At 44.6% G+C, this 72089-nt stretch overlaps 1 protein-coding gene across 1 annotated transcript; it reads right to left on the bottom strand.

Moving 5' to 3' along the window:
- Positions 1 to 26720: 26720 nt before the first annotated feature.
- On the bottom strand, positions 26721 to 58149 carry SNX7 (sorting nexin 7). Its single transcript, XM_075710536.1, has 9 exons — positions 57979 to 58149; positions 50854 to 51036; positions 48865 to 48975; positions 48297 to 48461; positions 46809 to 47010; positions 44708 to 44907; positions 41193 to 41279; positions 35035 to 35187; positions 26721 to 26801 (listed from the first exon to the last, which is right to left on the bottom strand). Exons 1-9 carry the CDS (start codon positions 58147 to 58149, stop codon positions 26721 to 26723), a joined length of 1353 nt encoding a protein of 450 aa, XP_075566651.1.
- Positions 58150 to 72089: the final 13940 nt, after the last annotated feature.

Here is a 72089-nt window from a genome sequence, read left to right as displayed (position 1 = left end):
CTGGGTGAAGCAGTCTAATACTAGGCTGAACACTTGGATTTGGGCTTAATGGACTGGCAGCTTTGAGCTGATGCTGGAAGGACCCTACAAGCATCAGCTTGAAAGTCTAATTTTTTTGGCTCTATGCAGAGAAATACGATTGCATAGGATGTGGAGCATAGGATATGGAAATTGCATAGGATGTGGAAGTACATTACTGTGGGACAGACACAGCAAAGGGCTTCCAGACGTGCTGAGGAGCTCCACTTGAGATTTTGGATTTGGCTCAAGCTCTTGATGAGCTCGTTGGACACAGCCAGCATGGACTGAAAGCAGTGAGTGCCTCATCGCTGACTGAGCGGGGGCAGAGGCGGCCCGAACAGTCCATGCAGAACAGATTAGCCTGGAAAGATTCCCAGGAATCAGCAGTATAAAAGCAGAGATTATACCTCATTCCGGCAGGGTGGTGGAAGAGGCAGGCCACGAGGTCACCCTTCCAGCGTGCACCGGGAGCGGGGACATGGCAAGCAGTGCTCTCCCCCATTGCTTCTTCCCGCTGGGCGTTCGTGCTGGCCACAGCGCTGGTGCTGCCCAGCCGGCTCCTGTCAGGCCATAAAACAGTCTCTGCAGGAGGCAATTTCTTTGGGCCAGGGAAAGGTGCTTACGTACCATAGCTGAGGAATTTGCTAAATTGTCTCCGGAAACCAAATGTCAAACACTTTCGCTTGCAGTGGGAGTCCAGTGGATTAAATTTTGCGGGCCTTTGCAAAGCACACTCTGTGCTCTTCATTTGAGAATTTTCAGTGGCAGATTTGTGGATTCTGATTCTTGAGGTCACAGTTTTGTGGATTTCATAAATCTGTTAAGCCCCATCTTGCAATATTGTTTCTGAAGCAAAGAAGCCTTCATTTTGCCTCTACTGTGTATTGAGAGATTTCCCACGCTTACAGGGCAGCAGGAAAGATCTATGCAAAGTTCCAGCTGGGAAACCTAGTTCTGCAGCATACAGCCATCGTGTACTTGGCACGCGTTATTTAGTAATATTTCTGCCCATGCTTGTCTTTGAATAAAGCAGAAGGGAAACAGCACAAGGCTTTATTTACCGATACCTCTGATGTTGACTCGAAACTTCCAGTTTAGACAAACATCTTTTGGAAGGAGGAGAGAAGAAAAAGTTGGGAGAGCTGAATTGTTTGGCCTGTAGGCTGGGGGCTGGAGGTTTGGGGTTTTTAACACAGGTTATCTGTGGAAACCTGGGCAAGTCACTGGGAAGCAAAACCCTGCGACTCATCCCACTGCTAGTGAGCAGGCATCTAAGAGGGGTTACTGGAGGGTGGACGGCTGTCCTGGTTTCGGCTGGGACAGAGTTAATTTTCTTCCTAGCAGCAGGCACAGTGCTGTGGTTTGGATTTAGGAGGAGAAGAATGCTGATAACACGCTGATGGTTTAGTTGTTGCTCAGCACTGCTTATGCCAGTCAAGGACTTTGCAGCTTCCCATGCTCTGCCAGGGGCACAAGGAGCTGGGAGGGGGCACAGCCAGAAGAGTTGATCCCAACTGCCCCAAGGGCCATTCCATACCATACGGCGTCATGGGCAGTATGGAAACTGGGGGGGTTGGCCAGGGAGCAGCGATCGCTGCTCAGGGATGGGCTGGGCATCGGTCGGCGGGTGGTGAGCAATTGCATTGGGCATCACTTGCTTTGTATATTGTTATTATATTGTTATTATTATCATTACTACTTTATTTCAACTATTAAACTGTTCTTATCTCACCCCAGGAGTGTTTCTCACTCTCACTCCTCCGATTCTCTCCCCCATCCCACCGGGGCAGGGGGAGTGAGCAAGCGGCTGCGTGGTGCTGAGCTTCTGCCTGGGGCTGAACCCCGAGAATGGCCCTTCAGAGCCCCGAGAGCCCTTTGTGCTGCAATCGCTCAGGCATTGCAGCATGGATGATCATTCGTGTTGTCCCAGTGCCAGTAGTTTTTCTTTATGGTGCAGTAAAGCAATGGCTCCTACATGCAGGGATGGTGATTTCCAGGGCCAGATTGGTAACTCTCATGATGCTGCTGAAAAGGTCCTATTTAACCTGCTCTGGAGCACAACCCAGATTTTGACCATCCTCTCGGTTTCCCATGTATCTTGAGTAGTTGTCACATGCCATCGCGTTCAGTCATGGAAAATGTTTTCCCACTACTTTTAAAATATACACTTAAATGTAACTTGGTTAAATGAGGTCCCTACCGTTAGTTCTTGAGAACCGTGTTTTGGTCCAGGGCAAATTTATCAAGTTACAAACCATGGCAAAAACAAATTTTAAATGGAAATGCTATCAGGCGTTAACTGTGAAAGCACCGATGGTTCTGCTGTAATAAATTTATCTTTGTGCCTGCAAGCAGTCTTCTAATGGAAAAAAATTATTAAATTGTGTTTATGACATATTATGGCATTTCCATCGTTCCATTTCAGAATAATACTCCCATGTTAGAGAAAAATCTGTGTGCTTGTTAAGCATGAGAATGTTTCGCTGACATTCAAGAGTTCATTTTAAGATGCAGTCTTACAGCCCTCACCGCCATTCACTCATAGAGCCTAGCAGGATTTTATTAAAAATACTTTCTAATGTGTTTGTGGTAATTTATGCTTCTTTGTCCAAACAATTGAGCATTTTATTTAATTTAGAGAAGCCTACAATAATTAAACTATAAAAAACCAAATCATGCCAGAGCTGAGCATCTTCTGTAATGCAATTAATATGATGAAATTCCATCTGAGATCAGGGGTAGATCCTGTGTCTAGATCTCATTTTTGTAATTTTTTCAGGTAACAAATTAACCTCTATAAACTTTATTACAATATTTTAACTACAGAGTTATTCTCGTTATCCTTTTCTGGTTTCTATGCAACCTACCCGCTGTGCTGTCATATAATATCAATAATAGACGATATTTTTGTTTTATTTGCTAATGTGTACACATTTAAAATAATGGAAGAACAGTTCTCCAGCACTCATCGATGATTCAGTGCAGCGCTCCGAAGTCTGCTTGCAATTCAGTTCTCTTAATATCATCTGCAGCTGTTGCAACGGTGCGTTGTACATTCGCAGGCTGAGATCACTTGGAAATAAACCCAAGATTTAAAATACTTCTAAGTAGTAAATAAGCAAAGAACGATGTTCTTCACGCTCTTTACTGCAGATGCTTTTTCCTTGTACAGGTTATTTCAGAACACCTCAGGGCCCACCTAGTAGTTTATAGATAATAATACCCAATTAAACCATATCGTTTTCCTCCACACATCACCTCCCCGAAACAGGCTGGTGGTGAGGAACCGAACAGAGCGTGTGGAGGTTTTGTTTTTATTGACTCAGTGTCAATAAATTCTCCCTGGTACCAAACTGCTGCCAACTGAATAATTCTCTTTTTTTTCTTTATTTCTTTTCAGGAGTTAGAAAACAAAATTCATTTTTTAAGGGGGCTGGGAGTAGAAAGAACCTTACGTGCAAGAAAAGAGATGGGGAAATGATCCTTCCTCAGTCGTGCACCTTGCACATTTTTTACAGCTATTTCCAACATATGACTGAGGATTTATTGGAATGGTTATTGCCGACACTTATAGAATCATAGAATCGTTTAGGTTGGAAAAGACCTTTAAGATCATCCAGCCCAACCATTAACCTACACTACCAAGTCCACACTAAACCAATCAAGGGTAGACTAGACTAAACCATGTCCCCAAGTGCCACCTCTGCCCGGTTTTTGAACGCTTCCAGGGATGGGGACTCCCCCACCTCTCTGGGCAGCCTGTTCCAATGCTTGACCACCCTTTCCGTAAAGAAATTTTTCCTAATTTCCAACCTAAACCTCCCCTGGCGCAGCTTGAGCCCATTTCCTCTCGTCCTATCGCTAACTCCATGGGAGAAGAGCCCAACCCCCACCTCCCTGCCCCCTCCTGTCAGGCAGCTGCAGAGAGCGATCAGGTCTCCCCTCAGCCTGCTCTTCTCCAGGCTGAACACCCCCAGCTCCCTCAGCCGCTCCCCACCAGCCCTGTGCTCCAGACCCTGCCCCAGCTCCGTTGCCCTTCTCTGGACACGCTCCAGCCCCCCAATGTCCTTCTTGTAGTGAGGGGCCCAAAACTGGACACAGCATTCCAGGTGCGGCCTCACCAGCGCCGAGCACAGGGGCACGATCACCTCCCTGCTCCTGCCAGCCACACCATTCCACTTGTGAGCACCGTTCCGAAGCACTCCTAGCTAGATCTGCAGTGCACCCTCTGTGCCCGTGGGTGTTTCAACAGACCTCTCTCTTCTTCTACGAAGGTCACTGTGGGCTTCTGAGAGCTAATTTTGCCACGCCGGTGTTTTTCCTCTGCCTCCCCTTCCCTCCTGCTGCCTTCGGGAGCAGCCGTGTGCCTTGACTCGACGGTCACCCACCCGGCCGTCCCCTTGCCCTGGCACAGCCCTTCAGGGGACCCCCTCCCACAGCTCCTCGGGGCTGGGAGCGGTCCCGGCTCCGGCACTTCTGAAGGAGGAGTTATCGTCTCGGCAGGAATTGTGGCGCTCTCAGTGGTCGTTAGACATTTCGTTGGGAAGATCTGAAATAGCGTATCGCAGACGTCGCGTTCTGTTGGGAAGAAGGTTGGTTCAGAAACGCTTCTGATGGAATTGCAAGTTGAGGGTCACCCTTTTCATTTCTGAACTCGGAACTGGGCTCTTTATAGCTGCCACTCCTCTTCGTGTGCGTTTCAGGACAAACGCCTTTGCTCTCGCAGGCTTTTCTCCCTCGGGGCTTATTTTGAATGTTTAGCACGCCGCGAGGGGCTTGGCACTTTGCGCATTTTCTAATAACTGCATTTCCTGTAGACAGATTAGACAATACTCTTGAAATACCTTTTTTCCTCATGAGCAGCACCTTCCAAGTCCCTGATTGCCGACAGATGAGTAGTCAGGTACGTCAGACATTTTAGCCCGTGGCTCTGCACGGTGCACGCTGGAGCTTGGCCTCAGTGACAGCAGGAAGCGCAGGACTGTCTTCAAGCAGGTTTCCAGGCACTGGAAAACCCCGGCGTTAAAGCCAGGCTTTTAGCAGCACCGTGCCCGGTTTCCCAGCTGCAATCCGACTGTGGTGTTACCTGCCTGTCCATGTGTGCGCCTCGCTCAGCAAATGAGGCCGTAATTAAAAAAAAAAATCATCCTCGTTAGGGTGTTTGGGTTTTACTTCAAGGAAACGTTTCATCGGGAAAACTGAATATATCTTTATCAAAGAAAAGGAAAAATGTTGAGAGAAACAAACAGTATGTGTTGAGTAGTAATAATTTTGCAACCTAGACATTTTCTTCCAAAGGCAGCCTGAATCTTGGTGTGACAACAAGTAAAAGAGGAAGTAAGCAAGTGAGGAAAGGAGAAGCTCCAGCTCCTTGGGAGCCGTTACCATGTGTACAAAGGATTTTTTCTGTGAGACAGGCTTAAAACTGATGACTTTTTAAATTAACTCCAGGCAGCTATTACCATAGGGTTTTACTGGAGCTAAGAGCTTCGTAAGCTTCAGAAAGACGAATCAGATGTATAGATGATGGAAATGTTCATGATTACTGTAGATGGGATTTCAAACTATTTACAACATAATTAAACCATTAGGCTAAGGAAGCAATCTTAGTCCTGAAGGGAGGACCGCTCCTATAGGGTTGTTATTTCGTATTTGCTCTTAGCCGACCTCTTGTCAAAAACCCTGTGCTGATACCCACCAGAGACCGCGTACGGGACTGAAGGATCTCGGGTCAAGTCTACGCTTACAAATCCTCTCTCAGCTATTTTATACCTGTGAATTGGCCACCACTGACTTAATAAAAACATTTAGTATTTACAGGTTGAACTGTTTAGATCAGAAGTGAGCAGATCAGCAACGTGGCATACAAACGCTTCACAAGGACAGCCCCTTGGCTCAGGTTGTTTTGTCGAAGTGGTTTGGGTGAGTAACAGAATGCAAGGACAGCCCCTTGGCTCGGGTTGTTTTGTCAAGGTGGTTTGGGTGAGTAATAGAATACAAGGTGAGGTCTCATTGCGACGGGGCAGTGACGTTGCAGGTTTGACAGACGTGATTCGTGTAGCTAGCGAATAGTGTGTAGGTCATGAACAGCTAAGGAAGATAACAGAAATCGTAGCGGGGCATAACGTGAGGCGTGGATGCTGGAGTCATCGCCGTGGTGTTTCGGTACCCTTCCCCTTGACTTTTGGGACTGTAGAAGCAGACAAGCTACGGTTGCTCTACTTGTAGCAACAAGGCACCCAACTGCCCCTCTTGATTTCTATTTAAGAAATAATTCAAGTATTCATTTAATAAGTAATAATAGGAAAGTATTAATTTAAATACGACAGGTCAGGAACGAACCGTAAAGAAATCAGATTTGGGTATCGTCTGATCTTTCTGTGGTATCACGTTCACCATCAGTTTGATCTGTTAGTCCTTTGCGTATGTTGCAAAACCTATCTCTTATCTCTGTCCACGGGGATAAGCGAGCACGGGAGTGGGCTGCTCTTGACATGGAGTCCTTTGAATTACTTTGAACTTTGGGGTTGTTTTGTTTAGCATTGCTACTTCTTAAGATTTGTTTTCTCTGCCAGACAGAATTCTTTCCAGTATTAAAAACTATGGAAAACTTTTTTCTTTTTTTTTCAATAGGAGCGTGAACAGTATTGAATATTAAAGAAATTATAGTACAGTAAAAAGACACTATTTGTTGCAGTGCTAAACACAGAGAGACCATAAATGATTCTATAGATTACAAGAACGAGAATCACCGAAAACAAATGTATCACAACTGTGGGGCAGTTAGTGAAAGGGTGGTTTCAGGTGTTTAGCAGCTGCTGGAAATCAGCTATAATGTTAATATCCTTTGCAGTGGTTTAGTTCAAGTTTTATAACATTTACACCTGCTCCAAAAGGAAGACATGTGCTGTGGAAAGAGACTGGATCAATTTTCATATTGATCTGCAGTTTACTCAGGGGTTTTGACTGCACCAGGATCTGATGCTTTTCCAATAATTCATAAACGAAAAGTGATAAACTGCGGTAAATCTGATTAACCCCAAACTTAGTTTTAGGAGGATCAGTGGTATTTCAATCAGATAAATACATCGTTATCTCTTCCACTGGGGTTTTTTCGTTTGGAAGGACACAGCTGTCTGAATACACTGAGTGTGAACTGAGCAGATCTGACGGAAACGTTTTAGGCTTATTGTATAACAAATAGTTTGCCACAAGACCCAAGAGGATGATGTTTTGGGGCAAGCCATTGAATTCCTGTGGGTTATCATTTTGATGTGGTTAATTACATGTATGGTTGTAAGCTTAAGGAATTCTGTTCCTTTCGGCAAAGGTTCATCAATGCATGAAATTGTACAAAACGCCCTGGCTTTCCATACGTGAGATTTCCTTAGTTACTTACTGCATTTCAAAAAAACCTTCCCCACTTGTATTTCCCTTTGTAATTGCCTTTGCTATAGGAAAAGTAGCGTGTTCAAAGGCCGTCATTTAATTTTGATAACATCAGAGCTGTAATATTTTTGTTTCCTTGCCATCAGATCTGTCTCTCTCTCTCAGGTTTTCAACGAAGTGCAAATGCCCGTAACAAATGCCGCAGGCTGCAGAATCCTTGATGTTAGGATGCTGCTCTGATGAAGAGATAGGCAGCTGGCAAATTAGAAATGCTGATCCTCAGATGCCGAGCTGCAACTTTGATTAGTCACTAGCAATAAATATAAAAGTCATATCAAAATATCTTCCTCACTCATAGGTAAATATTGTGTGTCATGCCTGTCTCTTTTGCAGCGATCCCTCTTGTTCTCTGCAAAAATAACCAGCAGCCAAAATGTGGCACAGTGGCAGCAAGTGGTAGAGTGGTCCGTGAAATATTATATCAATTATGTAAGGATGAAGGACATAAAATAATATATATATCTCAAGTGCCTTGCCTAGACAGCAGTAGCTGCAGCTTACCTGGGCCAATCGGTTTATTAACGATAGGACAAGAGGAAATGGGCTCAAGCTGCATCAGGGGAGGTTTAGATTGGATATTAGGAAAAATTTCTTCACGGAAAGGGTGGTCAAGCATTGGAACAGGCTGCCCAGAGAGGTGGTGGAGTCCCCATCCCTGGAAGTGTTCAAAAAACGGGCAGAGGTGGCACTTGGGGACATGGTTTAGTGGGCATGGGGGTGTTGGGTTGATGGTTGGACTGATGACCCTAGAGGTGCTTTCCAACCTTAGTGATTCCCAGTTTTTACTTTCATTATAAATGATCCAGCCACCAAGCCAGGAGGCATGAAATTGCTGCTCTCCCCTTAATTGGTTCAGTGGTGGACTTGGTAGTGTTAGGTTAATGGTTGGACTGGATGATCTTAAAGGGCTTTTCCAACCTAAACAATTCTATGATTCGATGATTCTATGAATATTAATTTTTCTCACAGTGAATGCTGGTTCTTAATGGACCATCTAGCCTACGTGGCTTCTTGAAAGCGCCGTTCAGCTATGGAATGTCTCTCAATGGGGTGCGCAGGCCAATATCGGCATATTTTTCAGATGCTTTTGCAAGTGATCTCATTGCTCCCAGCCCCACAAGCGGTGCCTGGGGGCACAGCGGGTAGGAGCTGCAGCTGCAGGCTTCCCCGGCACTGCCCGGGCTGGAGCCCAAGGTGTTCCCACATGGAGAACTGAGGCAGGTCCATAGGAAGAGACTTTAAAGTGTCAAACTACCAGCCAGCGGCCACCCCCAGCCCTCTGGGGAACACGTGGGGGTCTGGTGCAGGGCCGCAAGGATGCAGGGAGTCCTACGGAGCCTTGCGGGGTGTCGTGGTTCAGCCCCAGGCAGCAGCTCAGCACCACGCAGCTGCTCGCTCACTGCCCCTGCCCCGCTGGGATGCGGGAGAGAATGGGAGGAGTGAGAGTGAGAAACACTCCTGGGCTGAGATAAGAACAGCTTAATAATTGAAATAAAGTAAAATAGTAATGATAATAATAACAATATAATAAAGATTATAATAATAATAATATCCAAAGCAAGTGATGCACAATGCAGTTGCTCACCACCCGCTGACCGATGCCCAGCCAGTTCCCGAGCAGCGATTGCGGCTCCCCGGCCAACCCCCCCCAGTTTCCATCCTGCCCATGACGCCGTATGGTATGGAATGGCCCTTGGGGCAGTTGGGATCAACTCTTCTGGCTGTGCCCCCTCCCAGCTCCTTGTGCCCCTGGCAGAGCATGGGAAGCTGAAAAGCCCTTGCCTGGCGTCAGCACTGCTCAGCAACAACTGAAACATCCGTGCGTTATCAGCATCATTCTCATCCTAAATCCAAACCACAGCGCTGTGCCCGCTGCTGGGAAGAAAATTCACTCTATCCCAGCCCAAACCAGGACACGGGGTCAATGGCGCCAGGGCAGCCACGCGGGTAGGAGCTCACCAAGGCGCGAAGCCGGAATGGCGGGGCCGAGGTGTCTGTTCAGGTGGGGCATTGCCCTCCTCTGAGCTGGAGCGCTGGAGCGTGGAAAGCTGTAACCTGGAGTCCCATGGCAAGGAAGGGCTGTGCTGGCAAGGAGCGATGGTGGGCTGCGTCAGCTCTGATGCCGTAATAACCCCTGTAAGTATAAATGAGCTGTTGATCCTAGCAATCATATAAACATTGATTAATTATTTTCATAGCGGTTTTTCAGCTATTTTTGATATTGTGTATCTGAGTTTTAACAGTGATAACAATGTGAAAAAAATCTGTAGCGTTCTGAACAGAATCTAATTTCAGAAGGGATCTATTTTACAGTTTAATTTTAAGCCTTAACTGCTTGATTTACTTTCTAGTTAGTAGGAAATCCATCATGTACTCAAAGAGCAAGTACTGCAAATTTCGAGACAAGAGGAATAAAAGAAAGGAAACCACATCATCCACATAAATAATGAAGTTGGACCCCTGATTTAAATTCAAAGCTCAGTTCAGCCTAAACTATAGAGCTGCAGCTGGCACCTCATAATATAAATACTTAAGCGGGCTGTTGAATTTATCCTCAATGTCCACAGATGAAGTTATAAACTTTCTTTAGAGCTTGACTTCTGCTTCAGTGCCTGCCCATGGTTTTAGATCTGCTGCAGACTTCACAACAGCCCTGTGTTTCCCTGGCTGCGTGGAAAGTTCGACAGCAAACCTGCAAACGTCCCGTGTATTTAAGCTCTCTGCAGCTGTTCAAACAGCAGAACGCACTTTCAATATTCTGCTTTAAACATGCACATGGATAATTGAACTTCAAAGCAGCAGCTCTGCTAATTCTTTTATGAAGATGCAAATTAGTAGTGTGACTTCTCACCAGAATGGGAGTTTAATGGAACAATCAGTCGGATCTAAATCCGCCCTGAGGCATGAGCACAGTTGGGGGTATTTCTGGGAGTCTAATCCATACTTTACTCACTGGCAGGGTGCAAAACTAATAGTAGCCTGGAGTTAGCAAAGTTTTCACGTTCAAATCCCAATACTCGAGTTACCTCCCATTATAACCTACATTATTTCAGGAACAAGGGCCCCAATTCTGGTATTATTTGCAGGGCTCAAGCATGAAGAGAAATGTTTAACCCGGGAAAAGAATTCAATGTCTTCTCAAGGATTTAGTATGGAAAGATGGAATATTTGTTAAAAGTCAATGTCTTCTCTTTCAGCAAAACCACGCTCAATAGTTGTTAAAATACATGGCATATTTGGCTCCAGTATACATATTTCCTGGTACATTTTTTTAAATGAGCCTTAACTCGATAAATGCTTGGCATTTTCTCCTCTGACCATTACCATTGTACAGCCAGCTTTTAAATGAAAGGCTGAAAAATCCATTAGGTGCCTCAAAGGCAGCCAAAGCAATGTACTGTCCTGTTTTCCAGTTCACAGAAACAGGTATGAAAGTTTAACTTTTAGCTATTGGGAAGTCCAACTCTCATTCATTCAAGATAGAAAATTAAGGTCCAAGAGGAATAAATGGCTTCGGCCATGCCTTTACACTTTTGCCTGTCTCCACACGTGCACCTAAAATGGGCTGAAATCACACTGTCCTTTGTTTTTTAAAGCAAGATATTGTCAACACTTGAAAATAAGTGCGAATTTCAACTTTGAAATGCAATTTGAATTAAAAATTGAACTAAAATTTGAATTTGAATTAAAAACCTATGGCCTATATTTCCAAGTAGGTGGTAATTTGCAATACAAGAAGAGAATCTTTTTTTTTCAGTAAGTGCTAAGGATCTGTGGGCTGAAATTTTGCACCTTTTAAGGTCTCTCCATCTGAAATGCGTGTGTGCGTGTAGAGGGAACTGTCTAGCTGTTCTCCAGTCCTAAACGCGGCTGTTTTTTTTTTTTTTTTACGTGTTTTGACAAGTTGCCAACCTCTCAAAGGGCATACAAACAGGACGGCAACGGGTGAAGCATGGAGTGAGAAATCTTTTTCATGGGGTGGACGTAGCAAGAGAGGTGCTCCTGGCAGCTCATTAGTTCGTACCTTACCTGCACTAATGCTGGGGCAGTAGCAGGTTGTCCTGTACAATACCATCGCCAATCGTACCACACCAACACCCTTGAAAGCCAGTCAGATTCTACCAAGGAGAAGAAACCTTGCCTCCCTGTGCAGCGCCCGTTCTGTTCCGGAGTGCCACCGAGCCGGCACGGAAAGAGGGGTTTGGACGTGGAGTGTGTAGCGTTTACTTATTTATTCATTCTCTTTTTTCTCCTCTCCTCTCTACTCTTTGATCAGAGACTCTCTACATTTTTTATTGTACCTCCTTGTGCTCCATTTCCCAATCTTTTTTCCTCTACTGAGTTATTTCCTCTGGGTCTGTTTTCCTGTTCATTTTTTTCACAGCATTTTTGAAGCAGAAAATGTATCAAAGGCGCTTCAAGTTTGAGCCGAACATTAAAACCCGCAGTCTTCGAGGGACTTCGGGGCTGAGGTGGATTCACTTCCCTCCTTGGCGAGGAGGACAGGGTGGGCCCGGCGTGTCCTGGCAGGCAGGGCAGGTGCCGTCCCCAGCAAGGACCAGACCAAACCAGGAGCAGTCTGGTGGGAGCTGCTCACCCGAGCGAAAAAAGCACCACAACCTGCCACCTAACTGCTGCCACCATGGCTCTGCCTCACTGATGGAGACAGAGGCACTCTAAAGATAGTTGGGCTCTTCTCTCAAGTAGTTAGCGATAGGACAAGAGGAAACGGGCTCAAGCTGTGCCAGGGGAGGTTTAGGTTGGAAATTAGGAAAAATTTCTTCACAGAAAGGGTGGTCAAGCATTGGAACAGGCTGCCCAGAGAGGTGGTGGAGTCACCATCCCTGGAGGGTTTCAAAAACCATGTAGACGTGGCACTCTGGGACATGGTTTAGTGGGCATGGGGGTGTTGGGTTGATGGTTGGACTGATGAGCTTAGAGCTCCTTTCCAACCTTAACAATTTCCAGTTTTCGCTTTCATTAAAAAAAAATACAGCCAAGCCAGGAAACATGAAATGCTTACTCTCCCCTTAATTGGTTTGGTGGTGGACTTGGTAGTGTTAGGTTAATGGTTGGACTGGATGATCTTAAAGGTCTTTTCCAACCTAAACGATTCTATGATTCTATGATTCTATGATACGCTGAAATTTTCCAAAGCCTCAACATTTGGCACGCAAACAAGACAAATGCTGTGAGTGAGAGAAAAAGCCCGCAGTAACAGAGATGCTCTTGCAGTGTCTTACGAGCAAGCAGCACGGAGGTGAGCGATGGTGACCTTCAATAGCTGCATGGAAATAACGGTGCAGCTTCCCAAAACCACGCAAAGCAATTGTGGGAGCTAGGGAGGGGGAGGCTGGGAGGCGGCGGTTCCCTGTGCTCCCCCCGGGAGCTGGCACGGGGCGAGTGTCCCACACAAGCGCTCTTGCCTCCTTCCAGGAGTTTACCGCGCCACCAAATTATCCTCTTAATAGAAAGGAAATGCTAGAAGCCAGTGCAGCCATGTGCAAGCACCCCGAAAGACGTGGCCTGCTGGCACCGCTTTAAATCTGGCATTTAAAATTGCTCAGACAGATGGAACAAAAGTATGTAATAAAGTGTGACATTTCATTTTGTCATCTCTATTTGTTAAGTGAATTCTTGTGATCATTCGCACTGTCAGCAGCGCTGAATGCGAATCAGATGCTGACAATTTGCAGTTTATAAAAACCAACTCCAGGGTCAGACAGAAAAAGAATAAGTAATAATTAGTTACAGGATACACATTCATCCACGGAATCTGGCTACAGTGGGTGACAGCTCAGCCTAACAGAAAAAAAGGACATGATTCCAGAAAGTCACAGCTTCTATTGTCAATCGTTGACAAACTACTTCTCAGCACCAATTGTCTGCTTCGTGGTCTTCCTTATATATATTTCGACGTATCAAGGTTTCATTAGAAATTCAGAAAGAAGAAAAATACTTATTTTCCCCACCGCTTTCCAAGTTAGTCCCACTTGTTGGCTTTGGTACGTAACGAGCGCCTTCCCTCCGTCCTCTTCACGCCGTCTGAGCCGTGCCGTCTCGCCCTCGGTGTTCGCTCCCTGCTGCCCCGGACACACTCCCAGAGCCTCTGCAGGGCACAGGTGGGGCTGGCAGCTCTCACAGACGCGGCAGATAGCCGCGCTGATTTAACGGCCACGTTTTTGTTCAAGGGAAGCTAACGCGGAGGGTCAGCACTCGCCGCTTGGCATTGCTGACGAAAGGAGGAGGTGGAAAATTGGTGTAAGCGCAGAGCGAGCCCTGGTGCTTCGAAAGATTGCCTCCCTCGCCCCTCCTCTTCCAATTTGGTCAGGACTTCAGCAGCAATTATATCACTTAATGTTCATTTAGTGCTAAATTGGGAATATTAAGCAGTAAATGATTGAACTTTTAACTAGCAATTAAATTAAAAGCATCCTCCTCACTGCAAGAGAAATGTCATCGAGAACTAACTTTATATCTGACAGTGTTTTGCAAACAGTTTTACTGCATTTTATAGGTGACGCTTTTTTCTGGCTGAACATAAGTGAAGCCTCGCATTCGCATCCCTCCGCTCCAGAAACTCTTGCTGCTGCCAGCATCCATGCTGCAAGGGAAAGTCCCCAGCGCTGTCGTTGCTCTTAGTGCCAGCGTCCCCTCTTCCAGGCTTCCCGAAGGCTGGCTGTGTGTCACACGTACCACATTTCACTTTTAAGGAGCTCGTCACTCGGGGTAACCTCTGCTGTTTGATGCTGCCGAGGAGCCAAGGGAGTAACCGAAGACAGCACGGGCAGCCCATAGGTAGTTGAACAAGCCGCAAGCTCCCTGTAGATAGCACTCTCGCCACTGAAGGAGTTTGTTTTGGCCACTGACTCTCATGTCCTTCCTTTCCAAGTAGTCTAAAAATAAGCACGCACTTGGCGGGGTGTCGTGGTTTAGCCCCAGGCAGCAGCTCAGCACCACGCAGCCGCTCGCTCACTGCCCCTGCCCCGCTGGGATGGGGGAGAGAATCGGAGGAGTGAGAGTGAGGAACACTCCTGGGCTGAGATAAGAACAGTTTAATAGTTGAAATAAAGTAAAATAGTAATGATAATAATAACAATAGGATAATGATGATAATAATATCCAAAGCAAGTGATGCACAATGCACTTGCTCACCACCCACCGACCGATGCCCAGCCAGTTCCCAGCAGCGATCGCTGCTCCCCGGCCAACCCCCCCAGTTTCCATACTGCCCATGACGCCGTATGGTATGGAATGGCCCTTGGGGCAGTTGGGATCAACTCTTCTGGCTGTGCCCCCTCCCAGCTCCTTGTGCCCCTGGCAGAGCAGGGGAAGCTGAAAAGTCCTTGCCTGGCATAAGCAGTGCTGAGCAACAACTAAACCATCAGCGTGTGATCAGCATTCTTCTCATCCTAAATCCAAACCACAGCTCTGTGCCTGCTACTAGGGAGAAAACTAACTCTATCCCAGCCCAAACCAGGACGCAGGTATTTTTCTTCTGTATCAGAACCTTTAAGTGACCAGTGAGGAGTATTTTCAGGAAGGCAGTTTCAAGCGGGGCCATTTCCAGCAGGCGCACCGAACACTGTATCAGAAGAGATTCCATCAGGGGACGGTTGGATGAAAGCGTCAAATCGCCGCCACTTGGGTTTTTGGTTGCACCTCTGAACAATACACGGGCCAAGAATTATTTGCAAAAATTATTCAGCAACACCTTTCAAATAATGAATATTTCAAGTAAATCATTATGTGCCATACTTGAATAGGAAAAGAGGCAAAAATTGCTGATAAATTATTCATGCAGCTTTAGCACTAATGTAATAAATATTACATAAATATTACATGGTGTCGGAGGGAAATGAAGGCTTTTGAAATGAAGAAAGAAATGAACTATGAAGGAAAAGCACCTGAAAATTGGTGAAGGTGAATACACAGATTTGAGATATGTGAATAATAATGAAGAGACTAATGGGAGAAAATAAAAAGGATGACAACTACGAATCACTTGGAGAGGCAAAGTACTCTTCCTCTTTAGTTCTTCCTCTACAGAGAATACACAAACTTTTCAAACTTCCTTCAGCTCTGTTTAAAAACAAAACAACGCAAACAGAAGACGACCCCCTAGAGTTAGCCAGGTGGGAGCACACCGAGATGTGGCTAAAGGGAATTACGTGATCACAAGTACTGATTTACAAAGGGGGCCGTGCCATTTGGATGAAAATACCATTTTGAATATCGAATAATGCGTTACTATTGTTTTGCAAAGTGACTTTTCTCACCAGCTTAATACTGAAGTAGGACAGCAGGGTTGTATATTTTTAAGGACAGAATCCATAAGGCTTCTGCTGTGCTTCGGGCGGGCGCATCCAGCAGCGTTGGCTGCCGTGCCATTGCGCACGTCTGAGCGGTCAGGCACACCTGCCCTGACGTACTGCATCGAGTGCCAACGTCATTCATTCCTTGTGTGCTGTTTTGCTCAGCTGCAAGGTGCACAGATTCTCACTAGTCTTATCACTTGACTCTTCGTTTTAACGTTTGAAAAATTAATACTTTTTTTTTAATCTTATTTTTGTGCAAGGGAGGAAGTTAACTTTCTTTTCCTTCCAAATCCCTTCCTATTTACCTTCCTTTTCAACAGTAAGTAGAAAATGGGAGGGAAGAGAGGAAACAAGTTAAGGCCCAACATATTCCAAACAGGTTTTGAAAAAACTTATTTTTCTAAAAGTGGAAACGGAGACACACTACACATTTTTTCCTCATTGACAGTGGACTTGGGCTTCTTTTAACCTCAGGAATAACGTATTAAAATGAAATGTTTTACGTTCGTCGTTTCCGTAAATGTCTCATTTACAAAATCTGTCATGGGCACACCACTCTCCTCCTCATTGGACATTTACCAGCCTTGGCATATCAATCCATCTTTTGCACATCTGCTCAGAAAATGTAATTAGTTATACCCATATGCTGCAGAAGTACATGATAAAACTTCAGCAACAGAAAAGGCCAAGAGACTTGACAGCCTTTCTCCTTCCTACTGTGTGTATTTTGATGAAGACTTAGAAAAGTGAGAAGCTTTTCTTGCCCTCTGCCAAGGGTGAGGACATCACTGTGTCCAAAGCAACTTCAAGAGATCAGGCAAAAGCAATAGAATCATAGAAACAGAATTGTTTAGGTTGGAAAAGCCCTTTAAGATCATCCAGTCCAACCATTAACCTACACTACCAAGTCCACACTAAACCAATCAAGGGTAGACTAGACTGAACCATGTCCCAAAGTGCCACATCTACCCGTTTTTTGAAGACTTCCAGGGATGGGGACTCCCCCACCTCTCTGGGCAGCCTGTTCCAATGCTTGACCACCCTTTCCGTAAAGAAATTTTTCCTAATACCCAATCTAAACCTCCCCTGGCGCAGCTTGAGCCCGTTTCCTCTTGTCCTATCGCTAACTACATGGGAGCAGAGCCCAACACCCCCCTCCCTGCCCCCTCCTGTCAGGTAGTTGTAGAGAGCGATCAGGTCTCCCCTCAGCCTCCTCTTCTCCAGGCTGAACAATCCCAGCTCCCTCAGCTGCTCCTCGTAAGGCCTGTGCTCCAGACCCTTCACCAAATTATAGTTTATTCTAATACTTTTGGTTCTATTCACTTGAGAACAATCATTTATACCCTAAAAAGACGTAACAGTCCCCAAATAGACATACCTCCTTTCTCTGGTCATTAACATACTTATGAACTTGTCCTTGCAAAGAAATGATAAATAAGATGGAGACAGGGATCCTCATCTGAAGTTTTGTGACGTGGGGGAGCCCCAGATGAGAAGCTCTTGCTCCACAAAATGGCTTTCATATGTAGCAATATGGAAACTCTAAGCTCATTGATCAGCTCTTTGACAGCCATGCTTAGTTTTGGTGACAAGTGGCAGAGGAGAGAGGGACTACAGTCCAAAACCGAGCTATGCCTCAGCAAGCTAAAGTTGGTTCGATGGCATCTTCGTGCCACTTTGGCTCGCGGGTAGAGCTGTTCCACGTTCGGCCCCCGTGTTTAGTGGCCATGCCTCTGCAAAAGGGCCGAGCAGAGGGCTGGTGTAACTCCCTTGGACTTTACTCAGCCACAGGATCCTCTAAAATTTGCTTTTTTCACTAAGCAACATTAATTACCTTGCATTCATAGTAGGCTCTTCTTTCTTACGACACCGTAGTTCAAAGCTGTAGATACTGGAATAGGGCCGGTTACAACAATGGTTTGTCCATTAATCCCAGCTTCTTCAAAGTTAACCCCAAAGGATACGCTCCGGATACACTGTAGGTCCATCTCCATGGCAAGGCGTTTGCAGCTGTTCTCAGAATCTGCTGTAATGAGACATTAGTTGTTTTTTCCTGGGTGGTATGTTGCCAACCTCAGGTGGGGGCGTGTTTAAACCCCAAGATTACAATTCAATTCACAGGAGATTTGAGCTTTCAGCAGGACCTCACCATCACGGCGTGGAGCAGAAGCCAGTGGCCACTTGTCAAGTGATACGGTACAAAACAAATTCTGAAAATGCCGAGTTCTGTCAACTCTGTTTTCTTGTTTTCTTGCTGAAATCCAAAACGTGTCACTCTTTGCTGTCTGAACTAATCCGTGGTGATTCGGCATTACAGAAGCACCATTTTAAGTTCATCTCTGACACACCACATTTAGTTGTGTGTATGTTGTTTAATGGCTGTACATTTTTCTTAAAAAAAGCCCAAACCAACTTTCAAATTATTAGCATTCTTCTACTGCAGTAGGGGGTTCAAAATCAAAGCTGCCATACCTCCATCCTCCCACTTTTCTTTTAGGGTTAATTTGGAAAAAAGAAAAGCTGTCCTAATTATAGCGGTTTAGCTTTCTTTATAAACTGGCTATTTTAAGATCTGTTTACAAGATCACAATGTGAAACATCATTCAAAAACAGTGTGACTTGATTACATCCTTCTGAAGAACATGTAGCAGTAGAATATGCATTTGTAGCTGTTACACTGCCCTATAATTAAGGCTTTATTGCTTCCCTTCTAAACTACGTGTTGCTGCTGCTGGAGAACAGCTGAGATATTTAAGATAAGACAATGGAAAATGCTTCCCCCCCCCCAAAAAAAAAAAAAAAACCCAACCTTTTAGAAACAAATGGCAGAAACACCGTGGTCACTACCAAATGTAAGAGTAAAGTCAAGATACTGATTCTATTTTTTTTGCTCCAATTTCTTTTTAATGAGCAGATTTTCCCCAAATACTATTAATAAATAGAATGTCGCTTAATTGGGAGACTTTGTATTGGAACAGCTGAACACAGTCTTTGGTCTTTTCATTCATTTCCATGGATTCTGGATCACAGCATAATGATGGTGTCACATCACATGGGGAATATTCATCTATCCCAGGATGAATGAACGGACCAAAAAAAACCCAAGAGGCACCATATAAATACATTTGCCTGATTAGAATTACTGGGGCAACACAATTCTGCTCCGAAGCGATCTCACAGTTTTGAAAAATTAAATGAATACCGCAATGCTCCTTGCGCTGAGCAGCTCCCCACACCGATGAGGGAGCTCAGTGCCGGCTGCCAGCTTTACGGGCGCACGGCCGTGCCACGTGCCGCTGCCCTGGCCATTGGACGGAGTTACACGCGTGTGCCTACGCCCTTGCTATAAAACAGCTGTACCACAAATAGTGAATTAGAACAACCATAACATCTGGCGCTCTGTTATTGGAGAGGGACTCCCAAGGAAAACCTTCCCAGCCTTGCAGTTTATTTGTTCTGAATAAATACATTTGATAAAGGAGGTGACGTACTAAAAAGCAGATATGAAATAATATCGTTTTCCATAAAGGCCATCCACAAGACAAATGCTTCTAAGGGCAGATGATGGTCTAGAGCAGTAACGTTGGTCAGCTTTGGCAAGTTGCAGGCAATGACTTTCTGAGCAGTGAAGCCAGAATTCCCATAGCAACCCTCGCAGCTTGAGACGCAACGCACATGCGGTGTACGTGGCAAGCCGTATAAAGTAGGAACAGGAACATTTCGAGTTAAGGGTTAAAAACGAAGCTAAATATAATTTAAATCGTGAAAGCAACTATCCTCCTAATTGTAGCCAAGGTTTTTTTTTAAACTTCCGTACTATTTTTTGATCTTCTATATTCTGAAATCTATGTATAACTGCGATCCAAGTGACAGATGACAGTTGTCTTCGTACCGCTCCCAGAATCTTGACCGACGAGACAAAAGTACAGCAGCTCCCTTTTGCTCCTCGGCATCTCCCCCAGTGCCGGGGCAGCGCCGCAGCGGAGGGAGCCGGGGTTGCCCTTCCCCGGCGCCTGCCAGGCTCCCAGCCCTGGCACCCTGCTCTTCGCCAGCTCCTCGTCAGGGCACTGTGCACCCTCTCCTGGGGGCTGGAAAAGCCCTTATTAAATGTGGGTGAGGTGCTCAGCGTAGGACGTGGCTTTGCAGCTCTTACGGAAAGGGCGGGGGAAAAAAAAATAATATCAGGGAATGTCTTCCGCTGGCGCCTCTGCGTTTTAGCCAGATAGGGCACGGCGTTTTTTACCTTGCTTAAAAGAAGGTGGCTAAGACTTGCTGGTTTGACCTGGTCCTGCCTTTCTGTGTTGGATGTTCTGCATAGGGCTGGTGCTGGTCTGTACTGGGAGTCTCTCTGCTTCAGCAAAAACTCAGAAATGAAGAAAAGGCTAATTAAAAAAAAAAAAAAAAAGGTTCTAGGTTCAGTCTTCAGAAGTGTATTTCTTCATTTGCTGTACCCATAGGTGACAAAACCAATTGGGACATGGTTTAGTCTAGTCTACCCTTAATTGGTTTAGTGTGGACTTGGTAGTGTAGGTTAATGGTTGGACTGGATCATCTTAAAGGTCTTTTCCAACCTAAATGATTCTATTTTATGATTCTATGAAAATGAAGCACAACTGTATTTGTATACTATTTTTAAATTCTTTTACCAATGGCATGCCACAGTGCATAATCATCGTCACAGAAAATATAAATTAGTTGCTTTTTCTGCTTTTGCGCCTCCCCTTTTGATATTTCTCCATTATTTTTCTTCCTCACAATGAGACGGTAACAAAATATGTGCAATCACGGGAATAAAGCAACGTGCTGGAAGGCACCAATAAATATTGAACAACTTACTTTACTACGTTAAGCTGTCACAGTTAATTTGCTTATAAAATCGGTACTGTCCTGTCAGTGAATGAACACATAGTCTCCAAAGAGCTATTCTCGCTTAGCTACATTCTCTCGAACCCAATTACAAATCTTTCTCTAACCTTGCTTTAGCCTTGCTTTTAGGTCAGCAGAGTACCTGCCAGTTTTTTTTTTTGTTTATTGCAAAAGGTGCTGCTGGGGGACAAAAGTAGGAGAGGATGCACTAAATTCCTGTCACAGTTTTTCTCTTCATAGAATTACTCTCGATTTTCACTTTTATTTCATAGACCCATAGAATACTTTTTAGGTTGAAAGGGACCCTCATAAACCACAGAATCATAGAATCGTTGAGGTTGGAAAAGACCTTCAAGATCATCCAGTCCAACCGTCAACCTAACACTACCAAGTCCACCACTAAACCCATTAAGGGGAGAGCAGCAATTTCATGTTTCCTGGCTTGGTGGCTGGATTATTTATAATGAAAGTAAAAACTAGGAATCATTAAGATTCCACACACTTCCCTTTTTGGCTTTTATTAGGTAGAATGAACACAATTCCAGAGTACAAATTAAAAAAAAAAAAAAACAAACTTATTTCTTTTCATTTGCAGAAGAGCCTGGTGAGATGCTTTACGTTTGTAAATAATAATAATAAAAAAAATCACATTATAACATTGCAACCACTTCCTTGTTGATTAAAGAAGTTAATTCAAAAAGGCAATTCCGTTGCTCTTTAAGCCGACACAATGTTACAACAATTACTTTAAAGAAGAGTTAATCTTCCCCACACCACGTAATCAACATTGCCTCGATTCCAAGGTATTTTCTTAGTTTGGTTTTGACAGTCAACGGCTTAGTGGCAACTCTTGGTTAATTATTAATGCAGACATAATAATGCGTATTCCTTAACTAACCTTCTAAGCAATACAATTATCAAAGGAATTCCTCCTGCTGAAAACTCAGTGTCATGTCACAGTCTAGATCAAAAATTTTAAACCTCCAAGTATGGCTTTTTGCCTGCAGGAAAACTAATACAATGGGTTTTTGACCATTTTTTCCAATTATATTTTAAACAAGGACATCCTTTTACAGTTCTGCATTTCTTTAATTGTGGATCTTACCTAAACCAGGATGGACCTTCACTTTTCAGGTCCCCCCAAACCTCCCAAATCCACGGGGAGTTCGCGGCCGTCCCTTTCCGGTCCGGATGAGCTGTCGCCTCTCTGTTCCTCCCTGCGAGGCTGAGCTACCGCCAACAGCGGGGCTGCACCCAACCATCGGGGCAGCTTGGAAAAGCCACAGGGTTTCTTGAAGGAGTCCAAGGTTCAGTTTGTTGGCCAACATTTCTTTTAATCCCTCTGTATTCAAGAAGCTGCCTCTGTGGGATTGCGTAGATAAGGCTTTTCGCTGAACTCCAAGCGAGAGGAGGCCTCTTTCCTTGCTTTGAAATATTTGACTTGTGCTTTTGAAGTACGTAAATTCAGAAGGCCGTAAGGGGCACTTCGGAAGTATTTGACCAGTAACTCGCGACTACCTGCCAACAGTCCTGCCTCTGACGCTGGCCAGAAAGGGCGTCACTGCGAAAAATGGAGTTGTTGGGCCAAGAAGGGGCATGCGTCACTGCAAAAAATGGAGTTGTTGGGCCAAGAAAACGCGCTCAGTGAGCTTGTCTCTGGCTGCCCGAGGAGGCTGGTAAGCTGTGCTGGTTCTGTATTCTACAGCTGGTGATTACCCAGCTAGGAAACCGCAGGCGCAGTTTGAATTCTCTATTTTACAATAAACCATAAATGTTTGTAAAGTGATCTCACCTAACTTTGAGAACAAAACCCACACAGAAGTGGATGGGAAACTTTCTACCGCTCAGAGCTGCTGTTTCGTGCTCTCTGCAGACAGACACGCTAAAGCATCGCGCCATTTTTACACTGGTTTCTCTCAAGGTTTCCAGCCTTGTTTAATATCTTTATCCATGATCTGGATGAAGGGATTGAGTGCACCCTCAGTAAGTTTGAAGATGACACCAAACTGGCTGGGAGTGTTGATCTGCTGGAGGGTGGGATGGCCCTGCAGAGGGACCTGGACAGGCTGGACCGATGTGCCGAGGCCAACGGTATGAGGTTCAACAAGGCCAAGTGCCGGGTCCTGCACTTGGGTCACAACAACCCCACGCAACGCTGCAGGCTTGGGGAAGAGTGGCTGGAAAGCTGCCTGGCCGAAAAGGACCTGGGGGTGTTGGTAGACAGCGGCTGAACATGAGCCAGCAGTGTGCCCAGGTGGCCAAGGCGGCCAACAGCATCCTGGCTTGTGTCAGGAATAGTGTGGCCAGCAGGAGCAGGGAGGTGATTGTGCCCCTGTACTCGGCACAGGTGAGGCCGCACCTGGAATGCTGTGTCCAGTTTTGGGCCCCCCACTACAAGAAGGACATTGGGGTGCTGGAGCGTGTCCAGAGAAGGGCAGCGGAGCTGGGGCAGGGTCTGGAGCACAGGGCTGGTGGGGAGCGGCTGAGGGAGCTGGGGGTGTTCAGCCTGGAGAAGAGGAGGCTGAGGGGAGACCTGATCGCTCTCTACAGCTGCCTGACAGGAGGGGGCAGGGAGGGGGTGTTGGGCTCTTCTCCCAAGGAGTTAGCGATAGGACGAGAGGAAATGGGCTCAAGCTGCGCCAGGGGAGGTTTAGGTTGGAAATTAGGAAAAATTTCTTTACGGAAAGGGTGGTCAAGCATTGGAACAGGCTGCCCAGAGAGGTGGTGGAGTCCCCATCCCTGGAAGTGTTCAAAAAACGGGCAGAGGTGGCACTTGGGGACATGGTTTAGTCTGGTCTACCCTTGATTGGTTTAGTGTGGACTTGGTAGTGTAGGTTAATGGTTGGACTGGATGATCTTAAAGGTCTTTTCCAACCTAAACGATTCTAGGATTCTATGATTCTTGAAGATCAGATTTGCCTTTCTGAGTGTTCAATTAATTTCAGTCTGCAAATCTGCAGAAGGCAGTCGAGGCCTCCAGACAGCAGCTCTTAGCTGGAAGCGGCTGAAAGTTGAATTCCTAGTCAGACTTCTGGCACTTCAGGAATTATTTAAAGTGGTTGGGCTCTAACAAGCTGTACAAAGCTATCTGAAAACAGCAGAAAGAAAATCCAGCAAGAACAGGCAGATTGATTTTGAGTAGTCGAACAGTTTAAGCACATTAGCCTAAGGAAGAGAGAGAGCTTACTCTGGAGTATGAGACTCCATAAAAGAGAAACCTTTGGAAATAGGTCTAAATACACAACAGACTTTCTAAAATTATAAGTTTCAGAAGTATTTGCACAACACAGAAAGGACAACATTTGATTGTACTTTACGATAGACCTTGGGTTTACATGATAGTGCTACTGGAAAATCAGAAAAATAACAACCTGGCCACAAGAAAGCCTCTCTGTAACTGGTTACTAAAGTCTTCCCCCCCCATAAGTTATGGCCCAGCTAAAGATGAAAAGAAATTAAAGCTAAATCATGAACCACAGCCCATGTTTCTGCCAGAGATCCCAAATCTCCGATGGTGCTTCTGATTTCCAAACGCCTCAGAGCAGCTTTCTGCTGCGGCAGAACACGCAGGTAAAACCAATGCACCGCACGCTGGTGTTGCCCAGCTCAGCTAACCCGACATTACATTTTCTCAGAGGAGCCTAAATTAGAGGCAGGGTGTTTAATTTTTGGTGACACTTAAACATTCATATCTTTCCAGGTAAGCCTGCTCAAGCTCAATTTCTTGAACTTTCGCTTATCTGGTATTCAGAGTGTTATGCTGCGTATCTTGTCAGAATCCTGTTTATAGGGCTGTACACTGCTGAGAGATTAGGAGCTAAAAACAGCAGGCAAAATTGAGTATTAATAAATGCAAATTAATGCTCACTAGGGAAAAGCCAATTCTCCTATATATACATGCTGATGGAAATTAAATTATTTAGTAACCCTCAGAATAGCTCTTAATGTTAGCAGACAGTTCTCTGGAATGGCAGCCCAGCATTCAGCGGCACTTTAAAAAACAAAATTAGGAATTAGTAGGAAAGAATGATGAAAAAAAATCAAAGCATAATTACGACAACATGTACATTTCTGGCCTGCCTGCGTGTTGAACACCGGTTGCAGCAGAACTAGAAAATACAGCAAAAAGCAATAACAGTGAGCACAAATGTGAAATGCCTTTTGTACAAGACGATATTAAGCTACGGCTTTTCCTCTGGGAAAAGAGGCAGCGCTTGGAACACGTGGTGGGGTTTGTGAATTCCTGAGTGGCCCAGGGAAGACAAACGGGAAACAATTGTTCACCTCTTCTCACAGTCTAAGAGGCAGAGGGCATTACCTGAAATTACTGGGTAGCTGGTTTAGGAAATCACAAAATGAATTGATTTTTCCTGCAAATTAAATTGTGAAAGCCACTGATATTCAGCATGGTAAATACTAAAAGTTTAGATGGAAAAAAAAAAGAAAATAAAGCAGAGAGAAAGGCATTAAGGGCTATTAAGCACACTGATAGAAGCTCTGATGTTAAAAAAAGAAGTCAGCGGGGAGGATGGCATGGGGAAAGAGCACAGTCCAAGCCACGCTGTTCTTCCGTGCCTCCTGCGAGCGGCCGCAGCCAGCGCTGCGGGACGAGGCTGCACGGCACAGCCCCTCGGCACCGCACCGCCTCCGCCCAACACGGACTCGCCTCTCGGCTGTGAAGTGTCCACGGTGGGAGAGATGCATGCTCCCTGCAGTATGCCAGGAGCATCTCAACTGCTATTTTATAGCTGAAAGAAAAAAAAGAAGAGCTGAGCTTTCATCAATACTTCATGGGGGCAGCATGGGCGCAGTCTTCCTTGCATTGCTAAAAAGGCTGTGCTGGTATTCCAGGTCTCACTTGCGATCTACATTTCTTAAGATCAAAGGCAGAAAATGACTCGGCCAGCTTGGACAGGGCCACAGCCAGCCGAGCGGACCCGAGCCCCCGCAGCCACTGGGCGACGGACAAGAGCAAGCCCACGAACGGCCACCGCAGAAGGCGAAGGTGAGGGCTGAAGCCCTGCAAGGCAGAGCCGCGGTTAGGCTGTCTCCAATTCCTGCGCCGCCTCCTTTCCGGATTCAGACTTAGGCTGGCTCAGACCTTAACTGCCAGGGAGAACTGCAGGAATTGCAAGTGCAGACTGACAGGCCTTTTGGGTGGAATAATTCAATGACTGGAACACTTTAATGCATATTGCATGAGTGAATCAGCTAACCGTTGTAATGCCAACCTCTCTTTTCCTTTCTTCTCCCTTTCTCTTCCACACTGGCTATCCCAATTTGGGAGGAAGCGAAGGATTACAGGAGGGTCAGCCGTGGGAGTAAAAGGTTTGATCCTGGAAACTCCAAATGGAAGCTTTTGTATTGGCAGGATCAGTGCTGCGGCAAACACTGTATCGTTGTAGAAACAGTCTGTTTCACGAATGAGTTTTTTCCTGTATCCTTTAAAAAATGTCAAATTGAAGATGTTTGACAGACATGTAAATACTGCAAACTGAAAACTGAATTAACAGTACTTTAAAGCAGCATTAATCAGACAGAACACATTCGACATCTTTCCGTACCATGTTGCCATCGGGTGACTAGCACAATCTCTTAAAATAATCCTAAAGAGCTCCTTGAAGACTACACTAGGTAATTTTACAAATACAGGACATTACTCGACAAAGAGAACATAACAAGCACGCTAAAATACCAAAATACTTCTTAAAGACTAGGATACAGAATGAAGACAAGCTTTCCTTATTAAACTTTTTATTAAAATGGAGCTATTTTTACATATTTAAAATACTTTATATCCAAATTATGCAATATTTATGAATACAACTGTATGCAAACACTTGCATAAAAATATGTAAAATCACAGCTAAGCAATATAAAGCAATATATAGCATGTTCCAAAATGTATTTCAGGACTAGAATACCTGAGTTTTCAATAAGCTGGTTTCCTGCATTTCACTGATTTTTTTAACAGTTGAATTTAATAATGTATCTGATCTCGTATAAAGCACTTCTTTGGTTGGGAGAAACTGCATGGAAAAGGCAGAGATCGAGCAGAGAGATTACTCAAGGCGTATCTTCAGAATCTTCTTCCACATGAAGATACACTCTTTGAGATGCTAGGAAGGACTCCCACGTAGCAAGGCACTTAAAAACAAAACAAAACAAAACAAAACCACAGATACATATGAATATAGCAGATAGATTTCTGTAAAACTGGTAGCCAAGGAGAACAAGAAGAATAAAAAATAGCAGAATACATAGGCATTGTCACAAGCCGCTTTTGTGGGACTATGGTAAGAGCAAAAGATGGTTTCCTAGGCAGCTCAGTGATATGCAAAACGTTAGCCAACGTGCCGAGCGAGCTGTAAAGGTCACTTCTACATAATGACGAGCGCACAGCGTGAGCATCGTAATTGTATGTGTTAGCATGGAAGATGCTGACATTAATTACGCTCTTCTTTAATCTCTCCCTTTAGTTACACGCAAAGATCTCTTCCAAATAGAAAGCGTGCCGTCAGGCACGGTTCCCTTGTAATCTCGGTGGATTCCTATTGTATACCCAGTTTTCTTTCCAAGTTAAATTAAAACATTTTTTTTCTAAACACACAGAGAATTCATTTTTCCCCTGAGTAATGGGAAAGAAATGGGACCAGAAAGGTGGGGGGGAGGAGTAGGGAAATTATCATCCTTACAACAAGTGGCATTTCTCTCCTCATGGAAAAATGTATTTATAATTGTACAAACTAATTTTTTTCAGTTGAAGCACCAAGACTGTAGGCAGTAAAACAGGGAAAAGAAAAAAAAATCCCCAAATGACTGGTTCAGTGTGCCTTAAATGAGTGTTGGCAGCTTGGCAAACCATTATAAATCATAGATCAGTGTGGAAAGTCATGGCAAGGCTATCACTAGGTAACCTGTGGTGTGCTGATGCTTGTTACCCAAAGTACCAGGTTTTTACTATTTCAAGTCTGTCATTAGAGAGGGCAGGCAATTTCATGCAATAATTTTATTGTTTTGATGCTATAGAAAAAAAAAAAAAGAACCTTGAAATGGAAATGGTCTAATAAAATTTTGACTTACACACTCATACCTATTGCTCTGGACAATGCAGCTTATTTACTGCTTACTGTACTCAGTTTTTTTCATGAAGAATGTGAAATATTCACAATAAACAAGTCTTCTGAAGTTTCTCAGGAAATACCTTCTTTTATAGGAAAACCTGGACAGCATACTCCGTTTATCTGAACTTTGAATTACATCAGTACCCTGAAAACAGCGTCATTGCCTAAGTGAAAACTTTTTGCCATAAGCTATTCAAGCCACAGCAATTTGCTATGCCCAGCTACAATGAAGTGTCTAGCATCCATCTGTCATTGCTTAGGAGACACGGAAAACACGCTGGCATTCATGCTGCTTGAAACTACAGCCACCTAACTCTGTCTTCTTAGACATTTCTAGTGAATGACTTCAAAACTCTGCCATTAAACATGTAATTTAATTGTATTACACTAAAGAGCCCAGGTCCTGGTGGCATTGCATATCTACATGCAAGCAGATGAGTGGGAGGATCTGATAGTCACAAATAATGTTAAAGTATAAGCTCAAAGAGCAAAACGAAGACAACACACAGGATGACTGCAGTTGGGGGAATCCACGATGACACGACGACGCAGAACCAAGGACACCCATAAAATTCCGGGTGACAAAAGACACAAGAAAAAGCAAACAAAAGTCAGCAGCGGTTATGTCTCTGAAGACATAAAAAAGTAGAAGACATGGGTCTGCAAGGTAATGTGAGAGGTTAAAACAGCCAACTGACTTAAGAGATCCTAAAGAAAAAAGTACGCGGGACCTTATTTCTGCATGGGTTTTTGGTCGTTACCAGGCACGTTAGAGCCTGTTCCTGCCATTCCTATGTTGTCCCCTAGACCACGGAAACCACGAATCTCCTTCCCCAGTCTCTCTTTTCTGATCTTGCGGACAAAATCCCCAACTAACTTCTGCTGCTTTTGCACACAACAACATTACGCTGCTGTTCAGAGCGCGTCTAAGGTTTGAGTTACTGTGAAAAGAGAGGAATGACAGGGTAAGGTTCATGTGGAAATCTGCTTTCTTCACCGACTTTTTGGAGAAACGTTATTTTGAAATGGTAAATATAAAATCAAGGAGCAATGGTGAAAGTAGCGCTAGCATGAACTGCGATCTGCAAGTGTTGCAAACTGATTTCTGACTTCAAAGGTCTTTTTGACCTTTTGTATAAAGCCTTTCAGGTTCGATCGTTGGATTCTCCCCTACTTCATGTGACACTGGCAGCTGAGTCTACCCGAGATGCTTGAACTGGAAGGTGGCATCTTGGTTTTAAAATGGCAGTGGGGCAGCTGCCAGCAGTGTGTCTGCGCTGTGGCGCTCGGACTCAGATTTCTCTTTGCTAGAGCCCAGCCTGGGTCCCCATCCTAGAAAACTGCAAGGCACGTCTCTTTTCCTAGGCTTTTTCTAGGTGTGGGACAAGAAACGATCACTGTGTCTTCTTGAACAGTCTTTTGTTAGCAACGACTGCCATTTTTTTTCTGAACCACAGTTTAATTTATACCGTGTCACTCCATGTTTTGTCATTCTGTAGTTTCAGGAATGTGAATTAAAATACATATATCAGCACTGGCTGGGATGTAAAAATGGCTTGCTGTTATCTTTGCAACACTGAGCCAAGCTGCACGTGTTAAAATGCAATCACAGTATGTTGCTTAACCGGATAGATACAATCTACTGAAGTCTTTCCAGACGAAGATGCAAAGCATTTTTTTTTCAGTTACACAAGATATTCAGTTTTTTAATTTATCCTCTTTTATATAACCAAAACACATTTTCCAAAATGTAAGAGCAATGGTGGCTCATTTCACTGTCAGACATCACAGTGCTGCTGCAGCTGACAAGTTTTATAATTAACCATACCAAAACAAAACTAGGTCTCTGTGCCTTAGGCTCAAGCTTTTTATATTGTGAAGCATGAACCGCGTAAACGACATTTCGTTAGTGATGTATACTTCAACATTATTACAGAATGATTTCACTTCATTCTCCTGGGAGGTTGAAAACAGAGATCTAACCGGAGGATCAGCCAGCTTTCCCAGAGGAGACAGAAAGGGAAAAAAAAAAAAGAAAAAAACCAAACCCAGGAAATGAAATGTGCATGCCTAGGATTGAAATTCATAATCCAATTACTTGTAAAAGCCCAGCGGAAGACATAAAAAATACACAAAATGAAATAGCAAGAGTTTAAATAAGGCTACTTTACCTAAAATGTTCCGATTACAACAGCAGTTCACACATCTGTTCTGCAACATCATTTTTAGAAAAAAAAGCTTTTCATATAGTACAATTGCCTATCTGACTAAAAAGGAGATAGAAAAATAGAACGGGTAGTAGGGATGATGACAGCAGCAGTGTGTCACGTGCCATGTGTGTTTCTGTTCCAGTTCCCTGTTTTCCACGGTTGATACCTTAAAAATATCATTTATGATGGCATTTTCTGGAGCAGAATCTGAAAATGAAGTCTTGTGTCTAGCTGAGAGGCAAAAAATACTTTCATAGCGAAACAGAAACTAGAGTGCATAGAAATAGTGCTTCCTATTACAAAAGAAAAGTCTTCCTGAAAGTATTTAAAAGACATTTTTATGGTTGAAATGAATGAGGGTTCAAAGATGGATCCTGGCTTTGAAGCAACACGCACAGAGACAAACTGGGAGCTTTTGAACGTCCCATGAAGTTTGTTAGCGAAATTCCCTGGCAGTGCTAAGGCAGGACGTGATCAACACGCAGGAGCAGCTAACTTTTTGCCACGCAACCAAATGACTAGTTAAATGCATCACTACGGAGGCCTCTAGGGCAAACAACAAATCTCACCTATTTTTCTACCGCTTATACTAGATAGAGAGGTACCGAAGGGCTTTGGAGTTAGAGGGAAGTTGCTGTAATGGGGAAGGAGTATTGTTTTGCCCTAATGAATCCTTTGGATCAATTTATGCCAGCGCAGCAATATAGGTCACAGAAATAAACTAAATTATCTTGAAATAGTTAAGAAAAATGAGGAAATTGTTTATATTTTTGGAAAAGAATAAGCTGTGTCAATACCAGCAAGAACCTCACTGTATCAAAGATAACTTTAGCTTTTTATCTGATTAAGCTGCACAGGTTTAACAGGATTAGTTTGACATGAGGAAAATAAAATTAGAGGCTAAGCTTTAAAACAAAGGCTCATCCATGCACAAGAAAAAACATATTTCAATGGCAAAACTAATTAAATATGATTCTACATCATGAAAAAAACCCCAATCTCCCTGCATTTTCTAGAGTGCCTCATTAGCAGTGGAAAAACCAAACTCTGCTATATTTGCTGGATTTATAACGTCTAAGTAGTCTTTGGATCAGGCTGCAAAATCTGGCCACTTATTCCGGTGTTTTTTCTGAATAGAATAGGTTAACAAATTTCTTTGCTGAGAAAAAATGAAGTGTTTTGTTTTCTTTGATTCTGTAAATATCCTAGAGACTATAGTAAACACATGAGAAAAACAAAAGGAAAACTTCAGTAAATGTCTAATTGCTCTTTGAAGCCAGAGTCCAACGTTGCCTGGTTTGCTTTCGCTAATTTGTACCAGAACCACTTCAGCCCTGCTAGCTAAACGCCACCACCGCTACCTTTGTATCTCGTTTTGGTTCTAGTAACGCTGCACCTTTAGGGCTCTGCAGAAGATCTATACCTAACTTAATGAAAATACTCCTGGGGACAGTCGGCTTTCTCAGCTGTAAGCTCCAGCCCGTGGACAGTTTGTGATTTCAGCTGTTTGGCAGATACCTCTCCCGGACTAAGGTGTGCTATTTCAGACAACGGCATCACACCTAAGGCACGGGGAAAAGGAATAAAATAAATGGTATGGGGTTAACACAGACGTCATTCAAGAACTCTTCTCTGTCAGGCAAACAAATCAATGCCATTTACTTCAGAAACAGGAGTAAAGTTCTGAATTTTTAAAAATTAAAACCTTTTCATATTGCTTCAGAACATCCTCCTGATTTTAGCACTGCACTCACAGTCATTATTAATACAGCACATTACTGCCTTTAAGCCTTTGTGGAATACAGAGAGACTGAAGCATGTATTCAACTTTTTTCCAGAAGCAAAGTAAAGGAAGCAGAGAACTCTATGAACTCTTGCAACCAGCTACAGGAATTCCAAATGTTTGGTCAGTCGTGGTAATCCTTGGCTACTAAAGGACATTATATTTAAATGTATTATAACATAGCTTGTACATGATCACTGAAAAGCTTTCATTCTCATAGGTCTGCACAGATTGGCGATTCCACAGCTGTAGAAACAAAGGAACACTTCTTGTAATTCAATAAAATATAATTCAGTATTAAATGTAGATAGTCAATAGACTGGAAGGCTACAGAAATACCTCTGCTTGTTTTGAATTGGCAAATCTGGAGAAATATAATTACAGGTAACACTTTAAAGTAGCACCTCACGTAACGTGGACATTAATTCAGCTTAAGGGAGACATAGTCTTTTATGCTAGCTAAGTGATGCTTGACAAGTTGACAGCAGAATCCTTAGGCAAGTACAATTAAGGAAAAATCCAAACAAATGCAAGGTCATACTCCTTCCCCATATTGTGACAACGAGGAAATAACATTTTAGAAATTCTAGCGTACTTTGACACACTGCTGTGGTGTACTTGATCACACGGGCTTTAGTTTTATACAGTCTCGAAGGACTGGATTCTCTACTGCGAAAGCCACCAGAAAACATGAGACGTCCGTCTCCCGTTACTCTGTAGTTCTCAGAAATGTGAGGGACGCAGAGAAGGGCCACTAGCAGGAACGACTCCTGGTTGTGCGCCTGGGAAACGAAGTCAGCAAGACTGGGGAATAACGAGGAGCGCAGTGAAACATTGCCGCAGAGGAGGGAATGGGACGCTGCTCGCGGAGAGGCGAGAACAGGAGTTGAACTGGGAGGGTGGGAAGCTGTGGAAAGGAGGAGAAGCGGGTAGTGACTGAGGTAGAAAGCAGGAGATGGTTCCTCACAGGAGATGGACGGAAGAGCTGGGCAACTGAATCATATCCATGGCATCCATGGTGCCCGGGAGCATGCACAGAACGTGCTTTGGGGAAAAAAAAGGCAAGAAATAAGATGAGGGATACTACAAGAAGAAAAGGCTTAGTAAGCATCGAACGGTGCATCAAAAGCATGAACGAGTAATTTAACTTTGGACGTGTGAGACAACGTTAATGATGCAAGTAATGACTGAACAAGTGGAAAACACCGTCACAGGCACCGTGCTTGTGCATGAGTTTAATGAGTGAGACTCAAACTATTATCTTTAAGGTAGGATTTTGTTTTCTACTGAAAGCATAAAAATCATATTCCGATTCTCTGGTTTCTGAGATTCCCTTCCTGAAGTTTCACTTCCATACAGTGAAAGCAGATGCGAGGGCTGCTGCTTCTGCTGTTTTCAGGAGCGCATTACACACCTGTAGTTTTTAATATACGGACCTCGGACAGTAATCACTTCTCCAATAATTAACCATCAGCATTAACCACAGGTCTCAAATAAACACGCATATTTTAGACCAAAACTCCCAATCTAGTATTAATTTCATCAAACTCTCTTGAATGTCAGGATTAAGATAATGATTTTCTGATAAAACGGAAAAAAATTGGCAAGCCCTCACTTTGCAAACTGGGAGTGATACAGTTAGCACAATGTTTTCTATTATTGCAACCGCTGCAGTAAGATAAGGTAGTGTTCTCTAAAATCTAGATCTACCGAGATGTAACAGCAAAAAGATTTTATGCAGATTTCAATATTCAAGAAAAGCACCAACAAAGAATAACATCTCAGTATAAACCAATTTGTCCAGTATTTCAGAGGTTATTTAAGAAGAACCACTGGCAGTTACAGAGATAGCGGAACCATTTCCTGCAGTTTGTGACTTAATGACAGTAATTTCATGTACAGTACGAGCTTTGGCGTTCTGAATTAAAATTCTAATTCAGCAAAAAGCATTTCTAGACAGGAAAGATAACCAAAGAATTAATTTTGTGTTTTAATTTAGCTAATCATTCATTAACAAAATATTCTGATATATTTAGTATCATTTTAACATACGTATTGCTGATACAGAAGTCAGAGATCATCAATAACTGAAGAAAATGTGAGAGGATGCCAAAAGCTTGCTGCCTGATTTCAGAAAATATTTTGATCTTAATATGTAACAACAGATTGTCAATGTCCGTGCATCTCACAGACTGTATGTTAATTAATTAGACTTGATGATCAAGAGCTCTGTCTTTTCAATTATGTTTTAACAAAATCATTTGTAAAATCACGACACTGTCACTGGCTAACGGGCAATCCATAAAAAGTTCAAAATACAGGATTGGAAGTTACAGATGTCAACATATATCTGTGAAAATTATGAATTTATGCTTAATAGAGGGCTTAGTTTATTCCTTATTTTCCCAAAATAAGGAGAAATTCTTTTAAAAAATTCAAGATCTCTGGGATATTTTCAAAATGCGCACTTCAGTCAACATGTTCCCCAGGAAGAAACTTCACAGAATGCTTAACGTATTTTGTTATATGTTTCCAAGTTCTCTTTCTCTAGCATATATTCTTGTAAAAGGGAATTCTTACTGAGAATATTAGCTGTGGCATTTGAACTGAAAATAAAAATCTAATTTCAACCACTTTTCTTTCCTTCTGAAATAGTAAGTTTCAATTATAAAAAGATTCAATTTATTAATGGCATGCAGTTGCAGCAGGTTGGTGGTTTTTTTTTTTTTCAACATGCAATAAGCTTGTCATATTGACTTCTCAAAATTGTATTGTTCTTTATCCTAGCAAAGTCCAATTATTTCACGAAAGACAATTCCTTAGGGAAATAACAATGAGGACTTCCTGAATGTGCCATCTGAAATGGAATCGCATTTAAACGTTTCCCTCATACAAGATCACTTGCACAAGTTGGAGCTTTCCAGAGGGCTCCTTCATGCAGTTACAGCAAAAGGTTTCCACACTGAAAGATAGCAGCTGCCATTGAACCAAAAAAATATGTTCTAAATTGTTGTGGTTAGTAAAACAAGAGTGCCCTCTGTCGATGATGAACTCAGGATCAACCACTTGGGCACAAATAAAATACATTTTGCTTGAAACGTGTCAAATTAAGGATAACCACCTTCCTCCTCCTGCAAAAACCGATGCTGAAGTTATCACAGGTTTGAACTAAAACGCAAAAATTCCGCTTTACAGACAACCCATGGACCTCTCCACTGAAATAATCAATGAAAAAATAACATTGCTTTGAGAAAGTGCTTTACCTCTTCATAATAACGGAGATTATTCTCAGCCACGTTAGTGAACGTTGATCTCATATCACACTGCATGTTTTGCTTCCACCTGTCCCAATCCGCCTTCAGAGCATTATTGGCACATTCGACTTTGTCTTCAAGTTTCCCGATCTCTTCTGAGAACTAAATGTGAATTGTAAACATTAAAAAAATATCAGTAAAGTCACCGTTTCAAAAGTGATTGAAATCAAGTGATCAGTTTTAGTGCAGACAAACAGACCTGCAGAACCAAGGTTGGTATTTAACTTAGCAAAGAAAATCGTTCCCCAGGGATAAATTTAAATTTTATTCTTAATGAGTAACTCAGTACAATTTCTGAAATACTAATAACAAATTCTAGACCAGAATTAAAGTGTTGCTGAAGATAGTTTTATTGACTGAGAAGTTACAGACTCTGGCACCTCTTCACTAGCACTTGACAGTAATGCATCTGAAAAGGAAAATATCGAAGGGTTTACTGAAGCAGAATCAACTACACAAATTAGATTTGGCCAGAAAAAAGTGAGAAAACCTTGGCAGAACCTTTGATAACCTCAGGAGAAACCAGAATGGGGAGAAGACAGCAGAAATCAAAAGCACAAACTTTCTGATTTCTTGCCTGTCACCTTGCAATCTTTTCTGGTGGCACTAACCTCTGTGTCACCATGTGAGGGAGAGAGAAATACAGAAGCAGAGAAAGACATTAAACCAAAGGACTTCTGCAGAGAAGAAACTCTTTCACAGCGATCCAGAATCAAAAAGCTTGAGGGCTACTCTACAGACATTATTTTCTTCTAATTACTGTAGATGCACAAAGTGACTTTTCAGCTAATGGGAACGAGTAAGTGGACAGAGGCCCTCTCTTTAATGAGTCTTCTGGTCCTGTCAATAATTTTGTTACCTATTGTCATTTACTCATCAGCTGCGTCAGTCCTGGCTGGCACCCAGCCGCAGAACGCGGTCCGTCTTCCGCAGCTACAGTGCAAATCCCTCTGCTGGGACTGCACAGCGACTCTGCAGCAGGAGGGAGCTCGGGCAGAAACACCACCGATCAGGAACATCAAGCAGGAAAAGTTAATCTCCTTGTAGTGTTTCCATTGCAACTCAGGTCCCGTACACCTTCCTCTTCTTCCCTGTATTCTGCTGGCAGGCAAATTGGTTTTTCCTCATACAACACCCCTGTTAAGTAGGATAGCTCCTCGTGCTCTCTGCAGAGCTGATGCTTTCATTGATAGGAACGTCAGGATTCCAGGATTAACTTCCAGGATTTCCAAGGAATGCTTAGGCTATTGGCAGAATGCAGAAATGCCAAAATTCAGAGCAGGATGTGGAAAGTCTTGGCTTTGCCAGCTTGAACCACGCAGGGAGGACAGGTTCCAGGGCAAGAGCCGGCAATGCTGCCGCCATCAGAAATGAACTACGCAGCACTGAAACCGAGCCCAACGCTTAACTCACAACCCACGGATCCCAGTTCTGTTTGACATACCAGCATCCTTCAGCTCTTAAAGTAGCCAAAAACTCCTCCGCTAGTAAAACTAAAAACTTCACCTGAATGGATTTCCTCCACATTCCACGATGCAGAGATGAATAAATATTTTTAGTTAGATTTGATTTCTATACTGATTTTCCTTGTCACACTTCTAGATTAATGAAATACTGTTATCAATCAAGAACAAAATGCAAAATATTGTTTCTACTTTACTGAAAAGCCCACGTTCAATTATCTAGCCAGACTAAGGACAAGGGTAATTTCAACTACCACCACTGTATTCAATATGAAAAGGTTAATCCGAAGTGTAAATGTGGGGAAGTTATCTTGAAAGGAATTACAGGCAGCTGCATTCGGTATCTTAGGCATGTCCCAAGTTAATTGCCCTTCCTTCAAATACCAAAAATGAATGCACACCGAACACTGAAACCAGTGAATATTTTTAGATGATTTAGAGTAGGAAAGGAAGTTGAATCCATTTTCTGCTTTTGCAAGAAAGAAGTTCCTATAAGGGGGTGAGCTAGGCTACACACATAAAGAACTTCTCCGACTTAGAAGTCCTGGCTGCAGCAGCTTCCCCTTATCTCATTCTTCATACCTTTAAGACGTTGACTTTACAGTTTGTTTTTGTCTTGCCTTTTCTAGGAACTACGCATTTCTTCCACGGTGTAGTCACAACGTGATGTGGACAGGCAGACTCAGCTCTATATCCCTGCTTGGATATGCGGTTTAACCACCACCCTCTAAAGCCCCCCAAAACCTGTGTGTTGTATCAAGGCAAGGGCTGGATTTAAGGTCTAAAGACAGCATTATGCCACACTTCTTCATCTCAAGCAGAGAGGTTTAAGATCTTCTTTTTCACAACTGAAAAGAAACATAAGTGCCACCCTCTTCAGCTGCCATGACAGCAGAAATCGAAGAAGAATGGCTTGGTCTCGACAAAAACATCTACCTAGTGTGCTCCTCATTTCCAAGGTGTAAATTGTTACAATTTATCCTGCAAATTAAATATGAGTCTGAACCCATTTTCTTACACTGATCTCACTGAGGCAGCCAGTGTGATAAATTCAATCTCACATCAGTGGTCCCCAGAGAAGGACAGCACGGTGCTAATCAGACATCGGACCACGGGACGGGAAGGTGGGAGCCGGGCACTGCTAGGGCAGAGCGCCGGCGGACGTGAGCAGCGCGACCCGTAGCCCAAGAGACTCGGCCCGACAGCCAAATTCCCTGGTAAGTGACACAGCATTTTACGCTATCTCACTATGCAAAATAGCACGAATTTCTATCTGCTACATGAATTCATCCTACAGCTTGGTGATGCTAACCCTTCTTGGCCTGGAGTGAAAAGATAAGACATATTCAGAATGTGATCGATTCAGCATTTCATCTCTTCACTACTTAGTTTCAAGCCTGAACGCTAGAATCCTTAAGTTAGCATTTAATGCTTACCTGGTTCTGTCAGAGCACATTAGACCGACCTTCTGTCAGAATTACTATTAGCACTAGTGGCAGTACCAAAACTGTTAAAAACTCCCAGTCCACAGAGGGATGCACTAGCGTTGCTGTGTATGCCTTCAGGATGGAGCACGGGAGCGGCGGAGCCACAAACTCCAACGTCTTTACAGCCAGAGCTCTGGAGGTAAGACAGGTCTAGATAAGCAGGAGGACACCGAAGTCCTCCCAAATATCTCTGTCAGAGCCTGCATCCAAAATCAGAGTCTTCAAACCTTCCATAGCCTGAACAACTGCCTTCTTCGTGGACTAAATTTTGGAGTGGGAGACAAGGTTTTGGCTTTTTAGCAGCACCGCAAGCAGCTTTCTAAAAGCCCGGTGGCAGAAGCACAGCTCAAGAAAACATTTTTTTCCCAGCCACCGAGCGTGACATCTCGTAACGTTTAATTTGCGATTCCAGCCTATTTCAGCTGCACTGACCTTGGGGATGTTTTGTATTCTCCTGCTGTATAACCTCCTGTTTGTTAAATCACTTAATGTTTGCCGTGACCAACGCTAAAGATCTCACAGCCTTTTATCAGCTCTAATGACAGTCTGAGATTCCTTATCTGTGGTGGAAATGTACTTCAAATGAGATTAGAGTTCATGCCACTCATTGTCAGCAGAATTTCTGGCTACTAGATTGCACTGACAAGTTCAATCTGACATCTATGAGATCATTAGAAGCTACAGGAGTTCTGCATAGGAATAGAAATGTGCAAAGACAGCCAAACTCAGGGTTTGACACCAATCCCAATAACAGTATCTGTGCTATGACCACCTTTTATTCTGAAATCAGTCTGGTTAGAAATGTCAGCAATATTTCAACAGATAACAAAAATGAAAACATAGTAAAACACTGGTTCAGAAAACAGTTAAAAGTTACTTGAATGGTTAAAAATAGCAGTACACCTTTCTCTGTGGCCAAACTATCATTAATGGAAAAAGCCTTCAACTTCTAATTAAGAAAGTCTTCAGGATACAGCTGCCACTCAATTAGAGAACACAGGATTTTATGATCAGATTAGACTAACAGACATCTGTTTTACTGCTCTCGTGAGACTGCAAGGAGAATCAGGCTCTCAGAAACGGGATTTTTTGAAATGAGTAAGGAATAGAGGTGTTGGAAAGATAGAGCAAAGATCTGAACACCTGGGTAATCACGCTGTCCGAAGGCTTTTACCAAAAGTGTAAACCCAGTTTTGGAAACACAGAACCAGTGAAAAAAGACCAGGTTTTGCAAACTGATGTCAAAATTTTACTGGAAGCAAGTCCAAACATCTCATTACGGAGTAAACCATTGCCAGTATCAATCAACACGGCATGATCAATACTCTGCTAAAGGGAAAAATGGTCCTTTTTTTCTGTAACAGTTCAGGAGAAGAGAGAGCATGCACCTCGTCTGAGGACTCCATCCGATTATAACAGAAATACATTCTGAAAAGACCACGTCCTGCCAGGCAATGTTCCCTTCCCTACGGTGGACAGCAGTAAGGCTAGCTGCTACGCAAGCTGTATGAAATTGCAGTTCAGCGCTGAATCGCTCTCTGCAAATGCAACTGTTTTTAGCAGGTTGCCAACAAACCATACGAATGGGAAGTACTGATGAAAAGGGACGCAACGTCGCAAAGCTGCTGTAACTAGCTGCATACAAATAACTTACGCAATGGCGTATAAGACTCCTTCCTGCCGGAATAAATTCTTAGAATGATTGAATCGTAGAATATGTCAAGTTGGAAGGGACCCACAAGGATCATTCTTAATATATCCCGTGCTTTTACAGGCAACGCAACTAACGCGTGCTGCCGGCACACGGGGCAGCCACGGCGCGGGGTGCTGGGGACGCGGGTGGGCTACAGGAGGAGCCTGCAGTGGGTCTGCCGGTGCCCTCGCAAGGCAAACACGGGAATTCGGTGGCCCGCAGCCAGCCGAGGACTACCTTGCTGCCCCAACTCCCAGCCAAGGAGGCTTCTCCAACTTACCGTCCTCTGTGCATTTTATAACGGCTTCAAACTTTATACGTAAACTAAGGACAAAGGACAGGAGAAGCGGCCGAGGAAGTAGAGAAACAAAAACAGATTAGAGAACGCCAAGGCAGTGAAATGAGAGGAAAATATACGTAAACAGCATTTCTACTTCAGGAAAAAACAAAACCAGAGGTATTTACTTACTGTCCCACTGCAGTACACAGAGGCACACCGTTACAAAATACACCATAGCCATCTTAGATATCAGACGGTGGTAATATATTCTTATTTATTCAGCTCAGTGACAAGAAATCAAATAAAAATATGCGTTTCAAGTGCCAAAAACTATCTAAACGCCTCATCTTTACGTGAAAGTTAATTACGACAACCCTAATAAAAAGTATCTGAAATGTCAAGGACTTTCTCCTTTGATGTACTAAAAAGTTACAGCAATTATTAGTTAGTCATTTTTATATATTATGTACACCATATAACACTTTGTATTAACGCTGTGCTAAAAGGACATTATTTAGGCTGGAGAGTTAAACAATCAAAAATTTAAAAAATGCCAGTGCCCATCCCAGAAGTTCCTTTTAATCGGCCAGCTGAGCCTCGCTGGTGGGTTTGGGGATACCTACCCCCAGTTACGGTCTGAATTCACTAGAATGAATGCAGGTGTCATACTGGAAATAAAAACAAAAAAACAAACAAAAAAAACCCTGGACCCAACCAGGTAAGACAGAAACCTGAAAGAACAGAATCCAGAAGTTTTTATTTTAAGTAAGTGTAATGAACAGCTTTGCTCATTCTAACCACCTCCTTGCCCTCTCCTACATCAACGGAGCAGCAGCTACCAGAGCACTGCAGCAAGTCTTACTTTCTTTTAGCTCCCAGTGTGGAAGTAACCAGAAATGCTAAAAATAAGCTGCGGTACGGTCTGTGTTGACAAAACACAGTGCTCGCCCGCTATTACCAGTCCTTTGCTCCAGCAGCCCTATCTACTGGAGTTCTGCATCTTTCTCGTGATTGCCTTTGCCCGGCACGCACAGCTACAAGGGCCAAACCTTTTCAGAATATGAGAATTCTAGAGACACCATCCAGTTACAAAGCACGGCTTCGGAGGACACGCCTTCTGCAGGGGATCAGCTTTGGCAGTTACAATAAGGCCTGGAAGATTTTGGCTTTCCGTGCATACTCACCAGATCCTTTTCTGTCTTTTTATTGGCTAAAGCATCAACTCTGGAGTCGAGCTCGCCTTGAATTTGGTCTCTCCTTTTCAAAACACCCTTAATATAGAAGAGAAAAACAAAAGTAGTAAACCGCACCAAATTTTAGCCATCTATTCAGAAAACCATCAAACAACTCGGCTATTTAATAAATTAAGCAAGATCACAGAATGATGCCATTTAATACTTTTGACACGATACATGCACTTTCCTCAAAAAAATCTTAAAATCATGTAGTGCAGACTTATTTTTCGATACCTGTATTTTATCTTATGTGTTTTTCAAGAATCTTAGTAAATCCAAAATCAGTTCCGCAAGAATCTGCCGTACACAGTATCACTGCTAGTTTTATGAGAAAAACTGCAACAGCAGTTTACTCAGTATCAGCTTGACTTACTATATATTCATATTTTAAAACAACAACATGAGCTTGCCAAATGTCACGAACAAAAGTATCTTCTTTGAGTAGAAGTTACAATATAAAGTAGAATAAATGACTAAAAATGGTATACCAGGCATTACTGAAATTGTGACTTTAACCTTCAATATCATTTCCTAAGTGCCAAACGTAGTTCAGTAAAATCAGATAAAATTATCATAAAAATGATAGATGTTCTAACATTGATATATGTGCTTATTTTCAGCATATGTAATTATTTCCTCCTTTAAAACTGTCTTATCAGGTATTGGATTTTTAGCATAATGTCAAAAAATAATTAGAAAGGGGAAGGAACGTTACTTGTTAAACTACAAAACAGGAACGGTATTACAGATTAAATTTCCATTTCCGATGCTCATTTGCTCTGTGACCTTGAGGAAGCCTTACAAATTTCTCTTTGCCTTAGTTTCCTCATCTCTAAAAGCACACTCAGGTGTGCTTATCTCACGGAAACATTGCAAGGCTTTAGTCCTTTTAGAAAAAATAATCAGGAGGACATATATAATTACAAATCTCAAAACCTTCTTTTACATTACCTTGCCACAACTGGTTTTACTGCTTCTTCTGCATACACTAAAGTGATTTTCAGTATTCACCTCTAGCATAGGGCATGTTGAAACAGCACAGGGCACAAGCAGCTCTACCTTCTCTAGCTGTCTTATTTGACTGAGTTCTCTCTGAAATCTTGTCACTTTAACAAACACAACAGAATAATTTAGGAGGTTAATTTTCAAATAATTTTTCAGCGTTTCTTTTTGAACAGGTGCTCGCTAGAAAAAAATCGGTAAACCTGACTTCGGACAATTCTGAGTACTAGATTAGCAATACATACTAATGCTCATAAATGTACGTTTCAATAGCTCAGAATATCTTTTGGCTGGATAAACACAGAAAATGTTTAGCTGTAAGCACAGAAGCAAAACAAGTATGTCTGGAACAGCCTTCCTTCATATTACGAATGCATTATCTTTTTTACTATTTCTTTTGCCTCTTTAAGAGCTGTTTTAATGACTTTGTCCAATTTATCACAAATACTCCTTAAATTGCAAGATAAACCCAATGACTTTAATATTAATGTGCTACAACTATAGACAAGTGCTGACTTCTAATGGCAAACAGAGGGACTATGTTTTTAAAACATATTATTATACTTTTGCAATTTTTTGGCGTAATATTTAATGGTACCCTGCCACAAAACCCTCAAATATTTGTACGTGGGCCCATAACCAATCTATTGCTGCCATTTGTACCCTGAGGCGCAGCAATACTCTGCATTCCCAGATTTGTTCAGTGAGCCAGTTAGGAAGGAGCCAGTCCAGATGCAAATATTTTAGCTATGAATTCATCTCTTTCCCCAGTTTAAGGCTGAACTCCCAAGACCGGCAAATACAAGGATTGCATTGTATTGAGCGCACCTTCTTCTGCACGCTTGCGCGTGATCTTGGCAGCACCGCACAAAGGTCCCTGTGATGAGGGGTTAAACACACCTCTGAAAGCAGGTTTTACCAGTGTGTGACCTCCCCTGCGGTATTTTTATCCTAACTAGTAGTTCCCTCTGCAAACGGCGAGAGGGAAGTAAACCACAGGAAAAATAAAAATCCACGGCAAATGGAAGGAAAAGAACAGTTGTAGAACAGGAATGAGCTATCGGAGGAAGATCTTCCTCCGGATAGGACCTCAAGGCAGCCTAATGCTGCACTGCAAGTGTTCCACCAAGAACACTGCAGGCAGAAAAAAAAAGCAATGGGCAACGGCTACTTGTAACGTGTGCGGAAGAGCCAGGTAGCCACTCTGGGGTTTGTCCACAGAAACCTCTCTGTGCTCAGGACCAAAGAGAACACCTGAGAAAGGGCGAGCCAGGCTGCAGACTAGAAGGCAACGGGCAGGCAGCATCTCTTCAGCAGCATGAAGGCTGGGGTGGCTCACGGGTAACACACTTAGAAATTCTGAACAATAAGTTTGGAAGCGGGGGAGAGGAAGACGACCTGCAATGGCTAGGACAGTAATCTCCTCAGACCTTTAAGCGAAGCAGTACCTACCTCCATCTACCTGCACGTACACGTAAGTAACGAGGCCTGTGAGACACAGGACGTTCTGTATGGCCCCTCTTTCAGTGAAGCTGGTAAAGACAGCAGTCATTGCAGCAGTAATCCTTACCCTCAGCCTTACTGAGACACTGGCAGCGCTCTGCACAGTGCCAGCAAAGGCTGAGTGAACTGGGGTCTTGCTCTGCCCGTGCCCTGTAACACACTCTCACACAGAAACCACTGCAGCAGGAGCTGGGTTCCCAGCAGAGAGGCAAGAACAGATACCGCAGCTTGCGTTGCTCAAAACCTGCACAAAGAGGGCTCTGTCCACGTTTTCTGCTTTCTGGAGGCAGCAAGAGTGGGAATTATGACATGCTGAATTATGTTGATTATCCATCAGCACTGAGTTTATCAATTCTGAAGTCTGATTTTTTCACATTCTCTCCGAGTGTAAGAAAAATACGTACATAAAGGGAACCGAGAGCATCACCTTAGGGCAAAGACTAACACATGTTTATATAATGGCACAGGGACTGGAAGTTCCCTGCCGCTTGGGAAAAAGAAAACATAGTTTAGGAAAATCTCCTAGAAAGGGAAAAACCTCTCTGCTCCTCTTCCCCCACACAATCTGTTACTCGATGAGTTCCTATCTCAGCAGGGTCAGAGCAGGTCTTTCTCAGCTGCTGTTCCCCAAACCTTCCTGCGTTCCCGCCTCTCTGCTACAACGCAGAGCTCTGAAGATGGCAAAACCAGGCACTCTTTAGCCCAGCTACCAAGGGCTGCTTGCCACGCAAAAGGATCACGCTCTTCTCATCTGGAAGGGGTGCTTCTTGCCCAAGCAACATGGGAAGCAGCACCAACCGGATCCCCTGCTAACAAACAGCTATCCTACGCTGTGCACGTTTAATAACGACGGTAAACAGAGGGACTGCAAAACCATCAGTCGCCAACCCTCTAGCGTTTGTCACTGCACTGAGCCAAACTTTATATACAGCCATAAGCAATCCGTAAGGAGACCTTACCATCAGAATTTCACTGTAGAGAACGTATTCATGTAAAATCGGCAGCAGGTTTTCCGAGAGCCCTGCCATTCGCTTCTCCGTAGCCTTGCAACACTTGTCGATGCAGCTGGCAACACCTTTGAGGGAGTCTGCTATATCTTCTTCCGATGCTGACCAGAGTGTGTGGATGGGGCCGTATTCCTTCATTTCATTAAAATACTCTTAACAGGAACATATACACATATTAGTCTTTTGTTCGTTAATAGATGTCGAAGTGATACTAATTGCAACCTCAATTTGTTACTGTGAACAAAGCAAGAGACTGAGGCTAATGTTTAAATTTGCTCAAATGACCAAGATAAGTAAACTGCAGTTCATTGTTTATGAATAAACTAATTAATGTGATGAAGTAGTTCCTAGAAACCTATCAGCAAAAATGCGGCAGTCATTTTAAAAGGACACATACGCTCTGAGACCTGATGGGTTGTATTCGGTTCACCCGATGATCTGAATTACTTCACGTTGTCTTCATACAGAGGGACATGAGCAATAGCAGCCCTGGGCAGCGGTCGGTCTGACTCGCTTCTACCGCCCTGAGTTCTTCTGCTACGGTAATGCTCCGAATCTCATAATTAAAACTAGTAGCCTTGGTATGTCCCAAAAGCTGCAGAAGACACGCTGAAGTTCACTCCAGTTCTGCAGGTGTTATCTCCTTTAGTAGTTTTTATTAATCTAAATACATGGGCACCCTATGAATTATTTCTCTTATGTCTCTAGGCCAAGTGATAATCTGTAAGCAGAAAGAAAAAGGTCCAGAATTCACTGTGCCATTTGGCAAGACGAAACTTGGGCAAGGCTGGATACGACCTGGAAGCTGCATGTTCACAGCGGGGTACTCTGAACACATTGGTCATGTATTGAAAACACAATTTCATCACAACTGAATTTATAATGAAGAAATGTCCAGGAAAAGATGCAAAGCAGACCACGTGCCGTGACGAGTGTACTGCTTCCTTTGAGATTAATTGGACAAAAAAACCCTCCATGGAACAGATAATTAAGAATCCCATGTTAAGCTACTGCAAGCAGGAATGTTCTCTGAACCACAGCTATCAACAGTTCATATCCACGACAGTGCGGCCCTGCACACAAGTGTTCTGCCAAGTGCTATTTGGAAAACTAAAAAGAAGATACAAACTACAGCATTTGGGAGCACGTCAAAATTCATAAGGTTTTCCAAGAAATATTTTGGCACTGACGCCTTGAACCTACAGACCTCAGCCAGCTATTTGCGCTGAAATGAACGATATCAAAAGGAACTCTTTTCACCAACATGCATTTTCCTTTTATAAGACCCCTCCAATTTAGTGAGGACACGCTGAGATCTGGTACTGCACAATAAAGCACAAGGGCTCAGTTATTAAAGAACATGGTGCAGCTCTTCAAATTATATTACATAGACAATAAAATCCCTCAAGTGCTGACCAGTGGAAATTCTAGTGAACACACCTAGTCTGAGATCAGGGTCAATCTCAGAAAGTCAGTAATTTCGTGTTCCAAGTAGGTGTTCAAACTACTGTTACTTAAGGAGAAAACCAGATTAAGTCATCCTTCTTAAGACAACTCTAACAGGCACAGTTCCCCATGACAGAAATTATGGCCAACAGTAAACCTACTAAAAAAATAATCTACTTGGTTAACACAGAAAAAAGGTGCAAAATGAAACCAAAAAAGAGATCTTGAATCTAGGCAGCATTATGCCAGTACGAGACAGCACAGAAAACTGTGACTAGTTACATTCCACTGAAAGGACAAAACAAAAGGACATGCAGCTTTCCAAAAACCACAAGCAACAAGATAGCCATACTTGCTACGTTTTCTTCTAAGTTCCTTATCAAGTAGTTCAATGACGTGTTAAAACTCTTCCTATTAACACGTTATTCAAACTAACTTGAAGGTCTGCCAAAACAATGACCATTATGAAAAGCACGGTATAAACACAAATTTCTCTTTTCCGCTGCTTGCTGGAAAGAGTATTTTGCCCAGCACAGTGAAAACCAATTTACTTTTCCAATATATTAATTTCTTAAATCAATAAACCTGATACTTGTTTTCTACTTACCCCTTTCTTCCTTGTAAATTCTATGAGCTATTTTGTCTAGTACGTTTATTTTCTGACTAAATGTTTCTATGTAATCGTTCATTTCTGTAAACGTTTCAGGACGATTTTTAACTCCTCCTCTTACGGAGGATGCTACAGCTCTGACGGTCTGTCCCATCCTGCTCAGCAAACCAGGACCTTGCTTCTTGTGTGAGGAGAGTTCCTACAGACAGAACAAGCCGTGTTTACTTCCATGTACTTCCACAAAAATAATGCATACTTGAAGGCAGGTTTTTTTAAAAACCTTTTTTAAAAAAGGTTTTTTTTAGAATCATAGCATCATAGAATCGTTTAGGTTGGAAAAGCCCTTTAAGATCATCCAGTCCAACCATTAACCTATGCTACCAAGTCCACACTAAACCAATCAAGGGTAGACTAGACTGAACCATGTCCCCAAGTGCCACCTCTGCCCGTTTTTTGAACGCTTCCAGGGATGGGGACTCCACCACCTCTCTGGGCAGCCTGTTCCAATGCTTGACTACCCTCTCCGTGAAGAAATTTTTCCTAATATCCAACCTAAACCTCCCCCGACGCAGCTTGAGCCCATTTCCTCTTGTCCTTGTCCTGTTTCTAAAACAAAACTACATACATAAGCTTCTGCATGTCTTTTTAGTGTATAAATCTTTCTTTAAAACCATTAGACCAGTGTCAGAACCGTACCTGTCGTGTGCATTTATTAGCTAAGCCTTTCTGGGCAAACACACGCATGCCGTGTATCACGCTCTCCCAAGAGTGATTAAAGATGGCAGAGAACCTTTACCCTTTCATTCCTTAGGGTGAGTTAGCTTATTTGCCATTTAGCCTTTTGAACAGGAAAGCAGAGGCAATGATTGCAGAAATACGTCACTGAGAAAAGCAAACAATGTTCCTACTGGAAGAAGTAATCTATCTATTTTTTTGTGACTCTCTTTATAAGTTGCTAGAATAACCTCTGCTAAAGTTCAGAGGCAGGCTTCTCTGAGTAGAAAACTCCAATTTTCAACTGGACTCATCTTGCAAAAATACAACAGGAAATTCAAAGGCTGTATTTTTCTTTTATGAGACTAGTATAACTTTAAAAAAAAAGCAGATGAAAAAGACGGTGCCATGCCAAAACAAGAACTAATTTAAATTACTACTTTTCATATAATCTTGGAAGCTTATCCGTATACCAAAAAGCATGCAGACTTGAAATATTGTGAATTTGCCACAAAAATCCAAAATGCAGAAAAAAACCCTGCTTTGGAAGGTACAGCAATATTTTTGGTCACACGCATGATTACCAAAAGCACAGAAGAAAAGGTTTTCTTGGGAGATGAATATTCCATAAATCCCCTGCCTTCCTCTGACACTTCTGTAACAAGCTGTGGGAGGACACTACTCAACACTGAACTAGGGAGACTCCTGATACACTCTACTAACACAAGACGTGGTTTCCCATAACTGTAAATAAAAATAAAGTCATTTTACCCAGGCTTGTGCAGTAAGAAAAATTTTGAAGTCTTCGTTAAAGGTTAAAGTTGGATGATCAGCAATGCGGTTCAAAAATTTATGTAAAGCTTTTCTTCGAGTCTCAATGAATTCATCACTAAATCGTTCCACCATTCCTTTCATTATGAATTTTTCAGGCAATGGCTAAGGAAAAAAGGAAAAATCTATTGTACAATTTGCATAATATTCAGGGTATTTATCTTCTACTTACCAAAAACCCTAAGTACACCTTGTAGAACCCACCACACAAAAACCAAATTGCTATAAAGTTATCACATTCAACAGTGGTATAACATGGTTTTTGTAACACACAGTGCAGAAGAATACGAGTACAACTAAGAAAGAAGGACATAAATTACTGCAAACAGCACAATTACAAATCCCTTTATGGGATTTTTAATTATGACATATGTATAAAGCTAATGAAACTAGGTTGCTTTAACGTTTGCGAGGTTTCAGAAACTGAAGAAAGACCTCAAACATCTCTGTATAAAACTGGAGCCATCTTAAAACCAAATAAAAATAACTTAAGTTTTAGCAAACGAACAGGAATAATCAGTGTCGGATGTGCTTCTTCAAGTTTGCTCTTCAACCAAAGGAAATCCTGATATCGTCTTCGAACTTCATATTCACTGGAGTCAAATTCACCACGAGATGTCTGAAAACCAGAGGCAGAAAAAACAGGCCCAGGTTAGAATACCAGAAAAAAAAAAGAACAAAATAGTTTCAGATTTTGGAGAAAACTGAGCACTTGAAGGGAGTGCATACATGATTCTATTTTGCCCCTGTTATTTGCTTGCTGTTTTTTAAAGTGCAATGATCAGTTACTTGAAGAGATAAAACAACTCCCATTTTAGCAAGAAATCAAAGTTCTACTGTAAAAAAAATAAAAAGAAAAGCAAGCACTGAACTGCACACAGAGTGACTTATAATAATTAGCCTACCACAATGTTTCCAAAAGATTTCAATCATTATTTTAGTCCGGCATTTTGCTTTTAACCTTAACGAACAGTTATGTTTGTTACTTTTTGGGCACTTCTTTTAAAGTGATTAGTAATCTACGAGTGAGGAAAGTCCATTTTTCAGCATTTTGAAAAAAAACCCAAATAGCTGACATACATCCTTGGGACCTGCTGGCACTAGTCAACAATCCCCACATTCAAAACACAAAAACTTCACCATATCATAGCACTAGCACTTCCTGCGCTGCTTAATGGATTCTGCATTCCATCATCAATTCCAGTTTTGTAGCCCTTTGTTAGAACTTGCCAACAAACCTTTAATGCCTAGAAAAAAAGCTTATTACGGTGTTGCAAAATTGTCAGACCATGAGATTTATTTGATTACCGCTCTACCTTCTAGAATCAAGCCACACAGAGCCCATGTTTTCATTAAAGTAATGCGTGCTGTTTAGCATTCACTGTTGCACAGATATTTATAATGCAATGCAAGTAAATTCTAAAAACCTCAAAACACACTTTTGTAATCTAAACATTTTGAGGGTTGAAAAAAGATTTTTCAAGGTATGGGGGAGGAATGCTATTACTTTATCATCAACAACCAGCACTTCATATTAAATACGATAAGAAAGGATAGAATAGATAAAAAAGCAAAAGCAAGCCACCTTACAGCCCTTTCATACTTGCCTGAAGAAAAAATGTTCTCTCGTCTACGAAAACATGCATAAAGTGAAAATTATTGCTGGCAACCTAACGAAGATAGCTCTCTTCCTACTCTTTAAATATTTTATGAGGAGTTGATATCTCCTCTTATTTAAGGATGAATAATTCCCATTTGAAAATTTGGTTTTAAATGAATCTTTTAAAAAGAACTGAAAGTAAAATAAATTAACAGTGCAATTCTCAAAATGCAGCCTGCAGAATACTTGCTGGTAATCCCAAAAGAGCTAGCTAGTCTCACAAGGCTGACTTTCTTCCCTTTTTCCAGTAAATAACTTACATTCAGGACAGCTAAAAATACACTGAGTTGTTTCCCAATATTACTTTTTCATTGGAGAATTGTGGCAGTTTCGCCAGCAATCATATGCAACTGTAAATGGGAAACAAATGTCCATGTGATAGTGGACGCTGTAATTACAAAAGAATGGAATTGAAAGACTTTGTAGCAGGGAACATTTACGCAAGACAAAAGACTGCTAGCCTGCAAGCGATCCAAAAGTCATAAATACTTGGGCTAATGTAGTGTCTTTGAACTGAATCAGTCTTTCTGCTGTTTCCTATTCCTGCGGAAGATCACAACAGAAAATGTTATTCTCATACAGAACTGATTTGGCTGTTGAAGAATTATTAGCTATTTTCTCAGCATAAAAAACCTAAGCACCTATGTGTGTAGATTTATACTGAATTTTTTTTCGGAATGTACTGCACAGTTTCATACAGTTTCAGTGGTCTATAACTCATGGCAAAATCAGAGTATAATTTAAATTTAGTAATATCCCAGAGAATGGCATGCCAGAAAGTGAAAACGCTGATATTGTTATCAGTGTAAGCCATTATAGCCACGAGTAGATGCTTACCTTTGTGACTACTCTGTATGTAATAAATGTTTCAATGGCTGTAATGTGGCTTTCAGGATCATCGACTGTAATGAAGAGATCTCTTAATTCCGGTTCATCTTCAAATTTATACTGGTTTATCATTGATGAGGGGGATATTGGCATGGAAGGACTGAATGAGTTTACCTCAGCCAGCGATGTATCCTACGGATAAGACATGAGAACACGCATATCAATACATCTCTATATACAAACGCACACATGCAAACACGTATGTCTCGGATGCTAAAATGGCAAGCTTTTAAATAGTCCGGTAAAACAGATAAAACATAGAGCATAACATAAAACATAAAACAATGAAAGAATTATATAGTACATGGCGAATCTATTATCCTTTTCAGTATTTGCTTCAGTGAGGACATAAGAAATAAGAATGAGATTTATTGTAAAACAGATGAAAGAGCAAAATGCTACCCTTTGACAGGAATGTTCTGCATAGCTAGAAAGAGAACTTGCCTAAGAATGCGAACATGAGTTATGAATCCAAGCACCCAGTAACCGTGTAGGATACTTACCAGCTTTATTAAAATTGTTAGAAGCCAGTTACTCAGGACTTAGGAAGTTTGAATTATCTCTAATAACCTGAACAGGGTGGATAAAAACCAATGCTTTTAAAAGAAAACAAGACAAAATCCAAATGAGAATTTTTATTGGAATTGGGCATTTCAGTTTGCATACATTTTAGAATAAAGTTTGAAATGGAAAACTTTTACAGAGACACAAATTTAATCTTTTTAAAAAAAGAAAAAACGTAAGGAAGGACGCAGTACAAATTGTTGCTTGATTTCTAAAAAAAGTCAAACCACTGTTTGGCTGAAGTGGAAAACCACTTTTTGATGGTATCAACCACTTCCACCACAGCTCTCTAAGAATACGTCCCCATAGCAGCTGCTTCTGCTCAGCGCGTTCCATGGTCATCACTCAAATGCTGAGAAACTCAGTGGAAATTAGAAACAGTAAAAAAAATATAATTTTCTTTCTTAGATGCAAGCCTGGATGAGATCTACTAACCTAAAATCTTGAAGGATAGAGTGACTAAGAGAATAAATTCACTAACACCATGAAGGAGCATGATAAATTAATAAATCACTAAAAATAATAAATTTGGGCAATTAAAATCAATCACTATGTTTTAAATATCAAACATTTCATACACTTCTTCTAATATAGCCAACGCAATGAAGTATTTTTATAACAAACTTGAAAATCAATCTGTTTTCTAGCAGTTTTCTGAAAGTGTAGTTAGGCTACACTGAGTACCAAGCGGCAGAGAGCTGCCCTTGCCGGTGCCTCACTAACTACGGAGCAAGGAGAAAAGGGATGTTGCTAAAAAGAAGCCTGCTCCGATGGCAGGAGTCCACAGAACCTAGAGACACAGCATCATGGCAAGGGCGATCTCGCAGGAGCGAAGAGCACACCGCCGCAGTGCTGCTGCGAGTTCCTTTTTTTCCTTTGAATTCAACTGGATCAAAACTTTCTCCGGATGATGTTCTCCTCTCTTGTTCTTTTCCTGCCCTAAACCTCCTTGCCTACCTCCATCCCTCTCCTTCGGATTTACCAGCGTACTCCCACAAATAGGGAGCAGACATTTATATTGAGAATTACGCACGGAAAGCACCGACGTACCCGTTCTCCTCCCATCACTTAGAATCATAGAATCGTTTGGGTTGGAAAAGACCTTTAAGATCATCCAGTCCAACCATCCAGTCCAACTTAGGTACAGTTCTTTGAACAGGGAGACAAAAGCAGGGAGGAAGACTTACAGAGCTGCTTACTCGTACACCTGTAAGTCATTTTATTTCTACTCAGCGTGTTCCTACGCGTGATTGCTACACCGGTATGCAGCCAGCACTGTCCCGAGCGGTGGGGAATTAATAGAGAAGCTGTTTTCGCTGCCCGCTAGCACGAGCTGGCCACGCTCGCCATGAAGAATGAGGACCGCTAGTTCAGAACAGCCCATGTGATTCAAAGTGCTGAGACACGGGAAATTTCCAGGGAAAGAAAAATGCATGTGAGCCTGTAAGGGACTTGAACGGCCGTCTAACTTGAGGAATAATGACTCTGCAAGGCCTGAATAGGATCAAGGCAAATGCGTTTCATATTTTCTCATTTTCCGTGGGTCATTAATACCTCCATGTTTCGTTCCTCCTTCTAGGTCGCTACTAAAAATTCCTCTATACAGGCAGGTTTCTGAAAGTGTATTTTTATATGGAAGGGTTTATGAATATATGGTTTGTGAAACAAAACATGGGCAATAAAAATCCATAGAATAAGAAGGTCTTCAGTTCTGTTGTAATACAGGGCGAGTGTTCATCTGCACATGAATGAATGCACATGAGCTTTAAACAAGCCTCCGTTTCTCTTTAGCCTCATGATACTTCAGGTTTACTTCCAGCAGCTCTTGAACTTCACGTGACGCAAGTCTGATGTCATCCCAGAAATGTGGTAAAAAAAGATGATAATTTTCTATTTTCTATAAAGCTGTAATTTTGTGGTTGGAACTATGTTTTTGTGGGCATACAGTTGAGGGCAGAAGGAGTTTCGTGGCACAGGAAAAACAGACAATTGTTCTAGCTCTTGGGTTGTATAAGTTTTTTTTTAAAAAAAACACCAACTTTTTTCCTCTTCACCCATGCAAAGAGAATCAAGGTCCTGTCCCAGGGAACAATGTGCTTTCCCACACTGACCCCAGCCTACCTGCAGTACCCCTTCTCCCTCCCAAACCCTTCCACTACTGACAGCAGTCAGCAGAATTGTGCGTGCCCATCGGCACGCAACATTTTGATTTACTGGCCAGGAGACCAAAAAAGTAGAAAATCAACGAGCTCCTGGCAGCATAAGGGCCTTGTTCTGGGTCTCCTTCCTCTAATACTTGCACTTACCCTATCTCACTCTCACATTTGGCTGCAATGGGTCAGTAAGACTCCAAAATAAATAAGGGAAGGAAAACACTCATAGAGCAGGAGCAGCCTCCAAGTAGGCTGAGCGCACAGCTGAGCCTGCAGCTCTCTACAAAACATTAAGCCCGGGGGTTTGCCTAAACACCGCTCCTCCCCAGAGCACAGATCCTCCACTCAGGCTTGCCCCCATGCCTCCTGTCCCAGCGAGGATCCGGAGCGTGCAATCTTCCGAGGCCAGGGATCCAAAGCAGGTCTGGAGATAAAGGACGTGGTGGCAGAGTTTGTCTTATGAGAGAATAGCTTAGTTGTTGGGGCATTCTTCAAAGAAGCAAAGAGATTCAGGAAGGCAGAATAGTTCCTTGCCCGAAACATTCACTTATAAATCAGTCTCAAATCCTCGATCAACTTGGTTTAGAAGAAATATTAGCCTCTCTGCAATTCTGAAGCAGCAGGTACATTTTTTTCCAGAAATACCAATTAAGTTTTCCATAATTACGAAACGGAGACAAACACTGTAAAACAGAGTTTGAAAGAAGAGCTGCTAAAGACTTTAAGCATTAACCGAAGTGCTGACAGCTTTGTCAGTGCTAGGTCACCGTATCAGTTAACACGGAAGGCAAAGATTAACTGAATGGGTATTGCGATACATGTGGTACTCTATGCTTTGAAACTAATGGAAGAAAGCAGGTTGAAAACATTGCATTTGTGTGACTCATAACTCAGCTCCCAGAAGTTGTCTCTGCTAAAAGGACCTCCGAACTTTTTCCATGGTAACGGAAACTAGGATAAAGTGAAATGCAGGTCGCATCATGAAATGCTTTATCAGAGTTGCCGAAGAACGTGCTAGTCTGTAATATTTGAGACACGTCACAGGATACTGGGTCAATGGTTTATGACACTATCAGGTTAAATGTCTATGAATTTTCATAAAATAAAAGCCCTGTGTTTACATCTTGAGTAATAACTTACGGTATTGAGGTTGACAATTTTTAAGAATCTCATTTTTCACCATTTTGGCAGCCGGTAGCTTTCAGTGACTGAACTGAGAAAAATGAAGTCGATGTCAGTGTCAGGCACCGAGCACCGCAGTGCCGCTGCTCTCCTGCTTGGTCTGCAAATGCTACACCACTACCTTAAAGACAGCGGCGTAGGAAACCCCGTTAAGATACAATTTCAAACAAGGCGGTCATGGAATAGTACGTTATGGAAAAGTCGGTTTTACAAAACTTAGTCTGAAGCTACATTTAGCCTGCCAGTTTCCCTTGAGTATATGGAACACGAACAAACGGAATGTAATCCCCAGCCAACCTCACCGCTTTTCATCAGCTCAAAAGATCAGCCCTCAGATTGCACCTGAAAGCAAACTGTGAATTTCTGGTCTATGTATAACCACTAAATGCAGGTGTCCAAGCTTTGGAAAGTACATTCTATTTTCATATAGTATGACAAATTTTCTTGTTTGCAGGAATAAGTTATCATGGGGCACGCATTAATAGTAGTTAAGATTTAATATAAGAAAGAAATATGTGGCATGAATCCAGGCAGCAGAAATTTAAAGACATAGATATTTGCCATATAGCAGCAGTAACTCGTATCAGCTACGCTTGTTTTTATTTTTTATTCCCAAGGGGCATCGTTCTTGACAAGCAAGCAGCGTAACTGCTGATAACGCTGTATTGATAGGCAGATACCTGCATGCAGAACTGCCTAGGCTTACCTAGTAAAAGCAAAAGGATTCAAAGTAAGAAACAAACAAAATTACGTTTTAGCACTGCTTTTACATGCAAGTTCAATGCAGCATTCATCTCTTTATGTCAAATCAAGACCGGTGCTTTTCTAGGAAATATAATTTAGCTAGACCCTAGTTATGCTTCAGAAAAACACAGATAACTTGGTGAAACTTAGCCCGACCTCTCGCATGTTACAGACCATTAAATCACCTAATAGTCCCTGCTGGCCTCAAAATCTGTGAATTTCAAGAATTTTACTGCAGTCAAAGTTTAAATACACCGCTCCCAAGAATGCAACTCTTATTCCAATGTCTTATTCATGCATACCAAAAAATGCATCTCGTTTACAGAAACAGAAAAAAAATACACGTTTAATTCATATGACAGTCGCTCCTGCTGAAAATACCTTTGGTGGCACATTTTCAAATAGGAAACACATCTGCTGCGTCTCTCCGGCGTCACACATCCCATCACGCAGCAGTTCAGACGTCTCAGAAGGTGAGCAGGGCCTTGGCCCTCTATGCATATTTTCCTCACCTTCGCTATCTGTATGTCCTTATGTTATATTTTAGATGCTGCCTTGGTAAGGCCGACAGATCCATGATATGCTGTCTTCCTTAATGGCTGAGAAGAGGTGAGTCTCGTCTTAGCCAAATCAGTACAAAATGAGGAACAATATGCACGCTAGCGGTAGCACACGTCGTTGGATTAATTAAAATCAGCAATATTGGCAGGACTGGCACCCACGTACCTAGCTAACTGGGGGTGCTTTCGGAACGCCGACCCTAAGGTATGGCCAGTGACATTCTTTTCATTCCCCTCATCAAAATAGAGGTGTTACCCTCTCCAACCTCCGAGGTGAGGGTGCTAGGCTGCCCTTCATCTTCTAAAAGAAAACCCAAACCGAAACTTGGAAACATTCATTTATACTTAAATACGACTGCCGTTACTAAATACGACTGTTTATTTAATTTACAGATCCGCGTACGGCACATGAGGAATGTCAGGGATGGTAAGGTCACAGCCACTCCACATTACCTGGCAAGTTTAGGGTGAGAGCAGTTACGACCGGCACAGCTCGGCTGAAGCAGCAAATCCCCATTTCGGTCACCAAGGAGAAGTCACCGGGGCTGCCCGGGGAGGGGCTGCCCGGGGGGGGGGCTGCCCGGGGGGGGGCTGCCCGGGGGGCCGGGGATGTAGGGGGGGGGGGGTGCCCAGGGGGCCGGGGATGTAGGGGGGGGGGGGTGCCCAGGGGGCCGGGGCTGCCCGGAGCCGGGGGGGCTGCCCGGGGGGGCTGCTGAGGGGCCAGGGGGGGGCTGCCCGGGGGGGCTGCTGAGGGGCCGGGGGGGCTGCCCGGGGGGGCTGCTGAGGGGCCGGGGGGGCTGCCCGGGGGGGCTGCTGAGGGGCCGGGGGGGGGCTGCCCGGGGGGGCTGCTGAGGGGCCAGGGGGGGGCTGCCCGGGGGGGCTGCTGAGGGGCCAGGGGGGGGCTGCCCGGGGGGGCTGCTGAGGGGCCGGGGGGGGGGCTGCCATGGGGGGCTGCTGAGGGGCCGGGGGGGCTGCCCGGGGGGGCTGCTGAGGGGCCGGGGGGGCTGCTGAGGGGCCGGGGGGGGGCTGCCCGGGGGGGCTGCTGAGGGGCCAGGGGGGGCTGCCCGGGGGGGCTGCTGAGGGGCCAGGGGGGGCTGCCCGGGGGGGCTGCTGAGGGGCCGGGGGGGGCTGCCCGGGGGGGCTGCTGAGGGGCCGGGGGGGGGGCTGCCCGGGGGGGCTGCTGAGGGGCCGGGGGGGGGGCTGCCCGGGGGGGCTGCTGAGGGGCCGGGGGGGGCTGCCCGGGGGGCTGCTGAGGGGCCGGGGGGGGGGCTGCCCGGGGGGGCTGCTGAGGGGCGGGGGGGCTGCCCGGGGGGCTGCTGAGGGGCCGCGGGGGGCTGCCCGGGGGGGCTGCTGAGGGGCCGGGGGGGGCTGCCCGGGGGGCTGCTGAGGGGCCGGGGGGGGGGCTGCCCGGGGGGGGCTGCTGAGGGGCGGGGGGGCTGCCATGGGGGGCTGCTGAGGGGCCGGGGGGGGCTGCCCGGGGGGGCTGCTGAGGGGCCGGGGGGGGCTGCCATGGGGGGCTGCTGAGGGGCCGGGGGGGGCTGCCCGGGGGGGCTGCTGAGGGGCCGGGGGGGGGCTGCCCGGGGGGCCGGGGCAGCTGAAGGGCCAGGGGGGGCTGCCCGGGGGGCTTCCCGGGGCTGCTCGGCGGCCCCCGGAGCCCCGTCTGAGTTCTCCCTGGGGCAGCGGCCGAGAGCCGGAGCTGCCCTGCCCGGGCGCGGAGCCCGCCCGGCCAAGCGCGGGGCAGAGGCCGGGCAGAGGCCGCCATCGCCCGGGGCGGGCCCGTCCCGTCCCGGCTCGCCCGGCGCACGGCAGGGCAAAGCGCCGGCGAGCGAGGGAGCGGCCAGCAGCCCGCCCGCCCCCCCCCCCCCCCGTACCTTGCTGAACACCTCCAGGTCGTCCTCCTCATCGTCCAACGCCAGCACCTCGGCGGCGGCGGCGGCGAGCAGCGGCCCCCGGGCCGCCCCGGGGGCACCGGCGGGGGGATCGGCCCCGGCGGGGGAAGGCGGGGGGAGCGGCGGCGCGGCTCCCCGGCCCTCTGCCTCCATCCTTCCCTGCGAGCGCGGGCGGCGGCCCCGCCAGAGCCGCTCCCCCGGGGGGGCCGCAATTGGCCGCCCGCCGCTCGCCCGCCCGCGGCCCGCCCCCGGCCCAGCCCGGCCCGGCCCGGCCCGGGGGGCGCGCCCAGTGCGCAGGAGTGGAAGCGGCGGCGGGAGGGGCCGCCCAGGGCGGGCCGGGAGGAAGCGGGAAGCGGGAAGCGGGGACGGGACGGGACGGGACGGGACTCCCGGCAGGCCCCGGCTGCGGGCCTGGCCCCTGCGAGGGCGGGCGGCTGAGCCCGCGGGCCCGGGGTGCGGGCCCTGGGTGCGGGCCGGCCGTGAGGCGGCGGCTCACAGCGCCCAAGGCCGTGTTCGTGGGGGCGGCGAGCTCGCCCCTCTGTCGCCGGCTTCCCTGCTTTGGTCGCCCGCAGGGTTGCCGTGGGGCTGGGGTTAGTCGCCCGCAGGGTTGCCGTGGGGCTGGGGTTAGTCGCCCGCAGGGTTGCCGTGGGGCTGGGGTTAGTCGCCCGCAGGGTTGCCCTGGGGCTGGGGTTAGTCGCCCGCAGGGTTGCCGTGGGGCTGGGGTTAGTCGCCCGCAGGGTTGCCGTGGGGCTGGGGTTAGTCGCCCGCAGGGTTGCCCTGGGGCTGGGGTTAGTCGCCCGCAGGGTTGCCCTGGGGCTGGGGTTAGTCGCCCGCAGGGTTGCCGTGGGGCTGGGGTTAGTCGCCCGCAGGGTTGCCCTGGGGCTGGGGTTAGTCGCCCGCAGGGTTGCCGTGGGGCTGGGGTTAGTCGCCCGCAGGGTTGCCGTGGGGCTGGGGTTAGTCGCCCGCAGGGTTGCCGTGGGGCTGGGGTTAGTCGCCCGCAGGGTTGCCCTGGGGCTGGGGTTAGTCGCCCGCAGGGTTGCCGTGGGGCTGGGGTTAGTCGCCCGCAGGGTTGCCGTGGGGCTGGGGTTAGTCGCCCGCAGGGTTGCCGTGGGGCTGGGGTTAGTCGCCCGCAGGGTTGCCGTGGGGCTGGGGTTAGTCGCCCGCAGGGTTGCCCTGGGGCTGGGGTTAGTCGCCCGCAGGGTTGCCCTGGGGCTGGGGTTAGTCGCCCGCAGGGTTGCCGTGGGGCTGGGGTTAGTCGCCCGCAGGGTTGCCCTGGGGCTGGGGTTAGTCGCCCGCAGGGTTGCCCTGGGGCTGGGGTTAGTCGCCCGCAGGGTTGCCGTGGGGCTGGGGTTAGTCGCCCGCAGGGTTGCCGTGGGGCTGGGGTTAGTCGCCCGCAGGGTTGCCGTGGGGCTGGGGTTAGTCGCCCGCAGGGTTGCCGTGGGGCTGGGGTTAGTCGCCCGCAGGGTTGCCGTGGGGCTGGGGTTAGTCGCCCGCAGGGTTGCCGTGGGGCTGGGGTTAGTCGCCCGCAGGGTTGCCCTGGGGCTGGGGTTAGTCGCCCGCAGGGTTGCCGTGGGGCTGGGGTTAGTCGCCCGCAGGGTTGCCCTGGGGCTGGGGTTAGTCGCCCGCAGGGTTGCCGTGGGGCTGGGGTTAGTCGCCCGCAGGGTTGCCGTGGGGCTGGGGTTAGTCGCCCGCAGGGTTGCCCTGGGGCTGGGGTTAGTCGCCCGCAGGGTTGCCCTGGGGCTGGGGTTAGTCGCCCGCAGGGTTGCCCTGGGGCTGGGGTTAGTCGCCCGCAGGGTTGCCGTGGGGCTGGGGTTAGTCGCCCGCAGGGTTGCCGTGGGGCTGGGGTTAGTCGCCCGCAGGGTTGCCCTGGGGCTGGGGTTAGTCGCCCGCAGGGTTGCCCTGGGGCTGGGGTTAGTCGCCCGCAGGGTTGCCGTGGGGCTGGGGTTAGTCGCCCGCAGGGTTGCCGTGGGGCTGGGGTTAGTCGCCCGCAGGGTTGCCCTGGGGCTGGGGTTAGTCGCCCGCAGGGTTGCCGTGGGGCTGGGGTTAGTCGCCCGCAGGGTTGCCGTGGGGCTGGGGTTAGTCGCCCGCAGGGTTGCCGTGGGGCTGGGGTTAGTCGCCCGCAGGGTTGCCGTGGGGCTGGGGTTAGTCGCCCGCAGGGTTGCCGTGGGGCTGGGGTTAGTCGCCCGCAGGGTTGCCGTGGGGCTGGGGTTAGTCGCCCGCAGGGTTGCCGTGGGGCTGGGGTTAGTCGCCCGGGGCTAGCCAGCCGCGGGGGCGGCTCGGCGGCCAGGCTGCTGCGGGCCCGGCTCAAAGCTTCTGCCATGCCTCGGCGTGGGGAGCCCGGGGGGGCGAGCAGCCGCCGCCTTCTCCCCTCGGAAGCCCCGAGGGTGCCCGGCAGGGATGGGAGCACCCCGGCTTTCCTTCTCCCGTCGGCTTGCTCCCTTTTTTCCTGGTGGGCGTCCAGGCCGCACGCCCCGCGTCCCCACCGCCGTGGCAGCAGCCAGAAAATGCCCCTTGCTGCTCGCCTCTCCCGCACCTCGGACAGCCGTTCCGTGCTTCGCAGCTGGAGGCTTGCTGGCTCACTCCATCGTGGGGGCTGCTGTGCTTTCTCGTGTCGAGGAGAGAGGTGGTATTGGGGTCGGAGATGTACGGACAAATTATGTTACATCTGGAAAGGAGCGGGGAGAGGGACACCAAATGTTTAAGAATAGCAAAGCTGCAGAAAATAAAAAAAGGACCATCAGAATTGAGGGATTTTGAAGTTGCCGGTGTTGACTAGGAAGGTTTAACAAGGCCAAGTGCCGGGTCCTGCGCTTGGGGCACAACAACCCCACGCAACGCTGCAGGCTTGGGGAAGAGTGGCTGGAAAGCTGCCTGGCCGAAAAGGACCTGGGGGTGTTGGTAGACAGCGGCTGAACATGAGCCAGCAGTGTGCCCAGGTGGCCAAGGCGGCCAACAGCATCCTGGCTTGTGTCAGGAATGGTGTGGCCAGCAGGAGCAGGGAGGTGATTGTGCCCCTGTGCTCGGCGCTGGTGAGGCCGCACCTGGAATGCTGTGTCCAGTTTTGGGCCCCTCAGCACAAGAAGGACATTGGGGTGCCGGAGCGTGTCCAGAGAAGGGCAGCGGAGCTGAGGCAGGGTCTGGAGCACAGGGCTGGTGGGGAGCGGCTGAGGGAGCTGGGGGTGTTCAGCCTGGAGAAGAGGAGGCTGAGGGGAGACCTGATCGCTCTCTGCAGCTCCTGGCAGGAGGGGGCAGGGAGGGGGTGTTGGGCTCTGCTCCCATGGAGTTAGCGATAGGACGAGAGGAAATGGGCTCAAGCTGCGCCAGGGGAGGTTTAGGTTGGAAATTAGGAAAAATTTCTTCACGGAAAGGGTGGTCAAGCATTGGAACAGGCTGCCCAGAGAGGTGGGGGAGTCCCCATCCCTGGAAGTGTTCAAAAAACGGGCAGAGGTGGCACTTGGGGACACGGTTTAGTCTGGTCTACCCTTGATTGGTTTAGGTGGGCTTGGTAGTGTAGGTTAATGGTTGGACTGGCTGATCTCAAAGGGCTTTTCCAACCTAAACCATTCTATGATTCTGTGATTCTAAGTAACTACTAGTTGCAGGAGCCGGGGACGTGTAGGAAGCGAGCAGGCAGGTGGAGGGAGGGGAGGGCTCAGCATTCTGCACTGAGCGCCAGAGCTGCTCCGCGGTGCTGGGCCCACCACCGAGGCTCGCGTTTGCGCAGCGCAGGACAGGGCACGGCTTTACAGGCTCCATCTGAAACGGCTGAAGTCAGCGGGGACTTTGTCGTTAACGTAGGCTTCAGGAGTCCTGGGCTGGTACTTAAGCAGGCAGGTACAACCTAATCTTTGTGCGCCTTGGTTCCCTCGCTGTCAGATTAGAAAAGGCAAACGCTCTAATCTGATGAGAGTATTTTGAAAAGCGTTCATTCGTGAAACGCTCCTGGCAGTTGATGAGGAAATCCGTTTGGTTTTCCATTTTGGATCTTAGAGATCCTTTCCAATGTTAACGATTCCTAGTTTTTACTTTCATTAAAAAGAATCCAGCCACCAAGCCAGGAAACACGGAATTGCTACTCTACCCTTAATTGTTTTTAGAGTGGACTTGGTAGTGTAGGTTAATGGTTGGACTGGATGATATTAAAGGGCTTTTCCAACCTTAAACAATTCTATGATTCTATGGTATTTCCATGCTTTTCAGTGAAGTCTTGAGCCACAACTTGAAAGAAAGAGATAAAAATAAACACTAAAATATTCACCAAACTGGGCAAAGAGAAAGACAATATGCCTGTGTAACTAGAGGAAGTCTACTAAGGCATTTTCATGTTTATTTTAAAAGAAAACCAAAATTTGGAGGGCACTGAGGGTGAGGGGTGGTGGACCTTTACATGGAAGCGATTGCACGCATTTTGGCTAACGGGCAAGCGTTTGCCATCGTAGGTTGCTCTCCCCCGTGGACCAGCCACCGGAGGGAGATGGGGTTGCACCTTTCCTGGGTCCGTGGATACTCGCTGATGGCAGAGTATGTTGCAGTAAGTTAAAACAGGCGCTTCCTGTAGCTTTAAAATAACGACTGGCCCTGGTACGAGATCCTCGGGCTTCTTTTCCTTCCGACCCTGCGCAGACCGCCCCTGCCCTGCTGCTGTTTGCTGAGCCCCAGCGCCGTGCCCCCGAGGAACCTCGGCTTTCTCTGGTGCGCTGCCTTCCGTGCAGCCCGCCGCCGGCCCTCGGCCGGGTGCTGCTCACCTCCAGGCTCTGCAAGGCGCAGGCTGGGGCTCCTCGTGGTGCAGGTGCTTCTCACCCAGCGCCAAATCTACAGCTCTTCCACCTTCTGCATCTTTTTACCGGTCCTTTCCAGTGTCCTCGCTGCTCCTGTATCCTCTGGCTACCCTCGGGTACCAGATACTGATGAAAAGTGAATATCAGAATATAAATTTTCTACTCTTCCTACTCTGTCCTTTGTACATCAATCATAAGACAAGCATAGCTAGTTTGTTTTCTGACTTTATATAGGTGATGGATGAGTTTTGTTTCCTCTGGTTTGGCCTTTATTTCACCGTTTCTGGGTGCCACACGTTGTGCCGGGGGCCTACAGGTTGTCTGTATGGAGTAAGTACCTACAACCCGTATAACGCCTGAGTTTTTAATATGTCTGTATTTAAATTCAGATGTTATACTCGTGAGGCAATAACAAAATAAAAGAAAACTCATCGAGGATCAGGATTCCAGACAGCACACATCAGGGATGATAAATAAAGGACAGCCAGTCAAAGGAAGTATAAAACTGATGTACTGTAGGCTTGAATGCTAAGGCTGTCATCTGGATCATACTAATTTTTCAAAGTTTTACCATTCTCTTGGGTTCTTTATTTCGGTTTGAGAGAAATCTCACAAGATGCTTTAATTGGATTTTTTTCTTATTATAGCTTTTTATTAGCTCATTAATCAAGCTTAACAAGACATATTTTTCGATTCCTCGCTGGTAGTGCTTATCTTTCTGTGCTTTATATTTGATGTACCAATCTGTGAGGAAAAGGTATTCATTGTCCTTCGCTCTAGGAAAATATGCATTACATTTAACAGTTCTTTGGAGTTTTAATCATCACAAGGACCCATGCTAAAAGAAAATGGGAGGCCGTTCTGCCATCGCTTTCACCTGCCCTCCCCACGCTCTACCCCAGTTGTCCCTCATTCCTAGCAAAAGGGCCCAGGGAGTAAATGTAATTTTGGGGCGCCTTCCCTCCCACGCTGAGTCCCCAGCGGGATTGCCAGCACCTCTCCCCCTGCAGCATTTAGCAGGAAGAGCTCTTTACAGACTCAAAAACGTGTTGCTCATTTTCTGCTGGACCAGAGATGACTTCAAACAGTTGAATAATTGTGCTATTCCGAGATATTTCAGGTAGCAAAAATACAGAGCTACGCTTACCAGAGGGGATTTGCAGGTTTCTCTTGTACTGTTATTTCAAAAGTGCGTTGCTGTAGATCTTGGTTGTTCTTCATCTCAATGTGCGTATGTGCACACGGATGCCGACAGGCTCCGTGTTTCCTGAGCGCCTGGGATTTACACGTTTAACCACAGATATCCTTCCCTGAACCTGTGGAGTTAGATCTTGGCAATAATAAAGGGTCAAAATGTCAGATGTTATGCCGTGAATATTATTGCCCCGCTTATTTAAAGAAATACCCATTGCACTGAGACAATACTCGACAATAGTTTGCTAAATGAATTTTAACATTTTGTAAAACATTCTAAGTACCTATACAATCTTCATGAAATACTCGACCTTTCCAGGCCCTCCTACTCGGGAACACTGAGTGGAATATTCGCATATGCCAGGGCTGAGCTGCCATCGCCTCCAACTTTTATTTATTCACTTAAGCCCCAAAAGCTATTTTGTATTATAGAAATGCCAACATTATTCCTGCTTGCATTTTCCCTTTTTCTTTGGTAAGAGTGTTGATCCTAGCTAGTAATCCCTTCCAGAGTTGCTTTTTCTTGAACAAATTAAATTTACAAACACCGAAGCAGAACCAAGCTATTCCTTCACTCTCATGTGCAGGCTGCATGTGATCCCTTTAGGCCACAATACCACTTTGAATACTTAATGCTGACTTGTCGAGTTCCACCAACCGCACAGGGAGATGGACAGGATTAAATCTTGTTTTATTTCCTCGGCTCCCTAGCCAGGGAGTAGCAGGGTATGGAGGGCTCGTCGTGTTTTACTCTGTTCCACCACTGCAGTGCAAATAATAAGCATATTAGTGAATCTGCTGACAGTCGGCACCTTGGCGCAAAGGAGAACATTTTTCTAGGTCCGAAAATGCGTTGTCAAGTAGCGTTCTTGTCAGGGTTGTGTAGTGTGTAAGCAGAAGTCATTATGCTTACGCCTGGAAGATATTTTGATGGTGAATTAAGGGCTGACCTTCATATCATACCATTTATTAGAGCAAGCTTTATAGTAAGCTCCATATAATGGCTCAAAATAAGGTTAACTGTTTGCGTTCCGTGCCTGAACTGGCAAAGGAGTTGGAGCATTAAAGCTCTCGGATAAGTTGTGAGCTGCTTAGCTTTTCAGCTGCCCGTTGTGTTTTGGTTGAAAGGTAACCGTTAAGCTCTTCTGTTGTTTTTGTTGTTGTTATTAGTTTAAGTTTGGAAGGTGCTTTAATTGGAATATTGTAAAATGATTTATCTGTCAGACAGTGGATATCCTCCGAGCTTATTTTTTTTCAGAGACTATCAGACTATCTTTGCTTTCTGACTGCCCAAAGGAAATTACAGTGTAGTATACTCATAATCGTGTTATCTCTTTTATAGCTGCAGATCATTTTTATGACATTGTAGATGTACAAAGCCCTGATCAATATCTAGAGACTTGCTATCCTTTTAAGTTATGTGACTCTGCCAGATTTTAGACATGAAAATATTCCAGGTGAAGCGTTAGTGGGTTTCATAATTTTTACAATATCTAAAAACAGTTGCCAAGCTTCATTGGATATGAAAGCATCGATTTTTTTTTTTTTTTTTTAATACTTTGCACTGTTGTCAGATAGAGTCCATCTGCTCTAATCTAGCATTGTCTCTTCTGCTGAAGGAATGGTTTCATGTTTCCAAATAATTGCTGCTGTTCTTGGTTTTTTGATGAATAGTATATTTAGCAATCTGTACTTCATGGCATGAAATATTAGAGTATCTCCTAGTCCAAAAGTATGCAACGACTACATTAATATTTAACATACCTTTAAAGGCTTATTGAATTAATTTGATATATCAGTCTAAGTTCTTTCTGTTTTCAATTTTCCTGATGCCTAGTTTGGGAACTCTGAACTTTGGGTAAAAGGAAAGAGATTAATGCTGGACCTCAGTTAACCTCTTTATCAATGACCAGGTGTGGTCCTGTTTGTTAAATAACTGAAAAGAAATGACAGTGACTGATATGAATGTTATTCATTTACAGATGTCTGTTTATAACCCGTTTACATTGAAGAAGTCCGTATTTCAGCTGTTGCAGCGTAATGCACAGGCTCTGAAAATACTGTGCAAGCCTGTGATCGTTGTTTGACCTTTCAGGCAGAGGGGTTGCCATTGTTTCGAGGATTATTAGCCTTTACAGAATTGCTTTATAAGGATTTAGCCGTCTTTTCTTGTTCACGCACACTTTCAGTGACGCTAAAAAACTTTACCAAAGGGAGCTGGCAGGTAGGTGAGCCTACTTAAACCACTCCAGGAGGCACATCGTGGTTGAATTAGCCCTCCATATTCATGATGTTTTAATACATTTATTTTTTTTAGACAGAAACTTTGTGTGCCTCTTGCCTTAGTTTATTACTACCAGGATTACTATCAAGAAAGTTTTTATATGAAAGGTTTTTTTTAGTCCTCAAATTCACACCTGAACTATTGACATAAAATTGAGATCTACATGGCACCTAGTTAACACTTATTGATAGAAGATTATATGTATATAGTCATTCGTAAAACACGTGGAAAAATCATTCTACAGCTACACGCAACTTCTCTCACTTTTCTCTTGTGTTACTGAGCTCTTCTCTTCCATAAAGCTGTGTACGATACTAGTTGTAAAGGACAGTGGTTCAAGGTCATCCTTGCTAAAACCTGCCCCTTTTTGTTCTACAGAGATCAGAAAAATGTAAAAAAAAAACCCATCATCATCATAATGCAGAAATAAAAGTATGGGCATGGATAGTAGATGTGACCCAGAGGAAAGAATGTGAAGAACGCAGATGCAGAGAGGAATTTTAAGTGATGTATGTGAAACTGCCAAAATGAGAATTGCAGTAGAAGGAAGCGAGCCAGCAGCCTAACTACAATCAATACCCAGGTTAAAAAAACAATTACAGTCTGCCGGAGTTGGAAGGAAATCCACACAGCCTGACAGGGTAACTGCAGCGTCTTCAGGTGTAAATTCTGAATTTACTTCATGGATACCTTTCTTGCCATTTACCACAGAGCGTAACTGATTTTTCTCGCAACCTGTCAGGCAAAGGCTGGTCTCAGTTTATGAAGAGCTGTTGTTAAGTCCTTGCAAATAAATGATGCATGTCAATTAATAGTGGCGGTTGTCTTAAAAATCTGGAAAGTGGTGAGACTCAGGAGTGATCACCAGAACAATGTATGTTATCAGGCCAGCACTGAGCTTGCCCAACACAGAAGACATCAATCCTAGAATGGAAACAGCTGTGTTTACAACATTTTAGGATAGTTTCCTTATCAAATATTAATATATGGAAAAGCCCTGGTGTGAAAACTTGGTAGTTGGTCCAACAGAAGATTCTTCTTCTTGCAATATTTGCTATAAAGTTGCTAAATAGCTCAAAATAGTTTCAACACCATTAAAAGGGATGCCTAAACCCCAAAAAGAGCTCAGATAGATTTATAGCTGAAAGAATATTTTTTACATTTTGTTTTGATCTCTTACCCCTTACTTAGGCAAAACTTCTTGGGAAGCCTCAAAATTTTCTTGACAGCATACATACATATGAAACTGATGGTATGGTAGACAGCTGTTCCACTGTCATCCCCTTATTTTATATTTAACTCCCCCAGAATATCTTTATGCTTTAAAAATGTCAGTTGCTCCTAGTGGACAGTAAAGTGCCGGAGAGTATTTGTTTCCCTGTGCTCAGAACAGATGAAATACAAGGAACCAGCTACTGCCTGTTCTCTCACTGCTGCATGTCTGTCTTAGGGTTAGCTAAGGCATGTAATTAATGTATCTGGTGGGAATGCTATACAGTGAACGTGTGAGTGAGGTGGGGCACAAGTACGCAAGAGAGTAGACTTCATTCATTTTGTAGCCCAAAGAAGAATTTTTTTTTTTTTTTTTTCCATTTTATTTCCTTCTAACATGTCTTGGTGTGTTTGCACCGCGTACGATTTTGGAGACCCTTCATCTTCAAAACTGAGAAGTGTTTGTCTCCAAATACTGAGATTTGGAACCGTTGCCAAATTCTAGAAGAAAATAGCAGAGGAAACAAATTTCAAGACTTTATGCCAAAACGTAGTCCAAGACCCAGAGCGACTTTGGACAGTACGGTCAGACTGCAGCTGCGAGAGCTCTAGATCAGACGGGGAAGGAAGCATTCCAACAGATGTGATTTACAGTAGCAGCACGAGCAGTCACATGCTTCCTGCAGTTTTCTCTTATTTAATAACTATTAGCAGTTTTGATTTTGGGTTGTGAGAAAATAGGAAAGACCACATTGGTCTGTATCTTAGAGGGGAAACAATGGAGTTAATTAGGTCCCTATTTTATTCAAGTGATTTTGCACTTGGGGATGATGTGAGCACTTAAGACGTTAACCCAATGGATTTGCAAGAGAACTTGTGTTTAAAATGAGGTTTGTGGATGGACTGTGGCATTGAAATACTGAAATACATTGAAATATGCTAGTGAGTTACAGAGAGCTCTGTAGTTAGACAGCACTGGCACTTGTTTTCCACTGAGAGAAAGAGAAATGTTGTTAGGCAAGATGAAACTGCAGGGAAGAGTAGGTGTACCTCCTCAGCTCCTAGGAATTAAATCCCTGTCATATTAGATGAAAGCTTAAATACATGAAATTTCTCTTCTTTGTTCATCTTTCTGATAAGCGATTGCTAGAAGGATGCTGTAGACTTCAGAAAATGGAAGGAATGTAGGAGAACTTGAGAGGTGTGTAGTACAGTATTTACACTTAACCTACTCCATACTGTGAAAAAGTTTGGAAATCAGAGAGATGGGTTCCTTCTACTTTAAGTGTATAGCTGTGCTTTCCTTACCTGCGAAGAAAAGCTGCATGCTATTTTTGGCTTTAGTGAACTTCTGAAGCCTTAACAGAACAATATGTTTTTTTCTTTGTCATATCACCTAAGACAGCAAATAGCTATCTGCTAGATTGCATTTTTCAGCCTGTGGCCGTGTATGCTGCAGTAGTTGATTTGATGTTCTGTAAGAATTCTTCTTTAAATTGACTTAATGATTTATACTACCAAATTGTTCACATTTCTAAACTGTGTATGAAGCTAATGAAACAGGCTAGAATTTTAGACCGGTGACCTTTCTTCTTCTCGTGTGATATACATGAGGAAAACAGCAATGTACAGAGACCAACTGGTGGAAAGGGTTTGTTTTCCATATACAACATCTCTGAGAGCACCTTTGGGTTTGCTCAAGAGGAAACTCCAGTTTAACCATTCTAGCACCTCTTAGATGGGCGAGCTCTGTTGATGCCGGACTCGATAGCTGAGTGTAGGGAAAAGGGTCTCAGTGGTAAACTCATCTGTTCTTGAATCGGCTGGGAATTCCTTGAGTTCTTTAGCAGGTTGGAACAGCTTAGGAGTGCCTTCACGTGAATTTGCATCTCTGTGTTTCAGAAAGCCAATCAGGCCGTGGGGAGGAATGATACAAGGTGTGGGAGACTTTGATTTGGGTGGGAGATTTGGTTGTGGTTTGATTTGGTTCCCACTGCCAAAAATATCTAATATAATTCCCGGTAAGCCGTATGGTTTCTGTCTGAAGCCCTATGCTGATAAGGCAACACAAGTATTTTGGATATAGTGCTGGAGCACAAGAAGGCCATTCTTGCCTTCGGCTATCCTCTCTGCTTGATAAGAGATATCGGGTAGATTGGAGCAAATCTTTGATACCTGTGTGCCTTTTTAGGGCTTTAGGAGCCTTCCCCAAGCAGACTCGTGATTCCTGTGCTCTAGCAGAACCAATGCAAATTACTCACAAGGCCTAAGTTTCCCATGAAAATGTGCTGCTGGTGTGTGGATGCCTTTTAACTTTATCCTTAATTTTACATGCACACCTGAACGCAAAGACACGCCTGATAGGAGTAAGGAAAGGAGGCAAAAGGAAACCAGAAGAGCAAACGCGGTAGCTATGAACTTAAACCCAGATGAAAAAAGGTTTGAATAATCCTCTGGTTCCGCAACATATTTAAAAGTATGATCTAGTAAATAAAGCATTTTTTTTCTCATTATTATTTTTATAGTGCGAAAAAGCAAGTAATGTACAGATCAGTACAGAATCTGAAGGAATAGGTCTCCAGTAAAAGTATGGCCTGAAATGCTAATGGCTTTAAACCAAAATTATGCCTTTTTACAAATGAATCAGTCGGTTTTTAGGTAACCAAAATGCAGAGTGGAATGGATACAAATTGTCTCACAACTGATCAAAAGGTGAATAACGACATAAACTGCTGCATACTGAGGAAGCTGAAAATAAAGAAATAGCGTTGGTAATCTGGGGACTGAGACTGGCATACTGCTGCATACTGAGGAAGCTGAAAATAAGGAAATAGCGTTGGTAATCTGGGGACTGAGACTGGCATAACTGGTAAAATGAGTCTGAAACTAAGAAATGAGGGCTAAGGCTGAGAGATTTTTGGACTGCCCAACCTATCTCCTGTAAACAGAAAAAGTGAGTTCAAGTGTCTTCCAACGATGATGGAGTTAGCAGCAAGCAGAAACAGGGGCAAGCAAGAAGAGAAAAAAATTATCTGCGTAACAACGGTCGGGAAGGGCCAGGCTGGTCCGGCTTCTGCGGTGTGAGGGATGGATTCCTCCTTGGAGCTTGTTCCGTCAGCCCTGCGCCGATGGATGCAGCCCTGCGGGAGACGCGTTGTGCCACCGCTGCCTGCCTCTCCTCCGCGGCCGGGCAGGGGTAGCCAGTCGTACAGCTGGGACGAAACGGGCGGATGTTTGGCAAGGGAAGCGCTGCCGAGGGAAAAGCAACAGGCCGGAGCAGTTCTTCAGGATTATAGTTAGGGGCTATAATCAGCAGAAGGATTTGGATTAATCTGGGTAACAATTGATGGTCAGGAAAGAGTAATTAAAATGTTTGTACGCAAACATAATGAGCTGGACCAGCAAAATGTGGGAGGTTAGAAGGATTACAAGAATGTAGCAGAAAAACAGGTGTGGGACAGGGTGTGGTAGTCAAAAAAGAGCAAATTGCACATTAATTAATGAGGCAGATTAAAGAAAGAAGTAGCAGTAGTGTAGCTATGTTGTTTGAATCAAAAGCGCTTCAAAATCAGGGAATGATAGAAAAATTCTATTGATTTCATGAGTCTGTAAGATATTGTAGGGTTGGATTTGGTTACTAAAAGGGATCTTTTTAAGACATTTTATGTTTTAACATTTTGTGTGTGGTTAAATAAGCACTACCAGGAGTTGTGACCATACGGGTGGGCAGCCCCATATACGGAAGTATTTAACTTCTTCAGTATAGCTTGGAGAACAAATGCTAATAACTCTGGTTATTTCTGCTAGTAATAGCTGACAGTTTTTTCGCTTCATCAATAAGAGGCCAACTTTAAGGTTTCATTTAAGTAATGAAGATATTCTAGATGAGCTGATTGAAGAATGTATGATGAGTGATTCAGATAAAATTAAATGACAAGAGTAAAACAAATGGGTATGTAACTGAGGATTTCAAAGCTCGATACTCTGCGGATGTGAATGATTAAATCAATCTACAAAAGCAGCTCAGAAACTCAAATGTGGAGGAGGTCTTGAACTTTCTTACTCAAAAGTTTGAAAACTATCTGGAATTAAAATCCAGAACAAAGGAGGGAACACAGTAGAAAGAATCTAACTGGATGAATAGCCACATAATTAAAAATAAATGAGCGGAATGAAAAAAAGATTGCAGAAAGGACTGACAGGCAAAGAAATCTATGCAGAAGAGGTAAAGAAGCATAGGGATAAGGTGAATAGAATAGAACAAAAGTCAAGCAGAGCTAGACCTTGCACTGGATATTAAACACAATAAAATTACCCAGCCTTAAGCAAGCAGTTTCAGAAACAAACCACTAAGAAGAACGTGGGGTCACTGTTGAGAGATTAAATGTATGACCATAAAAATAAGAAAACACTTTATTCTGTCTTCATTAGAAATGCTGCTGCTGACTGTGGTGGGAAGTTGAGGTTGTCTAGTAGGAATGCGACCACAGGCTTTAAAACAAAAATCATTGCAACTGAGATACAAGCAAAACACAAGCGGTTTGACGTAGTGAAGGATGGTGATCAACAGTTTCCTGACCAGAAAGAGACCGTCTCATGAACACTCGTATCTGATACCCTATGAC

Source organism: Pelecanus crispus, chromosome 5 (assembly GCF_030463565.1).
Source record: "Pelecanus crispus isolate bPelCri1 chromosome 5, bPelCri1.pri, whole genome shotgun sequence".
Lineage (NCBI taxonomy): Eukaryota > Metazoa > Chordata > Aves > Pelecaniformes > Pelecanidae > Pelecanus > Pelecanus crispus.
This window is presented reverse-complemented; position numbering and strand designations above follow the sequence as displayed.

What these genes read in the sequence shown, in the direction of transcription:
- SNX7 (XM_075710536.1), bottom strand. Translation starts at nt 58,149, where the DNA reads ATGGAGGCAGAGGGCCGGGGAGCCGCGCCGCCGCTCCCCCCGCCTTCC. An exon ending in TCTACAGTGAAATTCTGATG is followed by an intron (nt 41,280 to 44,707) that starts GTAAGGTCTCCT and finishes TTCTATATTAAG; the next exon opens with GGTGTTTTGAAAAGGAGAGA. An exon ending in ATCTCCGTTATTATGAAGAG is followed by an intron (nt 26,802 to 35,034) that starts GTAAAGCACTTT and finishes TTTGTTTTTAAG; the next exon opens with TGCCTTGCTACGTGGGAGTC.